This window comes from Camarhynchus parvulus, chromosome 20, assembly GCF_901933205.1.
Source record: "Camarhynchus parvulus chromosome 20, STF_HiC, whole genome shotgun sequence".
NCBI lineage: Eukaryota > Metazoa > Chordata > Aves > Passeriformes > Thraupidae > Camarhynchus > Camarhynchus parvulus.
In genome coordinates this window covers 6,728,722-6,779,786 of record NC_044590.1, presented here as the reverse complement: position 1 = coordinate 6,779,786, position 51,065 = coordinate 6,728,722, and the positions used below count along the sequence as shown (strand labels likewise).

The 51,065-nt window shown below is 51.7% G+C and overlaps 5 protein-coding genes across 7 annotated transcripts in view; 4 read left to right on the top strand and 1 right to left on the bottom strand.

Annotated features, from left to right (window-relative positions):
* Positions 1-1,849, top strand: part of TNFRSF6B (TNF receptor superfamily member 6b) — a 6,782-nt gene extending 4,933 nt beyond the window's left edge. For both annotated transcript variants that reach the window (XM_030963397.1, XM_030963396.1), the window contains exon 5: positions 1,067-1,849. In XM_030963397.1, coding sequence (XP_030819257.1) covers positions 1,067-1,344 — 278 coding nt within the window. In that variant the 3' untranslated portion in view covers positions 1,345-1,849. The remainder of the gene's footprint in view (positions 1-1,066) is intronic.
* Positions 1,850-13,343: 11,494 nt separating this feature from the next.
* On the bottom strand, positions 13,344-25,049 carry ARFRP1 (ADP ribosylation factor related protein 1). 2 transcript variants are annotated; one of them, XM_030963486.1, is made up of 8 exons: positions 24,951-25,049; positions 23,897-23,996; positions 23,435-23,522; positions 22,879-22,961; positions 22,115-22,196; positions 21,883-21,953; positions 15,724-15,824; positions 13,344-14,289 (listed from the first exon to the last, which is right to left on the bottom strand). In XM_030963486.1, exons 2-8 carry the CDS (start codon positions 23,987-23,989, stop codon positions 14,202-14,204), a joined length of 606 nt encoding a protein of 201 aa, XP_030819346.1. In that variant the 5' UTR covers positions 23,990-23,996; positions 24,951-25,049; the 3' UTR covers positions 13,344-14,201. The 2 variants fall into 2 exon arrangements, with proteins under 2 accessions (XP_030819346.1, XP_030819347.1); XM_030963487.1 differs by lacking the exon at positions 23,897-23,996 and having other exon boundaries at positions 24,951-25,031.
* Positions 25,050-25,202: 153 nt separating this feature from the next.
* Positions 25,203-32,889, top strand: ZGPAT (zinc finger CCCH-type and G-patch domain containing). The gene is made up of 6 exons (XM_030963482.1): positions 25,203-26,239; positions 26,931-27,064; positions 27,769-27,927; positions 28,933-29,064; positions 29,886-30,297; positions 30,724-32,889. Exons 1-6 carry the CDS (start codon positions 25,593-25,595, stop codon positions 30,860-30,862), a joined length of 1,623 nt encoding a protein of 540 aa, XP_030819342.1. The 5' UTR covers positions 25,203-25,592; the 3' UTR covers positions 30,863-32,889.
* Positions 32,890-35,446: 2,557 nt separating this feature from the next.
* Positions 35,447-39,283, top strand: LIME1 (Lck interacting transmembrane adaptor 1). Its single transcript, XM_030963484.1, has 6 exons — positions 35,447-35,574; positions 37,231-37,375; positions 37,864-37,912; positions 38,000-38,084; positions 38,243-38,655; positions 38,880-39,283. The coding sequence occupies exons 2-6, from the start codon at positions 37,260-37,262 to the stop codon at positions 39,264-39,266; spliced, it is 1,050 nt and encodes a 349-aa protein (XP_030819344.1). The 5' UTR covers positions 35,447-35,574; positions 37,231-37,259; the 3' UTR covers positions 39,267-39,283.
* A 4,919-nt stretch (positions 39,284-44,202) lies between these two features.
* SLC2A4RG (SLC2A4 regulator) lies at positions 44,203-48,209 on the top strand. Its single transcript, XM_030963564.1, is given in 10 exon segments — positions 44,203-44,382; positions 44,790-45,182; positions 45,375-45,580; positions 46,280-46,389; positions 46,472-46,716; positions 47,066-47,166; positions 47,273-47,403; positions 47,406-47,530; positions 47,808-47,887; positions 47,968-48,209. Coding segments are annotated over 10 exon segments (1,683 nt in total). The 3' UTR covers positions 48,080-48,209.
* The last annotated feature ends 2,856 nt before the right edge of the window (positions 48,210-51,065 follow it).

The window sequence follows — 51,065 nt, the reverse complement described above, 5'->3', positions numbered from 1 at the left end:
TGAACCTTGTGGGTCCCTTCCAGCTCAGGACATCCCGTGGCTCTAAAAGATTTTCCTGTGTGGTGAGGGAACGTGGAGGCTTTCCCTCTGGGCAGCTCTCACTTTTCCTCACTCTCCTGGCATCACCAGCACAGAGATTTCTCCTTACAAAGCCTGACTCACACCATGAGCTCCCTGCCAGGAGTGTGATCCTGACACAGAGACTGGAAAGCTCCGTCACCAGTGGGATGCAGTCCCGGGGTGGGCATGGCCAGGTCAGAGCAGTGTCAGCAGCACGTGCGTCAGGCACCGGCCCCCGCAGCCACACCAGCCCGTTGCAGATATTTATAGAGGGAGGAGGCCCCAGCAATGGGAGCTGGAGGTTTTTTTTAACTCCAGTTTGTTATGATTCCTTCAGGAGCCACACAGGGATCTGATTATCAAGCTGAGCCTGTTGGGGAGGCAGAGCCGGAGCACTGGAGCTCAACCCACCCCACTATAACCAGTGAAACTATTCCCAGACTGCAATGGCATGAAACTGGGCTAATCTCTCCCTGATTGAGTAATCCTTTGGCCTTGACCTGTTGAAAATTCTTTCTGTTTTCATTCCTGATGCTGGATGCGCTCCAGCAGCTTCCACCAGCCAGGGCCGGATCTGTCCCACCCCAGTGCCCTGATTGGGGCTGTGCTTAGGGCTGGTCCTGTTACAAATCTGTTACAAAGGGTTACAAATCTGCCGGGGGAAACAGAAAGTTCAGGAAAAAGAATGTGTAAATACTTACTGCAATTGCATCAGATTTGTCTGGGCTTTTATTCCCTGATGGGGAGGAGCATGGAATAGGTACATTGACTTTCTACAGAACTTCTACACCTTGTTTTCCAACTGCCCTCTGCAGGGTGCATCACTGATAGGAGTTCAGCCTTCCACTAGACCCTGTTGTTCCAACACCCATCCAACCTGGCCTTGAACGCTTCCAGGCCTGGGATACTCACCAGCCCTGTGGGCAGATGTCCCACAGAGAGCCTTGGCAGGGCTGTGCCCTGCTGTCCCGTGTCCCTTTAACCCCGGGCTGTTTTCCCCCACCAGCTGCAGATGATGATGACTGTGACCAGGCCATGATAGACTTTGTGGTGTACCAGAACATCCCCGTCAAGAAGCTGAAGCGCCTGCAGCAGATCCTGGAGCACTCACCAAAGAAGCAGGCAGCATGGACCAGGGCAGCCATCCAGGAGAAAATCCGGGCTTTCCTCACCCACAAGAAGGAGGAGGACTCTGAAGTCACCAAGGAGCTGCTGGACGCGCTGCGCGTGGTCAAGCTCCACTCCATTGAGGAGAAAGTCCGTGAGCGCTTCCAGCTGCGCTGAGAGCATGAACTGGACTTTCTGGGTGCTCTTTGTTTTGGTTTTTATCTTCTGAGGCTTCATTAATTTATTCATCTTTCCAAACATAACTTGAAAAGCAGCATGAGAGATGAGTGATAGAGTGGCATCGTGCTATGGCAGCTGTGTCACTGCTGATGGGATGGGATGGGATGGGATGGGATGGGATAGGATAGAATGTGTGAGCAGCAGTATCCCCTTGCCAGCTGCTGGGGCAGCTCCTGGGAGCTCAGCAGGTGTTGGCCATAGATTTTCCAGCCCTCAGCAAGAGTCAATATTTTATCATAAGAAAAACCTGCATCCATGGTCATTATTTCTGGGGAAGAACATGGTTCTCTTTATAGAAAATGGTTTGGCTTTGTTTTAAACTGTGTAAGTTTGGGCTTGTTGGGGCTTTTAGTCATTTAACAGTATTTCTCACTGAGGATTTGCTTGAGATTTTTATCATGCTTTTGTTTGAGAAGAGAGTTTGCTGCTGAGGCACAGGAAGGGGGAGGATGCCCCAAACTCACTGGTACAGCTAGTCTGAAATTTATTTCTTAACTACCTGTTTTTATACCATGTGTGAAAGATGTTTTCTAAAGAAAGAAACCAAAGAAGTTATTTTATCATACACCTCTCTGTCAACCGAGTCCTTTCCTAGTCTCACTTGGAGGTGGTGCTGGGAGTCCCAGACCATCATATCTGACCCTGGATATTGTCTGTTTTTCCCACATGTTGGCATCTCTGCCCGTGTCAGGGCATTGGAACAAGGTGATCTTGAAGATCCCTTCCAACCCAAACCATTCTGGGATTCTGTGATCACACAGCCCCAGCCAACCCCTGCCCCCTGAGCCACAGTGAGGCTGTGTGCCAGCATGACACAGACAGTTTGCACTGGGATTTGTGGCCAGGGTGACACTCGTGTCTCTTGGGTCAGCCCAAGTGTGTCCCCCTGAGCCCCAGCTCTGTCCCCAGACCTGGCTGTGTGCTCAGTGAGCTGGGCTTGGGACAGTTCTGCTGACTGCAGGAGGTTTTATATAAACAGATGTTGCTTAGGGAAGTCAACAAGACTGACCTCCTCTGGCATTTTCCAGCCTGTAGCAATGATGACGCAGAGCTACATTTTATGCTGTGAATGAGTTTGACTTTTTATAGTTCTTTTTTAGTGGAGCAGATGCCAGAAATAGTTTGTGGTTCACAAGATGATATTTCCCCCCAGCTTGAAGCTGTTTAAAGCTCTCTGAAGCGAATGCTACCTGAAAGTGCCCCCGCACTTCCTCTGTGCAAGGAAGCTGAGGGCAGAAGAAGGGAATTTTACCCTCCCCTCACTGCTCACAGACAGATCCCAGGCTCTTCCTGCAGTGACAAGTTAATCCACAGCAGTCTGGATGACAGGGGATGATCTCAAGGGGCAGTGCTTGCCTCTTCACTGCTCCAGAGCTCGGGAGTCCCTGGATGTGTGCTCACACCTGCCTGGCACCACAGGCTTGAACTGAGGATCCCAGGCTTGAACTGGGATCCCAGACTTGCAATGTCTCACCCCAGTTTTGGGCTTTGAGGATGAAGCAGCTCAGCGACCCTGGCATTGTCCTGGGTCAGTTCAGGCAGGGAAGAAGAGAAGCAAATGGCTGAAAAGCAGCTGAGGGGAGCACTCACCCCTCTGCACTGAGCCTGGGCTAATCCTGGGAATCCCCTCAGTCCTGGCAATCTCCTTGAAGCTTCACCAAGCCTGGCCTTGAAATCCTGCTAAGGAGCTTCACAGGGGACCAGAACTCCCCTTCCCAATGCTCAGTTTTTACCATTTCTGATCTCTGCCCTCCCAAGCTGCTTTATCCCAGTGGGATGCAGCTCAGCCTCTGAGCATTGCTTTCTCCAAGTCCTTTGGCAGGAGCCAAGGCCTCTGCAGGGTCTGAGAGCACCTGGGGCAGGACACGAGGAGGGTTTCCATCAGAGCACAGTGAGAACTGGAGCTCAGCTGCAGCACTTTGCTCCAAGGCAGAGTGCAAGGCAGGACAGCCAGTGCTGATGGGTTGAAGGCTGGAGCAGCCAGAGCCTCTGGCTTTGGCTGCAGCTCCTTGAGGGATTCCCAGCCTGCTGCATTGCAGTTATCCTGACTCAGCACAAAGCCCTTGGTCTGAAGGGGAACGGGAATGGAGAGCTGTTAGTGCAGGAACTGCCTCCCACACTGAATGAGGGTCCACCATGTCCAACCCTCCTTAGGGCACCATGTCTGGCTCCCTTGTGCCTTGGCAGGTTGCAGTGGGGACCACAGAGCTCAGCTCAGTGAAGCAGGAGAGGGGGACTAAATAACAACATGGCCCAGCCTGTGTGAGAGAGCTCTGCACTCACTGCCAGCTTCCCCTGCCACCAGCCACTGCAGCACCAAGGGGCTGGCAGGGGATGATGCCCTGTGCCATCAGCAGCTCCCCAGCTCAGTGCCACGAGACTGACTTGCTCTGCCAGGGTATCTCCTGAGCACCCACACATTGTTATCATGTTCTGTTCAGGGGATTTGGAGCCTCTCCTCAGTCTCCTCCCAACCCTGTTCCCCTCAATGCCAAGTTAGCTGGAATTTCTGCACAGGGAATTTTCTTCTCACGTGGGCTCCTAGGCAGGGTGACTGAGGAAGATCTTTCCGATAAATTTTAACCTTTATAAGTGTGGCCAAACACACTTGTGAGTCCTGCTGGGCTTCCAGGAACTGGGCTTTGCTGGAAAAGCCAGGATGGGCACTGCGCAGAGACCACACTCAAACCACCTGTGGCTTCATCACAAGGTATTTTGCCTTTTCAGCTAATTAACATTAAGAGGATGAAAATCCCTTTTGGTTTCCCCTGAAGTTTCCAAAGCCCAGAGAGAGAAGAGGAAGAGTTGGCAGCGTGAGCTTTTTCCTGATGGTTTAAAAGACTCTTTCCTCATAAACTGTGGTAGAGGAGAGCACATGGTAAGATCTAAAAGTAGATGCAGTGATATCCCAGGATGACTCAGATATTTTGTACTCAGAAGATAATTTTACAAATGCTACGGGCACTATATAAAAAGCCATGCCCACGCTGCTCTCCACGTCAGGCTTCCCCCTGCTGTTAAATGCTTAAATCCAGATAAAATCCCACAAAACCACTGGCTGGTTTAAAGTGCTGAGGTGGGTTAGGTCAGTGCCATGGGCTCCTTGGCCACCTGTAACCACAGCCAGGTGTGGCAATGACTCAGGCTGGTGGTGGTGATGCCTCAAACCCTGGAGGATTGGCAGCAGGAGCTGACATGCTCCCAACCTGCTCAGTGCAGGAGCAGTTGGGACACGTCTCTCCTCATCCCAGGAGAGCTGGCCCAGCTGTAAAGCTTGGAATGAGGTCAGAGAATTACTAACGTGAATGGAAGGAGTCAGAGGGAGTTTTTCTAGTGAGGCCACACATAGCTGGCTCATGCCAGGGGTGGAGAGCCAGGACTGATAGAGGAAACAAAGCAGGGGAATTTCTGAGGTGTGCAGAGAGCTGTGAGGGGATGAAACCAGGGCAAATGCACAATTCATCTTGTTGAAACAGCCCGCAGCCCTCTTGGCCTGAGGCTGCCAACTTGTCATGCACAAGGCAGGTAAATTCAATCTGCCTGCAGATTTTGCCACCCTCCCATGTTGCTCAGCAGGTGACAATAGGCTGAGCCCTCCAGGCTCTGTGGGAGAGTGCTCAGGGAGTGCTAATGCACACCAAACTTGTTTGCATTCTCCCATCACTATTCCAGAGGCGCCAATTTTATCTTATTTTGAAGCACACCTCTATTTTCCTCCTGATGGTAACATTTTCCTTTCTGGCTGTTAATCTGTGTGATGTGCCCAGGCTGTCCTGCTGGGACTCACCGCTCACAGCAGCCACCCAACAGTGGGACCAAATTTCCTGGTGCCAGGGCCAGAGGGGGACAGTGCCAGCCCTGTTGGAGAAGCAGAGGGGAGCCTGAGGAAGTCAAACCTGTCCTAGAGCAGGAGCAGAGGGGGCTGAGATGTGCAGGGCAGCCCAGCCTGTGGGGCAGAGAACGGGGATGTTGGGACATCTTTTCCCACAGGGTCTCACCTGATTCCCTGCCCTCATTTCTACCCCTCCTCAATTTATAATTTTTATTCCTTTCTGTGTTCAAGGAGCTTCCTAAGAGTGGGAAGTCTACAAAAGCAAGCAAGAGAAGGCACAGCAGGTGACCTGTCCCAGATGGAGCCAGGGGGACACAGGGGAACTGAGGAGCCCCAGGATGAGTTGGTGTCACTTTGGCCAGGTGAGGAGATGGGTCAGGTCCTCTTGGGCTGAGTGGGGCTCACACCATGGATCTGCATCCAGAGCTGGGTGAAACTCTGCCTGCTGAGCACATACCATGTATTTTTTTAATGGAAAGAGAACTTTTGCTTCTCATTGACCAAAACCAGAATCTGACAGATAAATACTTCCAATGAAACTATGAAAACCTCCATGAAAAACATCAATAAAAAGAAACAGTTTGGCTTGTCAATACAGTCCTATTAAAGAAGTTCAAACATATTTTGGTGGCCTGATGACCCTACAAATGTTGCTGGAGGATCACCAGTTTAGAGCTGTGTCTGGCCTTGGGGTGCAGGAGGGGCTGGGGTGTCACTCCCCACCCTCACCTCACTGTCCAGCTGCCTGTGTTGGTCCCCAAAGGGCCTTTTTGTCCCCCTTGTAAAATGGCAGAGTTGGAACTGTGGTTAAGTCCAAATTTATGGTTCTCTCCCTGACCCAGGATCCAGTCCCTGACTCAGGATCCATTCCCAGACTCAGGATCCAGTCCCTGACTCTGCTGATGGTGGAGAAAATCCTGTGAAACCCAGGTAATGGCACCAAACCCCTCTGGGACAGCTGGAAACCAGCACTGGAAATGGGAACAATGGAAATTGTGGCCAGGGAGGGTGGGGAAGGTGATCCTGGGGTGAAAATTCAGTTGTTGTCTGTTTTTAGGAGAGTGAGAATGGGAGATGCTTTGGAGTCTGCTGAGGAGAAAGTTGAAATTTCCTAGGCAGGTGACAGCAATGTTGGTAAAGCAGTCCCTGGGTGGGGGTTAATATGGAATTAATAGGATGTTGATGATGTTTGCAAAGTTTCTTGAGGCTTAGACCCAAAACCAGATTGAAGAGGAACAACTGACATTGTGAGCTTCACAAACCTGCAGTCGAGTACAACTCAAAACAGAAGTTACTGTTCAGACCTAACCTAACCTTCAGACCTGAGCCCCTTCCAGCTCGAACTGTTCTGTGATTCTGTGAAATGGGATGATCTTCCCAGCTTCCACATACCAAAGGTGTTGGGATGTCTTTGAAGTTATCACCTTCCAAAAAAAGCAAATTACTGCTGCCTGCTGCTGAGTAAGCTGAGAACAGATGACAGCAGCTTTTATCACCATCTCCCAGAGTAAATTCAATTATTCAAGAATATTTAGTGCTCAACAGACTTGTTCATACAATACTGTAGTGCTGAATCAACCATTTAAAAGGCAGCTAAAGAAGTACTAACATGTAATTGTCTTTTTAAAGAAAAACTCAGATTTGGTTTCTTGTGATAGTTACAGAGCACAGTGATAGCACAGGGGTATTTAAAGAGCACAGTGCTGGAGTTTTCACTTCTTCCTAGAGTTTGCTTCCAAACAAGTGTTGGGACACCACTTGCCCTTCATGGGACAGTTTGGTTTTGCCCTGGGAGGTTTATAGGGTCACTTACAGGGGCAGCACCGGCCTTTGCTCTCTGGTGACCACTGATAGGACCTGAGGGAATGGCTGGAGCTGTGTCAAGGGAGGTTTAGGTTGGATTTTAGGAAAAGATTATTCTCCCAGAGGATGGTTAGGCATTAGAACAGGCTCCCCAGGGCAGTGGTCACAGCCCAAAGCCTGAAGCAGAGCTCAAAGACCATTTGGACAATGCTCTCAGGCACATGGTGGGATTTTGGTATGTCCTGTATGGGGCCGGGAGTTGGACTGATGACCTTTGTGGGTCCCTCCCAACTCAGCATGTTCTGTGATCCTGTTTGGTCAGACACTGTTTGGCTTCCCTAACCTTGCTCACAAGGTACTTGGGCTCTAGTGATCAGGTCTGGGCACTGCCTCCTCTTAGCTCAATAAAATTTGAATTTATTACTAAAGGTGCCCTTTAACTTAAAGAGTTTTCTCAGTAACAAAGCCATGGCTACAACTACAATATCCATGCACAACACTCCCCGTTTAGAACCATGAACCTTTGACATGTTATTGTCTGAGTCAACAGGAGTCTTCCCTCAGCAACTCTTTGTTTACTTGAAAAACAATTATAATTACACAATGTTTAGGGAAAAAGGGCAGAAAACCCCTTGTGTCTAAGTGGCTAAGCAGTATTGGGGATCCCAGACCTCACAGTGTGGGTGTGGGGAGAACTGAGGTCTCTGTTGTGGTGTCCTTTGTTATTGTTCACCCAAGCATCATGCTGGGCCACCCAGTGCCCCAGGATCCTGTGCTTGGTCTGAAGATGAAGAAGCTCCAGCACTGTGGTGACTCCCAGCTGTAACATGGGAGACTTGATGATTTTCCTATGGAAACACAAGGAATGACAACTTCCCAGCTATTGCTGTGAGGACACGAGATCAGCAAGGATGTGTGTTGGGTGGTCAGTGCTGCTGAGCCTCAGGCATGTGGATTTCAGGGTGGTTTTGAGTGGGAAGTGTAAGGCACCAGAAAAGGAGTCCAGATTGGCTTCAGGGACTTGATCCAACGTGCTTGCTCAGCTTTGGTCAAATCACACAGATTCCTTACTGTTGGTTTCTATTCTTATCTCTTCACTTCCTTCTGTGATACTGCAGCCTGGCAGGTGATTTATTGAACTTCTTTTGATCTTCCCAAAAGCTGAGAGCACTTTAGCTGGGAAACTTAGGAGATAAGAATAGGAGTGTACATTTCCCACCTCATGACTCTGAACCTGAAAGGAAAAATCAGCTCTGAGAATATCAACCCCAAGTTCTCCTTTCACACAGTTTCATGTGTTGTGTGCTGTCATGTCAGGGAGGAACAGCCTTGCCTGTGATTCAGCACCTCTTGTCTGCAGAGATCCCCTGCCCTTTGACACACCACATGTATTCACAGGGTACTTACTAGTCTTTCACAGCTTGTGGTGTGGGCTATCCCACAATCCTGCCTCTGCTCATGGCATGGAAATGAGCTGTCAGAATTTCCACCATGCTGAGGATGTGGGTACAGCCCGGGGAAAGCTTAATCCTTGCCATGTGGCATTGGTTGGTTTTGGGTTTTGCCCTTTCCAGGAGGCTACAGCTGCCTTTGCCCCCACTGTTGTCTCTGCAGGGCAAAGCCCTGCTGGTGGGCAGTATTGGGGGTTTCATGTGCAACTGCCAATATCTTGCTTAAAAGTCTTGTCTTTGTCAGAGAGGCAGAATCTTTCAACAGGGTAGATACACTCAGAATGCCCCAGGTCCTCTTGTTCCCTGGCAGAAGAGCCCTTTTGAAAGCCCCTGGTCACCAAACGCTGCAAAAGCTCAGCATGGAGTTGAACTTGATGATCCCTGTTGGCCTCTCCCAGCTCAGGATATTTAATGATTCTCTGAAACACTGAGTTGCCCATACATTCCTCTGCCTGTTACTGTTACAGGCAGTGAGGAGGTGATGTGCCTAACACCAGCTTCTGGGAACAGCAAATTGCTTATTCCTCCTTATGACTGCTTTACAGAATATTTTTATTCTTTGTGGGAATCTGACTCAAGAGGGAAAAAATTCTAATAAAAATATCTAATGAAATAGTATGAAGTTCTCTGACTTCTGAGAATTGGCAGAGGAGTTCCTGACTATGAACTGAACTGCAACGCAACAGAAACAACTCCAGAGGTTCCTGTTTCAGGAAAACACTTAAGAATACAATTAAACTTAATTTTCAAGTCAATTTACTTCACCCTCAGAGAAGTGCTTCTGGTATGTGCTGAATACAGATGGCTTAAGGCTGCATAGTTCCTCCAAAAGTTTAGTATGAAATGCGTTCAGCTGAAGGATATATTCTGCAAATGATGAAGAATCATAGAACCCCAGAATTCCAGCTTGGGAGTGACTGCAAGGACCATCTAGTCCAACCTTTCTTGGCAAAAGCATAGCCTAAACAAGATGGGCCAAGCACAAAAAGAAGTTACTAGTCATGAATTAACAGTGTTAGTGAGAATACTACATATTGGTGCAGAAGGGTTTTGTTTCAAGAAAAGGATCCTGTGTGTTCTGAAGTGAATGTATCCACTGCCTCATCTTCACAGCTACCCTGGGTAACACGTGGGAAAGGTGGGACTGCACAGACAGCCTCAAGAGAGATGTGAGGAATGTGACACTCAAGAGGACTCTCATAACAACACAGGAATTTTGAAACTTCATTTGGCATCAGCAGTGTTAAGGAAGAAGTGCAACCAAGAAGGAATGAAGATTCCTGCCCCCTGATTTTGTGTTTTAAAAAAATGTCAGGCAGAATTCCAGCACTGTGTAGCTAGAACTGCCAATGTTCCTCCTCTTCTTGCTTCCAGCTGACGAGCATCTCATTTATGAAAAACCTTTAGGTAATTTTTTCCCCCAGTGCTAGTGCAAACTGCGCTATCCATGTCTTCTGCACCTGATGTGTGTCATTTTCCATGAGGTCTGATTCTTTTTAGTACTAGTTTGTTGCTTTACCAGGAATTTTAGGCATCACTCCCTTCTGATGTAATGGGTGAAGGCTTGTGATTGGAAGTAATTTGTGCAGATGAAGTGATTTGAGAGCAGACACTGCTGAGAGCGGGGACTAGATCATCATGAAGGCGGTTTGGGAATAAAAAAAGCTTGAGTGTGTGTAAAGAAATGAATGGAAAGCCCCCAGGAGTTGCCATGGAAGCTGGTTTTACCAGAGGAGCAGAGAAACAACTCCCTTAGGGATTGCAGAAGCACAAAAAACAAAACTCAAGGATAAAGTTTCAGGAAATGCCCAAGGTCAAGTAAACAACCATGTGTTATCCACCAGGAATGTTTCACATGGGATTTCCAGGTGCTATAAAATTCCAGTGTAAAAAGCACCTGCTCCAGTTTTTTAGCATCCATTGTAAGAACTCAGCACAGGGAAAGGCTCTTGGTACCTCACCACTCCCCCTTACCTCTCAGGAGAGAAATTTGAGTAGAAAACTGTGCCAGGAGGGAATTGTGAGAGGTCACTCAGCCTAGAACCTGTCCGCATGGCAGGGGAAATTCAGCCTGTCTTCATTAATTGTTCAAATGGGTTTTGGGAAATCTATAGACAAATACTCAGGAGTCTGAAAACAGCCCCAAAGGTGAAGACAAACTGAGCCTGTGGTGCTGCTTTGGGCAAAAGCTGAGGAGCAGCAGCAGAGCTGGACATGGAGGCAGGATTCACTGTCCTTGATGTGTGGACACTGCTGGTTGTGTGCCAGTAATTACCATCCACATTAATCAGATGTTTTGATTTAAAGGGATATTTTTCAAGTGCAGTGACAGCACTGCTCAGTCTTTCTCTATAAGTTCTCTCCTTGACAACATTTGCCAGGAGAGAGATCCCAGGATAGTGTTAAAAATCCAGTAAAATACTAGATCAGTTCAGAAGCCTCCAAAAGTACTTTAAGGCAGGTTTCTAGCTGAGCCTTACATTTCCAGATCTGTACTACCACGTCAGAGTTAGTTAATCAAGAACACTTCTGGAAATCATGACTAACCCAACTATCTCATACACAGCGAAAACATCACTGCTGAAGAGACTCATCAAGATTGTGATCTGTATTGTATCAGCAGATCCTTTCCCTAAAAAACTGCTGGATTTGCTGGCTGTGTCAGCAGTACACTAGCAGGATGGTAAGGAAGAAGAGACTAAAAATAGCTCAGTTAGCAACAAAGCCATCCTAGAGCACTGGATATTAAGTCCACTTCATGATAATGGCTTGATTTCAGTTTGTCAGAGTAGGAAGGATGGCCAGGGGCACAGACCCTAAAGAGTCTCTGTTTGCTCCACTTTCTGAAACAGATGTTAGCAGCCAGGGATTGGACTAAGATGCTGGACTCACTCTGAAGCTGGGTCTGATTTGTCTTGGCATTTTCCATGGTTCTGTGGAACAGAATGTCGTGGGAAGTGGGATGAGCTGTGACCTCAGCACCTCTGCGACGCACATGTCACCGCGGGATGGGACTGGGTCAGACCAGCCCAAAGTGCCGCAATGCAGTCGCTCTGCATCCTTCCAGAATTCCAAATGAAGATGGAATTGCCAGCACACAGGCAGCACTGGGACTCAAAGAAATGCTTTAGAAGTGGTTTTTCAGCTCTCGTCTCCTGCTGCTACCAGTTATTGAATGTTAGCATAGGAAATTCCAGATTGGTGAGAGAATTCCAAATGGGCGAGAGAAATGTAATCATCTGTCCATGCTCAAATAAGGCAAGAGGGATTCTCTGCTGAAGGTATTGAACTCTTACCTTTATATCACGGACACCATGCCAAAGGGAACAGGGGTTGCAAAGTGCAGATGATCAATCTGTATCCCCTTAGGAAGATAAACCAGCTCTTCAGGCAATTTCACTGCTGTGAACAGGCATGGGCAAAACAAGTCCAATGCAAATGTATTAAACATCTGGAAAACTGACTAAATTTGAACTTTGAATTCAGAAACATTCTTGCTTTGAGGTCTGGTAGAGGGGTCACTTGAAACAAAAAAAGCATTTCAAATAAGTCTGTGCCTCCTGTAAGTATAAAATGTGAAAAATCATTAAATTTCCGATCAAAATATAAAAAATTGTCCCATCTGCTGGGATACTGCTGTGGAAGGTCACTTTGAATTAGAATGAACTTTACACTGGTGGTTTCAGAGAAATCCTCCCTGATTTGTTGTGGCCAGAGCACACTCATACATACCTATCCCAGCTTGGGCATATCTCTGGGAAAAGGACTCTCCCACGCCTGAGAACTTGGAATCCTGAGGTCAAAACACTGGTTTTAAGACACTCTGCTGATATGAACCATAAAACAGTCTGTGTCTAGAAACTGTTTTGTCCTTTCTGGTCTCCCAGGGAAAAAAGAGAGCAAGAGATCTGAAAACAGTATGTGGAGATCTTGGAAAATCCCTCGTGTCCTAAAGAATAGAAATTTCAAGCTACTTGACTGAAGTGTTTTGACTCTCAGCAAGGTACTTTTGTTCTTTAGTTACTGTTTTACATCTTCAGTTTCACTGTCAGTACCAACTCTGCCAACCAAAGCAGCCAGGGCCACAAAGTCACACCTCAGGCTTTCCAAGTGTTTTAAAAGAGCCCAGAGAGAAAGATGCCCCTGATAATCAAAGGCCATTGGTTCTCCAAAACTTTAGTACTCTTGAAAATCTCAGCCCTGCACCACATGCAGCACCCAACAAAAGTGCTACTTCCTACAGTGGGCGAGTGATTTCCAAGGGGATCCTCCACATTCACAGAACACACAAGAAAAATTACTGACTCACTAGGTCTGAAGGAGCCTTACTTCTGCTGAGAAGCAGAGATTCTGCTCTTCAGTTTGCAATTTTTTCTGCTGACTTCATGATACAGCCCAGCTGCCTTTGTGCTTTGACCCAAATGTGAGCAAATGAATGATGTTCTCTCTCAAAAAACATCTACGAGTGCCATGCAGGAAATTCAGCAGAAAGTTCTTTGACAGATGCCAGCTAAGAGACTAAACAAATATTATGGACTGGCTCAAGTACAGCTTGAATGATGGCCCCTTCATTATGTCAGCAAACAGCACAGAACATTCACCAGGGCCAGGAGTAAATAAAACAGCAGAGTAGCAACACCCATTGCCAAACCACCATGAAATTCATGTAAAAACTCATATTCAGGGAAAAGATAATGATATATCAGCAGATCTAGCTGAGTAGGTGATGTAAGCACTGAGCACTGTTTGTCTTTTGAGTACGGCCTTTCTGTTTTTTCCTACAATTCAAAAAAAAAACCCTAAGGGCTAAGTACTGCTATTCCCAAATACCACTGTTTCAGCCAGGGAAGTTCAAATAAGTAGGAAGCTTTATTGCATACTGATTTCTTCCCGCCTAGAGGTTGTTTTCAGCTTAGAAAGATCACAGAGAGGGCCTTGATTCACTCCAGTTACAGAAGATCTCAATTACTCTTAGGACTAAAGAGAGTGCACAAAGAGACTGGCAGTCAGAGCAAGGCAGTGCTTCTGGAATCGGTGTCCTGGTAGGAAAATCCATTTCAGCCAGCACAGCTGGATTTGATGAGGTTTTTTCCAACATTAACAATTCAATGATCCAATGACCACCGTGCCATTGCTGATTTCCACATCTGCTTTTACCACAGGTCAAAGTTATGAATCAACACCCCGAGTGAAAATCAAGTTCTAATCAATCAATGCTGTCTCTCCCCACTACACAAACAGCAGCATAAGAGGGCCAGTAACATCCTGCAGGAACATGGGGCTGGAGCAGCAAGGGTCTTGGCAGTTAGGAGGAACAGCCATTCCCCAGGCTGTTCCTCCCCTTCAACATTCACCTCTGCATTGCCTTCAGGAGTTCCTTCATGTCACCAGCCTCCAGCCTGTTAGACTCACAAATCAGGAATCACAAAGTAAGATAGTAGAAAAAATAAGTCTTTTGCATTGGCAACAATGTGTGGGTTGCTACATAGGATGCTCAGAGGCCAATGACAATACTCAATGTAAGAGATTCCCACCCCCCACCCAGTTGGAATCCTTGGCTCAAGTGTTTTTTAGACACAGAAAGAGAATATTTGTCTCCAAATTTAGGAAAGAATCAGGTGTAATAGGAATCCAGTGGATCACCTTCTTTAAAGGGAACACAAAAGTGTGTGGAAAGAGACTGTCCATTGCTTGGCTGGCTCGGAGTTCTACGTGATGTCCTTCTTCCTTGGGGGGCGGTGGATGTTCCTCACCACACACTTCACCATCCACTCAATCCCTTCGTTCACACCTTTGCTAAGGAAGGCAAGCAGACAAGGTTTTAAAATAAAGAAACAACAAGAACAGAAACATGGATTGTATAGGCCCTAAGTGAGCCCTTACATGAGGAAGGGAGGGGCTCTACAGTTATTTGCTGGCATTTCTGTGTTATTTTTCATGTAGGCAAACAATAGGGATCTGATTTCTTTTAGCTCAGCAATACATACCTCCATCCTTTATTTTTCTGGTGTCTGTGCAAGTCTACACCCAACTTAGTCACCAACTCTGTGGAAATCTTGAGATGAACAAGCACCTGACAGTTGGTTTGAGGTCATTTTGCCACAAACCTCACACTAGTTGTACAAGATCTTGCAATCTTGGTTCCAGCTTTGTGTAATCATCTGTGCTGGGGCTGCCAAGCAAGTCAATACCTTCCTGGTCTGCACAGCTCCTCAGCCATGACTTCCATGAGTTATTCTTTTAGTGCAAGCTCAAACTGGAATTTTGAAAGGAAATTCCACAGAGATCAAAACTAGAAATGTTTGCACAAATAAGGTTATTATCCAATACCTCTCTTCCAGTCAGTGCTTGAACATTGTTCTTGTGGTCATTCACCTGCTTAATGGTATGTGATTTGTAGCAATGCAAACAACAGATTTTTTTTCATGGTTCAAGAAGTTTTTGTTATCCTTTGCAGTAGCTTGTATGATAACACAGAAAAAAATTCAAAGCTCTAGATTCAGCCCAGGCAGTAATTCAGCCAGGAGTGTTTCCACCAACTGGAACAAAACTTTTGACTTATGCCAAGTAGCACTTTTCACTTAAGGAACTGAAAGTACAAAGAACAAATGTACTGCAAGACTCGATACGCAACAATGATGCTGAGATCTCAAGAATCCAGTGGGTTGGTCAAGGTCATGGCATGCAGCTGAGTAAGCCCAAATTAGGGTCTATTTGAGTCGTTAAATCTTAAACCACAGGCATCCCCATGTAAGAGGACTCCTGGAAACTGTGATATCATCCACATCACGAAGCTCATCTGTGTGCCAAAGAATATGAAAGCAGAAACATAATTATGGCAGCAGCAGTGAAGCACCACCCATTTCTCAGGCACAGGCATCAACAGTGGCATTTTCAACTGACTTCTAACCTAAAATCCAGGAGCTGCAGCAAACCAACATCTGCAAGGATTATTGTGTAAGGAGAAGGGATCATACAGGACAACAAATATGCCTCCAAGTCCCACTGCTCTCAGCCAGGAATACATTGTCATTGTGTTTTATAGGCAGGATTTACAGATGAAGTTACTGAGCTGGTGCAAGTCCAAGGATCTTGAACAAGTGTCTGTCAGTGCTGGAAGGAAGGACAGCTCCCCTTCAAGGCTTAATAACTCATGTAGTGCTGCTCTGTGTGTGACACCCCACAGCTGCTCAGTCAGCCAATTCTCAGTCTACCCCTTCTCATACTCACCCAGTAAGAGCTGAGCAGGCTTGTGTCAGGCAGTCTCTCTTCCCAATTTTGTTAATACAGTCACTAAATGCTGTCTTGATATCAGGTATTGACAGACAAGTCTGCAAAGGGAACCAAAGTAGAGCTTGTTTGTGCCACAAGACATATGGTGACCTTCTTCCACAATGAATCCTCCCATGACTGCAGTCTTGCATCAGTCAGGATGGCAATGCTATCAGATTAAACCCACTCACCCACCACACAGGAAATTCACCTGTTTACATTCCAAAGAAATGAGCATATTCTTTTTTCAACAAAGAGAATGCTCTTTGCCGACAGTACACACACTGCCTCACCTCCCTGATCCTTAATCTGTACAGTTCTAAGCAAATAGTCCTGAAAATAAGCACAACCTGCATCCTCTAACAATACCTCTTCCAAGCTGCTCAACAGTTTATATTTACCAGGACACTACAAGAGCTTTAATATTTACAAAGCCTTTTGAAACAGTGTCCCTGCCACAAGCCCAGCTGACTCTCTGCCAGCATCCTGGGCACTCTCACAAAATTAGCTGTGATTTTTCCTCAGTTCTCAGCACATTCCTTGGCATTACAGCCATGTCCCACCAACACTTCTCTGTTTGCACTCAGAGAAAACACTGGCAGCACTGAATGCAGCACATTTTCTGATGCCTGCTGTCACTGTGCTCTTGACCCCAAGAAGGTCCTCAACTTCTGTGAGTCTGCCAGGAGGCTGCTGGGAACAACAAGACAAATCATAACCCCCCAGTAAATCAGTGGATTACCTTCCCCACATAAATCACAGTGTCACCACAAAAATCTTAAAGCTACCACAAAAGCAAACCTGCCCAACTAAAGTCTGGACTCACACTTCCCTGAGCAATGAGTGTTCATTTTTCCCTCAGAAGCCTTGGACAAGCCATTTAAGCACTTCAGCTGGCCGTGAGCTCACCTTCCCTCCTCTCTGCTAAGACATTTTGGACCTTCAACAAGTCTTAAATATGTGTTTGGAACTTTCAGTCAGGCCCACATACATGTTTTGGACAAATGTTTACACAAATGCCAAACTGGACCCTTTGTGAGTCCTGAGGATTGGCCAAGTGAACGTGAACTCTGAGAGAACAGAAATATGAAAATTGTTACCAGCCATCCATTTGCAAAACACCGATTCTAGAGAAATTAAATACAGGAAATTTTTGTGGACAACAGAAGTAGATTTCATTGCTTATACGTAGGAAGGGATCTTAAGAAATGGCTTGCAAGGAGTTTAAGAACACCCAACTCAGCCAGTGCCCTTGGCTCCATTAACTGTGCAACTTTTGATGACTGTACTTTCTTATGACCTCAGCTGCATTTTAAACTTGCCCTTTCAATCAGTGACCTGGACACTGTATCCAAAAACATTACTGACATCATTCTGCAGAACCCTCAACAATTTAGATCAGGATTTTTGACAAGAGAAAAATGTGCAGTTCATACAGATGAGCTGTCAGCCACAGGATACACAGTTAATTAAAAACAAAACAAACACCAACAACAATTACTAACTTTAGAGGGAGTCAGACTGGGCTTGGGAGCCGGAATGGGCTGCAAGATGGGCAAGAGATTACAACCAACCAACCAACCAACCATTCTCTACTGGTTTGTAAAAGCCTGGTATGGTGTTCACTGCCCAGTAAGAAAGGCAGGTCCAAATGCTCCTGGTTTAACCCAAAGCCCTGGACACGTCAATTACCCAACAACTGGGAAGGAGAAGCATGTCAGTAATTTGAGCTATTTTTCACATCTTTGTTTTTTTCAGTCAATGAGACTTGGCAGCTGAAATTGAACAAATGTTTCTTGAAATATACTTGAAGCTTCTCAGAGTTTAATATCATTGTATAATTATATACTTTTGAGTATATCCTTTTCTTCTTCTTCTTGAGTCTACCTTTCCTTCTCCTTTTCTGAATGATGACAGATTTTAAAATATTTTAAAATAAATGAGATGAAGTGTTCAAGATACAAAGTAACAACAGAGAGCACAGTCATGCTGTCACTGAGTCTTCTACTTGCACAGGTAGCAAAGCAATCAGGCAATGACCTTCCCAACACCACCAGCAGACCAGGACACCTGCACATACCCAGCAGCACAGAGAACCCACATCCTTCACCTTGTCCATCCCTGAAGCCTTTAAGAGTCCACTTTTCCCAGTGCAGCTAATAATTACAGCCTTTTTTATCTCCCAGTATAAACCATTGTTATACCTTCCCTTTCCCACCTTCTGGTAGAGCTGTGGCCTGCCCCACCTTCCACAGAGCTGCCCAGTCATGGCTTTCCATGGAAATCTGCATCAGAAAGAGTTTTGCTTCTGAAGAGACTTTGCACCACTCACATTGTCATAGCAGGATGCCACTGCATCACCAATCCTATGCTGAGGAACATCATTTTATCATTTTCCCCTTGGGATGAAGCAGAGCAGTACAGCAGAGGGGTAACACCAAACTCTTAATGCCTTGTTTTAGTGTCCAGGGAAAGCCATGAACTGGAATCTCATGTGACACCAGGGGCTGATTGTCCACCACTTCAGCAAGGGGCATCTAAGCTTCTCATGCTCAGGGGAAAATGTCAGCTGTGGCTTCCAAGTTCCCCTTCTCCCCAGGCACATTACAAAATATTTGTTTACAGATGTGCTTTGTTTCTCAGCTGCAAACCCATAAGTCAAGGGCAAAGAAGGGAAGCTGGATCTGTGATCACATCAGGAGTGCTCCATCACAATACCACAGTGACCTTTCAGGAATGATGCTATCTCTCAGACAGTTCACAGGAACCTCACACACAACACATGACAAACCAGATTTCCATCTCAGCTCCCCCAAAATAACACACTGGAAAACAGATTTTGATGAAGGCTCCTCCAGCCATAATTTAGCCAGGACTGAACCAAATTCCTCCTATGAAGGGTTCAGAATAGCATTACCCAAAGTAAGACTCAGCAATGGCACACCTAAAAATCTATCAAGCAGCAAGGCAAGTTTTAGCCAAAAAAAGGTGGCATTGTAGAGCCTTTGCCCATTTTCCAAATCCACTGGAGCAGACAATGCTGCTGCCTGCTCTCCTGTCAGGATAAATCCAGAAGCATGCATAAAATCTCAACTAGAGGCTCTTCAGTCATCTCAAGAGTAATCAACCATCAGAATGGAACCAAAACAGAAACAAGAGCAAGGTGGATTGCCTAAATAAAATATTATTTCAGAAAAAGTCTGACTCACCTGACCTATGGTCTGGGACTACTTTTTTATGAGTTTGTTTTAAATTAAAATTTAAGCTTCATTAAATTTAAAGAAGGAATAGCATCGCCTCAATTGAAACCACCTTATTTAAATGGAAACTAATTTTACAGGGAAGCTGTGGGAAGTCTTCAGTTGGAAACTAGAATGACTTTCATGCAGGTCTGTTTTCTAACAGCTGTGTGGAAGTGAGTTCACCACAACTCCTCACATTTTCCAGAGGCATGAGGAAGCTTTTCAACATTCTGGAGATTTCAAATTAAATTTCCAAAATTTATCATTAGATGAGGATGGCAAAACTTCCTCCCAGACATGGGTCATCATACAGCACCCAGTAATTTTCAGATTGTTAAATTTCAGATGCTGTTTTTGATAAGTCATGCTTTTTCAGTATTTTGAATAGTGTTGCATAATGAGCCATTCTGTCCTCAAATTGTAACAGTTCATTGTAAAGCATAGAAATATATACCTTGTGTAAATATTTCAACAGCTGCATTCACATCAAAACAGCAATTATCAATTCTTATATTTCTGGTTTTTCTGCAATAAGCCATATTTTCAAAAGTTGCATTCTGAGTTCAAAGGGAGTTCACAGGAATTAGCAGATATTAGATAATTTACTTCTCCTACAAAGCAATAGTTCCTTTAAAAACCTAAACAAATTCCTTCCTCCAACACACATTTGACTCAGTTTTTAAATTATTTATAAAATAATCCAGTTTTGAAGCCCCTGCTGAACACAGAGCATTCTCCTGATACCATAAAATATCACATTCAGTATTGTGAGAATTAGAATTGGTGTTTTGCAGCCAATGACCATATTTTATCTCCTGGAATGACCAAATACCACTCATGCTTGGCAGTGCTGAGAGGACACAATGTACCCTGGGGTTCACAGCAGAATTCTTAACACTTTATGCAATTTCAGGTTGCATCAACACTTTTGTTATCTTGATAACAGAATGTACACTTCAAAAACAAACCATGTCAGATGTTCTATTTCTGATGTATTTGACCACAAGCCTTCTGCTGGCCTCTATAGATATCATCATCAAGAATTACCCTTAATCTCCAAATACCAGCAAGGTTAAGATACCCCTTATCCTCCCTTATCATGGTTCAGGACAGAAGGATGCTGGTGAGAATTTCCTACAGTTTTATGTCTGGAGATCCAGAGCAGAAAAATCCTTATCAATGTTAATTATCAGTTTTATTCCAGAGGTCTTCAATTCTGCAAAATCAGAGGAAGAGAAACAGGCTACTGAGTTTTCTCAGTCTTGTTTAAGTGAACCTACTGAAAAATAAGATATAAACCCCTTAGTGATTTGTTCATAGCATTGATGGCTCTTTGCTGACTCCATATCCAAGATCATTCTGCAGAAGTGAACCTCTAAATATCCAATGTAGGTATTTCTTACAAACAGGCAAACCTCCAGTGGGTTTAGCTTTGCTAATCTCTTGTTGTAGCTCTACAGCTGCATGAAGGCACTAAGTCTGTGGCTGGTCTTGGACCCTCCAGAGGGAGCAAGAAGCCAGATTTTCTTTTGAAAAGCTGTTCCAAATACCTCTTTCTAGCAATTTAAAGAAGCCAAATTGTTTAATCATTTGTCTTTAGTCTGGTTAGAGTATCAGAAGAGCCAGCATCTGCAACCTTCAAGAAAATATGTATATACAACCAAAAGAGAAACTAGAACAAATTTCCAGGTCACTGCTTGGATCTTATCCTCAACAGGTCAAGGCAAGAGTGCAGGCTGTTCCCTGCAGAAAAGCTATGGGGTTGTACAGAAATGAGAGTCAATATTCTGGTTTCCAAAGAAAAAAGATAGACAATTTCCCCATATTCCAGAGACTACAGCAAAGTCAGGACCATAAATCAGGAGCTCAGTCCTGATCTCATGCCTTTACATGGAATTACATTTCTCTTATTTCTAAGACTAGATACTCTAGATAAATTAGATCATCCAAAAACCAATCTGTGTTGTACTCATGAAACCCTGCTTTAGAGCCAAGCGGTTTCTATGGAAGCCTCACGTGTTTCCACAAGTGCAATCGCTCGGACAAGTAGCAAGTGCAGAGGAGGAACCTGAGAAGTATTTGCATCCTTTGGAGCAGAGACTGAGCCCAGCTGCCAGGCCGGGCGCTCCAAATCCTACTGCAAGCCTCTGGCTCCATCTACAGACCAGTCCCTGGAGCTGCAGTCCTGGAATTCCAGGGTCAATTCCCAGGAGGAGAACATGAAAACCACCACAACCACCTTGGGCACTCTCTTCTTTTTTTTTTTTTTCCATGCTGGGGGAGGTAAGGATGGCTCAGGATGTGTCACCTAAACACTGCACCACCCACGAACTGCCAAACCCAAACCAAGAGCTTTACAGCTCTGAATACACTGGAAAGAATTCGAATTATCAGAAAAGAGCATTTCTTGCCATTCACTGCTGTCACTGATGGAATGCTCTACAACAAACAAGTGTTTTATTGAACAGATCTTATCCAGTTATGGGGAAAGGATGATTTGCTTCACATACATCTGTTCTGCTATTCCTGAGTTTTCAAAGAGCAGCATAAACAAAGTGCACTAAACATTTCTTTTCTGAATAAACAGGAAAAAAACAGCATCAATATAGCCAGTCATGGTACAAGACAGACCCACCATAGCTATGCAGTTTGTTCTGTTACATAAAGAGTTCAAAACTATGTGCCTGTAGGAAGCTCATTCATGGCACTGAAAAAGGGTTGGAGGATAAAGGAAAAAAGTACAACTAAATTCAAAGTAATTATTTCCAGTGGTGGAAAAGTACCATAGGATCAGCTCAGGACTGTGGAACAAATTTAACATGAATGCAGAGTTCACCTTTCCAAGGCTTATTTATGTAAATCCTCCATATTTTACCTCTACATCCTGCTTGTTGGCCAACACCAGAATGGGAACTCCTTCCAGAGCTTCACTGGTAATCATCTTCTCTACAAAGGACAGAAGCAAAACCAGGTTTAGCCAGTTCTGGAAGTTGTACAAATGCCTGGCACAGATTCTCTGGACAGAGGGATGAAGCCAGAAGCTCCCTCCTGCATTACAGTTTCATTTGATACAACCTTCCAGGACAATTTGTTCACACTGTACTTACCAAAAGCTCTTTTGGACTCGGAGAGCCTCTCCTCATCAGTGGAGTCAATAACATAGATCACCCCATGAGATTCAGCATAGTACTGGAAGGAGAACACAGATATTAGTGTCAATCCATTAGGATCACTTGTTCCACTTCCTGATTTGATTTTGGTACAGTTTTGGTGCATGTGGAGAAGATCAACCAGTTAGAGGTAGCTGTATCTACAGTGTGCCTGGACAGAATGGAGGCACACAGCCTGTGCTGCCTGTTCTGTTTGCAGGCCTGATCAACACACCAGGTAGAAAAGCTTTTGTGCCCCCAAAGCTTATCTCTATGGCACAACCCCTGATCTGGGTTGGTAATTGCTGTCTGCAACCAATTATGCAAATACTAAGCACAGAAAAAGTGGAATCTCTGAAAAGGTGTTAATGCTAACTACTGGGGTTATCAATAAGCCTGTGTGATTACCAAGTGATTGTGGTGGTTCAGTTCTAAAAGAGACAAAACCACTTCTAAAAGAAATCACAGAATCACAGAATGGTTTGTGTTGGAAAGGGCCAACCACCTCATTCCAACCCCCTGCCAGGAGCAGGGACACCTCCCACTAGATCAGGCTGATCAGAGCTCCATCCACCCTGGCTTTGAGCATTTCCAGGGATGGGGCAGCCACAGCTTCTCTGGGGAAAAAAATCATTCAAACATTCATTCAAATAAATATCAAATATTTATAAATAAATAAAAGTATAAAAAAAAATCAAACAAAACAAAACCACATCTCTAACCTTGTCCCAAAGTGACTGCAGCTCCTCCTGCCCACCAAGGTCCCAGAACATGAGCCGAGTTTTGCCAACATCAATAGTTCCAACTAGAAGGAAGGAAAGAAGGAAGGGCAATCCAATGAAAACTATGGGTGCTGTAAAGCACAGACAGCTGCACACCCCACTCAGAAATCTGGGGTGGGACAGGCTTGTAGGGGAACAAATCACAGGCAGCAGCTGCTTGCAACAACACAGCAAAATCTGCATGGAGTGATCACAAATACAGAGCAGAATCAGTGCAAGTAATTCCAGAATTGGGCCAAGAAATGAACTCCAGGGAAATACAGTTTGAGGACAGCACTGAAATAGGATACCTGGAGTTTTAATACTTCAAGACTTTCTCCTCCTAAGTTAAGAAATCTATTTTATTCTGTACAAAAAGACCTGGACAGTTGGGAGATACAATCTCTGCACCCAGGAACTATTCTGCCCTTCTGAATTCTTGGACATTTCAAACAAAAAGCAGATGTTGTCTAACTGTGCAAGAAAGCTGAAAAAAATTCCACATGGATTTACTTACTGTTTAAGCCTACAGTGGTTGTGATTTTGGACAAACTCATCCCTTTGTAGTTCTTGTTAAATCGGGTTTTAGTTTGTTCAAGAAAGGTCTGAAAAAGAATAAGACAGAGTATTCACTGTCAAACATTTTACTGGCTGGGGTAATCCTACCCCAAACCAGTCTGCACAATCCTGCTAGAGCAGATACTGCCCTACCTAATTTTGGACAAACCACTCTTCTTGCTCCCTATTTTAGCAAGGAAAGAAGGGATCACATGTGATTACGGGATTACTCAAGCCTCAGCCACATCCCTGAGAGCTTGTACTAAATTTAAGTAATGAGGAAAAGTTGATTGCTTGGTGTGACATCACTAAAGTAACTCGGGACACAGCTGAAGAGAGATTGACCCTTGTCAGAAGATTTATCCCTGGAGGATGTTTAGGATTGTGTGTGCCCCTCCACGGGGTGATAAACAGCACTTACAGTTTTACCAGCATTGTCCAAACCCAGGATCAGGACACAGTACTCATCCCTCTGGAACATGTATTTATAGAGCCCTGACAGCAGTGTATACATCTTGCTCCTGCAACAAATGGCAGGAAATCAATTAGCAAACAGCTCATTCCCAAATGCCTCTCATGCCACAATGCCAAACAATTAAATTAGGTCACTCTTTTATCAGTAAATCTCATATTTAGGCAATTCCAGGGAAAATCTGAGATCTAAGAGAGATAATGAAAATAGCTCAAGATCAAATTTGGTGTTTTAAGGAGGAACTGAGGAAGGACTTGAACACCTCTTGCAGTAAACGTAAGACCCACAGAAAATGAAGTGAACTTCATACAAATACAGAGATCAGGTATTTTGAGCAAGAACCTACAGAAGCTCCCAGCTGGATGTGCACACACAGCCCCAGCAGCTTTGCTGGGATGCAGGGAGCACTGGCGCCAAGGGCTGCAGCTGACTCACAGCCATTGCAACAACCCTTCTGCTCGAACCCAGATAAAGGGAACCCCAAGGCAGAGCCTTTGAGAGGCAGTGCGTGGTTAAACAACCACTTTGAAGTCAAACACCATTACCTAAAGGGCAATAAAAGTGTTCCAAAGCAGGAATCGGATCGGGGGTTTCACGGGGCTTCAACCCCACAGGTACCGGGGCCACCCTTCGCCCCCAGCTGAGACCGGGGCGCTCCTGCCGCCCCCCCGGGGGAGCAGCCACAGGCAGCGGGGAACCCCGGCCCGCTCCCCCTCGGGACAGCGACTGACCCTGGGCGAGCCCGGCCGCTGGCTGCTCCTCCCTAACCCGGCAGATCCTCCCGGACCCGGCAGATCGCTCCAGCTCCACAAGATCCGGGAGATCCGGCCCGGCCCTTTCCTGCCCTGCCACGGCCAGTGACGGCTGAGGGGAGCACCGGCCCTAGCGCCATTTCCCCCTAATGGCCCCGCGACACGTCCCGGGCAGCGACAGGTCCCGGCCCAAGCTCCGAAGGGGAGCGGGCGATGAAAAGAGTCCGAGCTCGAGGCCCGCGGCCCCTCACCTGCTGCTGGCGCCGGTGTCAGCCCTGGAGCTCGAGTCGCCTCTCACGACTCCCCAGCGCCACCAGCCGCCGCCATTCCGTGCCCGGGACTCTGGGAAATGTAGTCCTGTCACCCCTGCGATGGCGCTGCGAAGGGGGGCCTGTGGACTACAACTCCCGGAATGCCCAGCGCCGCCGGCCTCCCCAGCGCTCCGAGTGCGGAGCGGGTGACGCGCTACCAGGGCAGCCGGAAGTGGAGGCGCTGATGCCGGAAGTGGGGTGTCATGGCGGCTGTCCTGGAGGCGGGTCGCAGGGGCTGAGGCGGCTGAGGACGCGGTGGCGGCTCTGGGAGGTGCTGCAGCCCTGGAGCTGAGAGAGCGCCCAGGCTGCGGGAGGAGCGGTGCTGTGCGGGGGCCCGGTGGGCGAGAGTGGCGGGGTAGGGCAGGGCCAGGCGCGGCCTCTCCTCGGACTCTCTCGTCGCCTCTTGCCGCCTGTTTCCAGCAGGAGCATCGCCCTGGTCATTCCCGAGGGAAAGAGCGGGACGGCGGGTAGATGTCGCTTCTTCGGGCGAGGACTTGTTATCCAGAAGTGTTTGAGTGAACTCTGAATGTGTTTTGAGTTCGTGGAGAGGACGCGGGCAGAAGCGCCTTTCCTGTGCTGAGAATGGATGAAGAGAGTCTGGAAGCAGCGATCCAGACCTACAACGCCCAGCTGGAGCAGGTGGAGCTGGCGCTGGGGGCGGGCCAGGACCCATCGCAGCACTCGGACCTGATCCAGCTGCAGGAGGATTTGAAGCAGCTCATAGAACTGACCGAGTCGAGCCTGGTGGCTGTGAAAAAGAGCAAACTTCTGGCCACTTTGGACACAGATGCCTCCTCTTCCTCCCCAGCAGGTCTCCCAGGGCAGGATTCCCAGCTGGAGAGCTCTGCCCAAGATGAGGAATACACTGCTTTTAAGGAAGCCATTGCTGGGCTTGGAACAGATGAGGAGCCTCCAGCTGATGACAAGGGGATCTCCTCAGAGAGAGAGGGAGAAACGGGGGATAAATCCAAATCAAAGTGCAGTGAGGAGGAGGAGTCTGAGAGAGAGGAGGAGGAGGAGGAGGAGGAGTTGAGTGGGATGAAGGTTAAAGCCCCCTACTACAGCTCCTGGGGGACCCTGGAGTACCACAATGCCATGATTGTGGGGACAGAGGAGCTGGAGGATGGCAGTGCAGGGGTCAGGGTGCTCTACCTGTACCCCACCCACAAGTCCCTGAAGCCGTGCCCCTTCTTCCTGGATGACAAGTGCAGATTTAAGGAGAACTGTCGGTAAAGAGAGAGGGGTGGGAGGGTTCAGAGGGACAAAACTCCTCCTCAAGTGCTCTGTGTGGCTTTCTCACCCAGAGAAACTGTGCCTTGGTGTTTTTGAAATGCTGTGGGGAGCAGTGGCATCAGTTTGGCTGCTGTCCATAGCTGATGCACAGGTGAAGTGGAAAATCCTGTGGGGAAGGTGCAGAGATGTTACATAACTGAGTGGCTGAATTAACAACTGATGGAGTATTTTAAAACAAAACACCCAAGTCTGTGGGTAATGCACACATTCCAGTTGCACTGGGGGATTGGATATTTTTGGGGATCTATTTGGAGCTCTCTTTTTGGGGATCTTCACCAGGATCAGCCTCAGTGGTTGGAGCTGGACTGTGAACCTGACCTCTCTGGAGGTGCTGGGCTGGAGCCCTGCCTGTCTCTGATCCCATTTATCCCCAAAGGCAGGAACTTTTCAGTTGGATGTGTCACCAGCAAGGAAGTTTAATTCTCTGGCGTGAGATGCATTCTTTGTCCCATGACATAAATAACATGTTTAAGGTGAAACATGAACAACTTTAGGGAAGTTTGACCACGTGCTGTTGTAATTATAATTCTGGTGAAGGTTCCTCACCCCTGACACTCGTGTGCATTTCTTTTGAGGAAGGAAGGAAGGGATTTTCATTTGAGAACTCCTGTTCCTCCTTCCCTGCAGGTTTTCCCATGGTCAGGTGGTGTCCGTGGAGGAGCTCCAGCCCTTCCAGGAGCCCGACCTGAGCAGTCTGGGTGTGGGCTCAGCCTGCCTGGCCAAGCACAGTGATGGCATCTGGTACACGGCCAAAATCACCGGTGAGGGGGGCAGGGGCTTGCCCGGGGGAAGGGGGAGGCTGAGGTTGATGTGGATCTAAAACTTGGCTGCTCTGGTTAATGATAGAAAAACATAAATAATGTGGCTGCTGCCCTGAACTCAAAATCTTGGCATAGCTGAGGAAACAGTCTGAGTTTTGTCAGGCTAGAGGAGAGAATTGACTGGGAAGTAGGAGACAAAGAGCAAGAATGTGGAAAGGAAATGACTACGGGGTCATTAACTGCTCCAGGGAAGAGGGAGGGATTGCAGGAATTTACATGTCTAGTAGGTGAGAATGGCAATAATCTGGTCTTGTTTAAACAAAAACCTAGGGAGCTGGCCCTGCCCAGCAGCTGCTGATACAGGCTTCCCTCTGTCCTGGGAAGAGGGAGGGTTTATTCCCTCTTTTCATCTTTCTTTTCACTGTTATTAAGTCAAAGGGAGCGAGTCTAATTTCTTTTAATTCCATTTCTCAGCAGTCCATCTTTCTTGATTTGTAGAGATAAACTTTTAGGTATCAACATGGGCATTGTGGAAATAGCTTTTCATTGCAGTGGGTGCTTCCCCCTCCCAGACAGAAATAAAAATCACAGATTAAACCCAGGATTTTTGGAGCTGTTCCTTGGGCCTCCCCCCATCCTGTGTCAGTCTGCTGGAGCTGACTCTGGTGTAGCTGCAGCTCCTGTCCTTGCTGTTCCCTCTGTAGATGTGGACAGTGGCTACTACACGGTGAAATTTGACTCCCTGCTCCTCAAGGAGGCCGTGGTGGAAGGGGACAGTGTCATTCCACCCCTGAGAAGTGAAGATGCTGCTGAATCTGGCGAGTCTGATGAGGACAGTGTGGATGATTCTGGTTATGCCAAAGGTAAGGGAGTGGGGGGGAAAGTGAGCAAAAGTGACTTGGGATTTTGTTCTCCTTTTCTCTGGGACTGGCTGACTGTCCTAGAGCTCTCACTCTGTGTCTCACCTCTCATGAAAGAGCAGTTGATATCTTTATGTGTTCCTGACAACAGTAACTGGCTGTTCTGCTATAACTGCAAACTAAAATCTTTGTTTTGTGCAAATCCCTGGGCTAATGAAGGCTGGAGGTTTCCATGGGAACTCCCCACACAAGGAAGAAGAGGGTGTGATATTTTAGAGTTCCAGGCTCTGAGCCTCATTCTTACATGTCTGGCTGAGCTGAGTTAATAAGTGAATCAGATTTTCTCATCCCTGGGAGCTCCATGGCCCAGGAATGTGAGACCCAAGGAAATGGAAATGTTGGGTCTTTCTGGTGCCTTGAGGAGGCTGCAGGAACAGCCATGCCTGTTTTACTGCTCAAAGGTGACACAGAGAGTGCCCAAGTGACTTCTTGGAAGTTGCACAGGCAGCACTGTCCCTCTGATGGTGCCACAGCTGCATCACAGGGACAAAGTCATGTCCTAGAGCTCTTTACATTTAACCTGACAGAGGTTATTGGATCCTAATAACACAAAATTAATGCTGTGGCCTGGAGGAGCCTCATACCAGAGACAGGAGCTGGAGGCACAGGATAAGTATTAGGTGCCACTGTGCTAAATTCTGCTCAGATGTGTACATTGGTCTGTATTATCATCCTGGAAGGAAGGAAAAGAATCATAAAACTCCTGGGTGATTCTGCCTGGATCTGGGAGATGGTATGTGCATTAAATCAAGTGAAACCTGACATTTCAGCCACTCCTGTGCAGTGTTCATGGAAGGTGACAATTCAGTAGGAACCGAGTAAAGTTGGAGGCATGACCAAATGCTTTTAAGGTTGGAGAAATGAATTGCACTGTCCTGTGAGGGATGCTGCACACAGTAGCTTTACTCACAATTCCTGTTTCACTGATTCTCCTCTTGTGTTCCACAGTGATAGACTCAGGGGTTCCAGAGAATGGGGAATGGACCCCAGCCTGCAGCTCCTCTTTTGGTGGCTGGGAGGCCCATACTCGTGGCATTGGCTCCAAACTGCTTGTTCAGATGGGATATGAGTTTGGAAAAGGTAAGGGGAGAGGCTGGTCCTGGGGCTGGTAAGAAAAACCCAATATTTTGGATGAAGCCAGAACCTTTGCTGTGCTGAGGGGCCACTTGGCTGAGGCTCAAGCAATGTGGTAGATCCCAGCAGCGTTGGAGGGAAGAGGGATGAGTTATTTCATGGAAGTACAGGCATGTGGGGCACCAAGCCCTGTATGGAAATGGCAAACAGTGGAGGCACCTGGAAGCACGGTCAGGTTGGTGATCAAAGCCGTGAGAACCTGGTGGAATGTTCAGAGGCTGGAGGTGGAGGGGAGCTGATCTGCAAAGCTTCTGATGTCTGTGCTAATGCATCTCCTGGCCTGGACACAGACTTCAAAGCCTGCTGAACTCGCTGCTCCCACCCAAATTGCATCAAGCCTTGGGGGCTCTGGGAGGGCCTCTGTGTCTCAGGTCCTCCCAGAGGAACCAAACCAGTTTGAAGTAGAAGCTGGCTTGGGTCCTCCCAGAGGAACCAAACCAGTTTGAAGTAGAACCTGGCTTGGGTTCTCCCAGAGGAAGCAAACCACTTTTAAATAGAACCTGGCTTGAGAAGCTGAAGATGTGAGGCTGAACCTGGTTTCACAGAAACCGGCCTGACAGATGGCCTTGGGCTTGGAATCACAAATCTTCTGCTGTGAATGGCTCCTGGCCTGGCCTTTCCTGGTCCCCTTGACTTGGACAGAAGTTCTAACTTTTGGTACCTCAAAAGCCTCTGAGCTTGTTTTAAGCTTGTGACTGTCAGTGTGAGCTTGTGGTGGGAGGTGGCTTGAGAGGGGGATGCTGTAATGACTTGGAGTCTCTCCTCAGGCCTAGGGAAGAATGGCGAGGGCAGAGTGGAGCCAGTGCAGGCTGTGGTGCTCCCTCGAGGGAAGTCCCTGGACCAGTGTGCTGAGGTGCTGCAGAAGAAGAAGCAGGGGAAGCTGGAGCCAGGCAAATCGAGGAAATGCCGGGCAAAGGGAAGCAGCTCTGGCCAGCCGGGCGGCCGGAAGGCCCCGCGCAACGTGTTTGACTTCCTGAACGAGAAACTGCGCGGGAAGAGCGCTGGGGACAGGGCTGGGGGGATGGCCCTGCCCCAGAGGAACAGCAAAGAGATCTACCATGCCAGCAAGAGCACCAAGAAGGCTCTGAGTGTCAGCCTCTTCCAGACCACGGAGAAGATTGAGCAAACGCAGAGGGATATCAGGGGAATCCAGCAGGCCCTGGCACGCAACATCGGGAGGTAGGAAAACGTTCTTTGGGATCGAGTTTGTGGTGCTTCTGGGGAGGGCTGGGCTTGAAATGAGGTGTGGCAGGAAAAAGTGAAGTGTGTCTGGATGGAATTTAAGGGGAAGTGGAGGAGAGAGTTCAGTGGGTGCTTCAGACCAGAGTGGACGCTGGCAGATGTGTCTGAATTCAGGCTGTGGCAAAGAGAGGAGCTCTCTGAGGAAAGGTGCTGGAATCCTTCTGGTGCCCACTTTGCAGCATTGCTGTTGAGGATCTCAGGAGGACATTCTCTAGCCCAGATTGTGCTGAGCATCAGGTTATTCCTGGCTTTCAGCAGCTCCCTTGGGCTAATCCTACAGGAAAGGGCAAACTCTCTTGGGATGGAACAAGCCTTTGATCTTACCATGCAGGATGACATTGCCACTGTGCTTTTTGCTTTCAGGCACAGCATTGCTGCAGCTCAGCTGGAGGAGAAGCTGGCTAATGCCCACAAGCAGCTGGGGCAGCTGCAGGCCCAGGAAGCCAGGCTACAGCGGGAGCAGAAGAAAGCAGACACCCACAAGAAGATGACTGAGTTCTAGGTGCTGAGGAAGGTGTTGGACTACAGGAGTTGTCCTTCTGGTGCTCCTGGCCTCAGAGTCTCGATGAGCTGTCCTGCTCTGCTGGGCCTCAGGCTGCTCAGCCTAAAACTGGGCAAAAAAGCAGCAGTTTCTGGATGCTCCTGAGCTCTTCTGGGAGGGGGAGTAGTGCACATCTGTCCAGCCCCAAAAGCATTCAGTGAGTTGGGCCTTGGATGAGGCCTAGCTACAAGGGATACAATTGTCTGCTCTCTTGCACACTTCTTTCCTTCATTTTCCCTGCAGCAGCAGCTCCATCCAGAGTCTGTGGCTGCTCAGGTGATAACACTGCTGGCTACAAACCAGCTTAGGGGGCTTGGACAGCCCCACATCCTGCCAGTAACTGTGGCTTCTGTCTGTGGCCACCTGCCAAGCACAGGTGCAGGCAGGGTCCCAGCCATGGCTGGGTGAAAACATCAAAGGTCAAGTGCTTTAGCTGCTCTCTGCCTTCTGGTTTTTACTGTGGGATTTATCTGAGAGCTCCATTTTTTGGGGGGAGCAGTTCTTTGTAGCCCTAGTGTAAGGAAGAGACAGAAAACTGACAGCTCAGAGGTGGAACCAGCAGCCTGGAGCATCAGATTTCAGCAGTTTGACTGTTGGAGTATCCCAGGCCGTGCTGTAGCCAAACTCACTGGCTTGGCATGGAAAACTGCCTGGTTCCACAAGTAGAGTGCCATAGCTGGGGGAATAAGCCAGCAGCATATCAGAATTCCCAAACCTATCCAGGAACAGCTCCACAGGGAACCTTGTGATTTTTGCCACCATCAGTTGGAGTTTTTCTGTCCAAGGTGGCTCACTGAGCATGGGTCCTTTTACTAAAAAACCTCAGGACCCACATCCAGGTTGGACTGGGCCCTGGGTGAGCACGAAGAGCGGGATCTGTATGAGCCCAGTGTGCAGCCCTGCAGTGGCAGAGCTTGGGGCTGGGCTGGAAGCAGGCCAGGCAATCCAAATGCTCTTCCCTGCCATGTGGAAAGTGGACAGGAAGGATGTCCTCTCCCCTTGGTTACATTCTGTGTTGGTGGTGGCCAGTCCTTGCCTCAGAGATGCTGGTTTCATCATCTGGTGGGATTTCTGCATTGTAAAGGCTTCTTTTAAAAACAAAAATAGTTTGCAATTCATGCCAGTATCTTAAGGACACCGATTTTTTTTAAATTTAAGGAACCAATTTCCTTTTATTCTGTGAGTAATTTTTCTAATGAAGAGGTTTCTTTAGTACTCTCTTTTTTATCTATCCCTAAGAACAGATTAAAAAACAAGCTGTCAGCCTGGGCAGGGCAGTGCCTGATCTGCAGGGTCAGGCTGCCGAACAAACAAGAAAATCTGAGACTGAAGAAGATATGATCAGAGCTGTTCAGGTTGTGTGGGATTTCACATTGCTGCAGACACACCTCAGAAACACAGCGAGACAGCAAAACCAAACAAGATGAACATCTTCAGGAAACCTGTGGGAGTGAGTCTGTGCTCCTGAAGAGCACCTGGATCATGCTGTGATCCTGGTGGATGTGGGATGTGTCATGGGCTGCTTCAGGCACTTCAACATCTATCAGTTCCTATTGGAGTTGGCTGTACTGTCCTCATTGTTCTGAATTCGCGTTCTTCACACACCAGGCTCAACTCAAGGGTTTCACAGTGGCCCTTCCCTCACAAACGACTGTTTGTTTCTCACACTTGAGTGCTCAGTGGTGACAAGGATTAATGTGCCCAGCTTAGCGTGGATGCTCACTGAAGTGGCCCATGACTGGAGAGCTGAGCTGGGCAGAGAAAACTTGGGGGTTTATTTTGTGCTCTGAGACTGTTTAACATCATCATCATCTCCTTAGGAACTGGGTGTATGAGCCCTGTGTCTTTGCTCAGTCCTGTTTTGACCCTTCCTTGGGATCTCCACAGCCTGACTTGTCAGACTCCTATTCCATTGGCTGCCACCTCCCACCCACCCAGCGCAGTTCACATCCCTGATGAATAAAGTTGGTGTTTCTTTTTTCCTCCTCTCTCCTTGTAAGGCGTTGTTCATTTGCAAGGTAATGATGATCTGGGGCTCCCCATTCTTTCCTTCCATTGCCCTGAGCTCCGGGAGGAGCCGGGCGGGGAGCGGACGCGGCAGAGGCAGCTCGGGTGTGCTGAGCTTCCCGCCCCGGCTGCGAGCACAGACCCAGCCCACCCCGGGGTGCAGCCGCCACCTCCGAGGCCAGGAAGCTGTGGTGGGTGTGCTCTGTGTCTGCTCACAGCTCCTCAGGGAGCCGGAGAGCTCAGATCGGGATGTTGGAAATGTGCGGGAGGCCCTGACTGGGACTTGCTGTGGGATAAATGAAATTCTCCAGGCTGGCCGGCAGGGAAGAGAACACGATTGGATCCCTGCACCCCACACTCACCGGATTTTGAGTTCCTGCAAGTAAGTGGTGGTGGCTTTCCTGCCTGGGAAATGAGGAATCTGCAGCTAAAGTCGGGGGGAAATACCTTAAAACCCCCAAAGTATACAGAAGTCACAGCACTGTCAGAGATGCTCTTGGGGCTGGATAGACTGGACAGGCAGGATTCCTGCTCTGCTCTGGGAAGCCTCAGCTGGGCTCAGCTTTGTGAGTTGGTCTCCAAGCTGTGTCGTTCCATGTTTTGTGCTCTGTAGCTGGGCTTGAGAGGGAAGCAAAGGTGGTGGAGCTTGGCAATGCTGCTGAGATTCCATGGCTGGGGTCTGGAGGCTGAGTGAGAGCCAATTGCTTTTGGGTCAATGAATTCAGTTCAGAGGTGCCTGGCATCATGGAAATTTCCAGTTGTTTTGCGAGGAGGGGGACAGGAGTGTTGCTGATGTGTGCAATGGGAAGTGCTGAGCCCCTGTCTCTGGGTGAGGAGACTTGAGAATGTGGCCCCTGAAATGCTGTCTTCTGAAAACCTAAGATGATGTAGAAGTAGTGCATGTGTGGCAAAGGAAACCACTGTGGCAGGCAGATGGTTCTGGAGAAGACACATCTCCTTCATACAGCCATGCTGCACTTTGGAATCTGCCTTCCCATAACAGCAGCTCCAAGCTCTCTGCTGGTCTCCTGCTGTGGCTCAGCTCTGCAGAAAACCTCTTGAGATTATTCTTGCCTTAAAAGAGCTTTTTTTTTTTTGCCCAAGTGAGTGTTCAGCAACCAGGGAAGGGCAGGAAGAAAGAAAAGTGCTGAAATGGGGTCAGCGTCGAGCAGAGCCCTGTGGTGTGGGCTGACAGTCACTCACCTGAAAGTTTTAAAGTTGTGTTTTCTCAAAAGCCACTCCAGCATGTGAGCAGCGATCAGAACTGCAGCCAGAAGTCTGCATCCAAGTTTTCAGGCATTTGGGTCTGGCATTTAGAAGTATGGTTGGCACTTTGTAAATGAAAAGCCCCTAGAGGTGTTTGACCATGAAATCTCATTATGGAGATAAGCAAAGTGGGTAAGATCTCATGCCTGCTTTTTTGAAATAGTCTTAAAATTCACTAATTGCACCCCATGGTCCAGGGCAGATTTAGTGTTGTGACGGACTGTAAACAGATCTTTCACTTTTTGTAATTGAAAGGAAAAAAAATCTATCTACTTCTGCTTCTTGGGCCTTTTTTGAAGCACAACTCCCTGGGGTACCTGAGCAGAGTTTGCTGCAGCTGTGTGCTCAGTTGCTGATGGAAATCAGCTCAAAATGTTCCTTTTGGTTTTGTGCAAATAGGCTTTGAGTAGCTTTGCAGACTTTTTTCCTGCCACCCTGCACTGAAGACTGTGTGGTTTTATCTGGGGAGATGAATCAGAGGCCAGGCAGAATCATCACCAGCAGCGCTTGGTTTTGCAGCGAACTTAATCTTGCTTTCAGGAAGCCCAGATGAGAAACTTGCACCTTTCGTAGGGCTCACAAAAAACTCCCACATCCTGGAGTAACAACCCATCTGCCTTCAGGATGCCTGTGCTGGGGTGTCACACACAGAGGGGAGAGATCCCTGCTCAGAGGGCTGTGGGTGCTGTCACACGTACTCAGCAGCTGTGACCGCCCTCGCCTTCAAAGCCACCGAGGCTGGGCTGGGCAGGCAGAGCCGGCGCCTTTGAAACGCCTCTGCTGAGCCTTCTGCCCCGGGGAGCAGCCCTAGGGCAGGGAGATCGATAACTTCATCTGCAGGAAATCCAGGTGTAGGTTTCAGAAGGTCTGGCTGAGTTTGCCTTGCAAACCTGCTCAGTCCTACCTGGTTGTCTTTAGTCAGGGGTTCTGCTTGCAAATCTGTAGTTTTGGGAGACCCAAGGTGTTGCCCTAAGTGGCTTCTCCCAGTGACTGCTGATCCTGAACACTGAGGAGGATGCACAGCACAGTTTCACTGCTCAGAAATCCTGGAGCAACCACCGATCTGCTCTACAGAAAATAGGCCAGAAGAATTTTTCTGCGCTCATTCCTACTTAAGGAAGTCTCTCCTTTCAATCTTCAGAATTCAGGGATGGAAAATCCCCCTGCTGTGGGATAAGCTGCCCCGTGTGTGCCTGCCTCAGCATGCTGAAAGCTCCCACCTCGATTCCAACATCACACCAGCTCCTGGCCATCAAGCCTTGCTAGAACTTTGTCTGCTCAACTCCAGAGCCTGCTCAGCTCTGCTCTGCTCCTGCAGCCCACGATTCCATCCCTCTAATGAGCTGAACGAGCCCAGCAAGGAGCTCCAGGCTCTGTCTAACGCAGTGACCCTGTTGCAGGTAATCCCAATAATTAAAGTATGCTCAGACAGAAAAGCTGTGTTGTCTAATTAAAACGTTGGAAAGGGAACAGCCTCCTCTTCCCAGCTCTGATCTAAGCCAGTCTGTCCAGCCTGGTTAGTCCTTAAAACCTCCCTGTCTCCCTTTCTGCCTTGAAATAATTGCTCTCCAGGGTTCATGCTTCAGTCAGGGCAGTTTCCAAAGGCATGGGAAGTTCTTAGATAAAAGGATGCTCACAGATAAAAGGGTGCTGCAAATGGGCAGAGACCTTCTGGTTATTGGGGTAAAAATGTGCCAAAGATGCTGCTGTGTGATCTGGGGTGCAGGGGAGAGGGGAGCTCCTGTGGATCTGCAGTAGCTTTTGAGATTTACACAAGGCAGGGTGGCTTCTCACCAGAGCTCATCTGGGCTTTGTCATCCAGATGAAGATATGCAAGAGGGTGAGTAAGAGGTGCTCAGCATGTCCCCCCAGATCTCTGGGTTCGCATCTGTACTGGTGGAAGCTGATCCTGCTCAGCTCTGCCCAGGGACCCTACTGCTGGCCCCATCTGGATCAGCTACCGTGGCGTCTTGAAGCTGTGTTTCACTCCAGGAACTGCCTCCATCTCCTTTCAGATCAGGCATTTCTTGGGTGCTGGTGACAGGCCAGCCTGTTTCTGTAGAGCAGGGTGCACAGAGCTGAGCTGTGCAGAGCTGGGAGCTGCAGACACCGGTGGAGGGGTGTCAGCTTTTGCTTTGGGTTCGCAGCGTGCTGGCAGCAGAGCAGGGATGGGGAGGGTGGTGTGGGAATGATGGGACAGGGGTCACCAAAAGCCTCCTGGGGAAGGAGGTGATCCTGACAGGCTGGGGAGCACCCGTGCTTTGTGTCAGGACACCCTCCTGCCACTGCCACGGTTTGCAGGGGATGATTTTTGCCCTGAGGAAAGCGCAGGGACAAGGGCTGGGTTTGGGCAAGGCACAGCTTTAGGCAGAGGAAAGGGGTGGGAAGATGGGGAGTTTTCTGCTCTGGTGTCACAGCAGAGTGGCTGCAGACCTGGGGTTGTGGTGGCACAGAGAATGTGTGAATCCATTGCAGGAGGAGGGTGTCCTGGTGGGTTCTGCTGAGGCCAGGGCATGAGGAGGGGGAGGAAGGAGATGCTGAAGCTCCCCTTGTTTCCAGGAAACTGAGTCATACTGCCTGTCTTACTGGCCTCCCCTGTGTTCAGGATTGGCGTCACCCCCATCCCACAGCCTGGGTTGGTGTCCCAGTGTCCCCAGAAAGCACTCTGTCATTTCTTGGGTGTCTCTAGAGGGTTTTCAGGGCTCCTGGGCATTTCCTTTTCACCCTTTCAGTGAGCTTGAATCCTGCTGGTTATGTTGGATTGGTTTTTTTCAAAAGGAACCAAAATCTGAAGTTTTCCCTGGTGGTAACAGAGCACCCAGTGCCAAGTGTCCACACGGGGCTGGGCACTGGAGGTGTTACAGTGACTCTGGGGACAGCAATCGCTGGCCAGAAAATGGGACACGTGGTGAAATGTCCCCATCCAGCGCATCCAGAGAGGGTCCCTGCAGGGGGACTGTGCTGCAGGGGTCCCTGGGGGTCACAGGGCACCATTTCAAGCCATGGTGAGCCCAGCAGCTCCAGGCTGAACCCCAGCTCGTGTTCTCTCTCCCCAGAGCTCAGTGGTGCTGCCAGCGGCTCCCCCATGGCTGCAGCCAGCGGCGAGGGGACAGCAGGGACGCGGCTGCTGCCAGCTGGCACTGCCCTGGCCCTGCTCGGTGGCCTGGTCTACCTGGGCACCCTGTGTGCTGCCTGCAAACGGTACGTGCTGCCCACAGCTCCTGCACTTTCCCTCCTGGGGCTGGGTGGGGCTGGGGATGCCTCGGTGGCATTTGGGGGCTGCACGTGGGGACTCTGTGTGCAGCCATCCTGAGCTGGAACTGTGGGATCTGCTGCTCGGCTCACCCCAAACCCCCACCTGCACCCCAGTGCAGCTCTACCTGGCTTGATCCTGCATCCCTGTGTGTCACAGCCCCCTGGAACTGCCCCTGTGCCCAAAAACCTCAGAGGAGCAGCCCAGAGAGGGCTGAGCTGAGAGCAGGAGGGGCAATGCCAAGGGTGGTGCCAGTGGTGCCCTGCACAGCTCAGTGGGGTGCAGGATGCAACTGTGATGTCCCCAGCCAGCACAGAGCCTGCTGTGGGGCTGGGGAAGGAGCAGGATGTGGAGTTTGGGAGTGCCACATGGGGACACCTGCTCCTCACCCCGGCTTTGCCATCTGCCTTGGGCTCAGCCCCACTTCTCCCTGCAGGAAGGGCAGGAAGAAGGTCGCTCCGGACGGGGTGAAGCTCGTGGATGAGGTAAGAGCACATCTGGGGGGCAGGATCAGCCCTGGTGGTGGTCTGGGCTCCCAGCCCAGCCTGAGGGTGTCTGTCCTCCCCCAGCAGGCCCTGCTCTGCCAGACCCAGCTGCGGTCACTCAGCAAGTCGGACACGAAGCTGCACGAGCTGTACCGGGTGAAGGTCAGGGATGGTGAGTGCTCATGTAGCAGGGGGGCCCGAGGGGCTGGTGGCCCTTGGCAGCTGCCTGCAGTCCCCAGGCTGCCCATCATGTCACAGACAGACGTGCCACAGCGCTGGCACAGGGCTTGGTGCCTGTTGCATCCCCTCATTTCCTCTTCTCTCCCACAGTCCAGCGTCCTGCCAGCCTGGATCTCCCCGGTCCCACGGCCCCTGGGGGTGAATCCCTGCACAGCTCTGGCCTCCTGCACCGTGAGCTGCCCCAGATCCCCGTCCCTGAGCCCCCGGCCACCTCCCCAGCCCCCGACCAGACCTACTCCAACCTGCTCTTCACCCCGCTGCGCAAACCAGTGCCAGACGCCGTCTATGAGTGCCTGGCAGTGGGGGAGGAGGGCACCCCGGTGCCCCCCATGCCAGCTGGCACCCAGGTGTCCCCTCCACGGGCTGTGCACGGGACAGCTGATTACGCCTGTGTCCATAAAGTGAGGAAGGTGGTGTCGGTGGAGGTGCAGGATGGGGCTGTGGCAGGACCCTCTGGAGCACAGCACTGCTGGGATGGCACAGGCGGTGCCCCTCATGCCAAGGTACACTCTGGGGGACAGCAGGGATGGCGCACATGGTGGGTGGGGGATCATTTAATTCCCTCTCTCCTGGCAGTGCCCATGTGTGGGGCAGGGTATAAGTTAGGATCCACTGCCAGCATCCTCCTGGGGGCGGAAGATGCAGGGGACAAAATCATGAGGGTATCCTGCAGTGGGCAGGGATTGTCACTAAACCTCCACCCCAAAAAAAAAATTTCCTTTTGCAGCTGGAAGAGATGTACTCGACGGTGTGCAAAGCCACCAAGAAGAAATCCCAGGTCCCTGCATCAACCCCGAGGGCTGTGAAGGAGGGGGGGTCTGAGGGGCCGCACCCCTGCCAGCAGGAGGGGGCCCCAGCAGCCCCAGGTGCCCCTGACCCCTGTTATGAATCCATCAACGACAGAGCATGGACTGCCCAGGCCCGTGGCCCCGAGCCTGACTATGAGGCTGTGGACATTAACTGGAAGAAGGCAGCAAAACGGGACAAGCCAGGGAAGCCCTGTGTGCCTGAGAACCTCTATGAGAGCGTGGTGGACGTCTGGGCAGGGGGGTCCCGGAAAGCCTCTGCCCGGACAGCAGCCAACGGGCTGCAGGTTTACATCACCAACCTATAGCCCCCAGGAGCAGGGGCAGTGCCACAGGGGGGGCCCACCTGGCTGGACACCACTGGGTGCCAAAGGGACAGGTGCCAACAGCTCTGTGCCCACCAGAGCCCTGTGCCCAGCTCTCACTCTCTGTATATATTTTCTACGAGTTACTTTTCTACGAGTGTTCTTGTCCCATCCCAGCCCAGCCGGTGCCAGCAGGTTGATGGTGGGATGTGCCAAGATGGGCACTTTGGGGGTGCTGGGTGGGACCCCAGTGAGACAGGGCTGGCACTGGCACCAAGATGGGAACAGGGTGGGGACCAGTCACGTTTTGGGGCAGGGGGGTGACGGGGCTGCAGCCAGCCCCATGCCTTGGGCTGCAGGATCAGACCCCCATCAGGAGGTTTCTGTCATGACTGAGGGTCTCTGTCCTCCTCACACTGCCTGGGGGAGGCCAGGGACCCCTCCAGCCCCCAGGGAGCCCTGAGAGGCTTTGCCCCCATCACAGAATGTCCCTTGTTATGGGGAGATGGAGTCAGCCCTGTGCCTCCATGGAATCACAGAATATCCAGAGCTGGAAAGGACCCACAAGGTATCATTGAGTCCATCCTACCCTGCACAGGACTACACAGAAATTTCCCTGCTGTGGGCTGTGGGCTGTGGGCTCTGCTCCATCCTCCACTCCCACCCTCTCAGACCCATGCAAGGGTGTCTCCATGGGTCACCATTAAAAGGCTGAGAGAAAGTTTACACTCTTAAGCTGAGTCTAAATCCCTGGTTCTGGGCTCTCTTGCTGCTGCTGCAACTGGTGCTGAGAGAGCAGCTTTGAGCACAATGTGTCAGTGAGTGCACTCGCCCTGGATGGGAGGTTTGGCACCTCTGAAATGGGGACACACAGCCACCAAGAGCTGCTGTTTGGGGTGATCTGTGCCAGAGCAGAGCCTTGCACAGGGCTGTGCTACAAGCCAGGCTGTGTTTGCTCAGCATTTGCTTCCTTGCTCACTTCCCCATCACTCCTGTGGGTCCTGCAGCCTCCCTGTGCCAAAAAAGCCTGGGTGAGCTGGATGTGTACCAGAGCTTAACCCTCCCTCCTCTCCTCCCCGGCGGAGTTGCACATCCGTGCCCCAAGGAACGCGGTGGCAATGACGGTGTCCCTGTCGCATGGCCAGCGGCTGCCTGACCTCGTGGCACGGCGGGCTGGTGTGGCTGGAGCGGGGCGGAGCCCGCAGCCCCCGAGCCGTGCCGTGCTGTGCCGTGCACTGCCGTGCCAGGCTGTGCCGTGCCGTGCCGTGCCGTGCCGTGCCGTGCAGTGCCGTGCCGTGCAGTGCCGTGCCGTGCAGTGCCGTGCAGTGCCGTGCCGTGCCGTGCCGTGCCGTGCCGTGCCGTGCCAGGCGTGCCGTGCCGTGCCGTGCCGTGCCGTGCCGTGCCGTGCCGTGCCGTGCAGTGCCGTGCCGTGCAGTGCCGTGCCAGGCTGTGCCGTGCTGTGCCATGCCGGGCTGTGCCGTGCCGTGCCATGCCGTGCCGTGCTGTGCCATGCCGGGCCGTGCCGTGCCGTGTGCCGTGCTGTGCATGCCGGGCTGTGCCGTGCAGGACGGCCAGGGGCGAGGGTGTGGAGGAATGCGCGCCTCCGGCTGCGCCGCGGGCAGGGGAACTAAAGGCTGCCGCGGCGGCGCTCCCCCTCCGCATCTTTGCCCCTGCACCGCGGCAGGTGAAGAGATTAAAACTGAAAACGCAGTGCTCAGCAAACCCCGCTGGAGGTGTCGGAGCTGGAGGGACCCCAGGCATCGTCAGCCCTGCTCGCGACGCCAAACCACAGCCGCCCTCGAGAGCTTCTCCCATCCCCCTGCGAGATCAGGGCGCTGATAGAGCGCGGCTGGTGCCGCTGCTGCCGCGCTCTTCCTGCTGCCAGGCTGCCACAAGCACGTGTGCGCTCCCCGGCCGCATCCTGCCCCTGCTCCCCTTCTCCACCATCCCAGCACACACGGCTGGGTCCCTCCTGCACCTCCTGAATCCCTGGGAGCTGTTTTGGGCTGTGCTGCCAGGCACGGGAGCATCGTGTCCGTGCGGGATCAGTGAGGCTTCACTCCGGTCCCCACCCTGCCCGCGGGGTGTGGGTACCACGGCACCACCTCCCTGGGGAAAGGCGGGATTGGAATGGCACCAGGGAAGGGACAGATCCCGCTGTGGAGGGGCTGAGGCGGCCAAATTTGGTCTCCAATTTTCTGCAGCAGAAGCAGAAGGTGTGCGCAAGTGTGCAAGAGTGTTACGACACCTTTTACGACAGTCGTGCTTCACGGCAGTTTTACGACAGTAACGCTTTACGACACCTTTTGCGACAGTCGCACTTTACGGCGCCGTTTACGACAGTCGCGCTTTACTGCGCCTTTTACTACAGTCGCTGTTTACGACACCTTTCACGACAGTCGCGCTTTACGGCACCATTTGCGACAATGTTGCTTTATGGCACCTTTCACGACAGTCGCACATTACGGCACCTTTTATGACAGTGTTGCTTTACGGCACATTTTACAGCAGTGTTGCTTTACGACACCTTTTGCGACAGCCACGCTTTACGACACCATTTACGACCACGTTGCTTTACGGCAGTTTTACGACACTCGCGCTTTACGGCAGCGTGTGACACCTGCACAGCGCTGTAGGGCGCTCTGTGCCATAAGGACCCGCAGCCCCGTGTCCCTGCAGCCCGCAGGGCTCTGCAGCCCGCGCAGCTCTGTGGCTGTCCGGCAGCGCAGGGCTCTGCACCCAACCGTGCCGAGCAGCCGAGCAGCTCCGCATGCCGCCTAGCCGCGCCCCCCCCGTCCCTGCAGCTCACCCCCGTGTGGCCCCGCATCCCGGCAGCTCCGCAGCCCCAGCGGGCAGCCAGGGGACACGGGCAGGGCGGGCACGGCCGCGATCCCTCTGCACGACCCCCTGGGCGAGGGGCATCAGTCCAGTCCGCAGCCAAGCCCTGGCAAGGGCACCCGGGTACCACGGGGGCATCTCCCAGGGATGGTGATTCCTGGGGGAGTCCTGTGCAGCGCCAGCAGCTGGACTAAATGATCCTTGCACGGCCTTTCCAACTCAGGGGGTTCTATGGCCACTTTTTAAATGTCGGATGCCCCCGTGCTCCGAGCCCCCCTGCCCGGGCCGGGGGTCGGGCTGGTGGCGCCCTGTGCCAGGGTGTGCGATGCCCGTGGAGTTGCACAACACCGAGCGGAGCTGCTGGAGCCTGCAGCTCTGTGCTTCGGCCGCCGTTAACCATTAAACCAGAGCGGGGGCGGCCGCGGAGCCTCCCCCGGGCCCCACCGGCTCCTGCGGGGCTGCGCTGCCGGGGGCTGCGGGATCGGACTCCCCAGGCGCGGGACAGATGGGGAATAAAGGCTGCTGCGGCTGCGCCCCCCATCCCGTGCTGCCCGGGCGGGTTTTGGGGCCCCGGGGGTGTCCCGGTTCCCCGTAGATTCCCCGTTCCCGTGGCAGGGACGCCCCGCGGGCGGCCGTGCCGAGGCGGCACGGGGCGCTTGGCCGGGTTCGGGGGGGTTTTCCCGGTTTGCTGCTTTTTTCACTCCTAGGAACGCGCCCGGTGTTGGCGCAGGGTGGAAGCGGCACCTCCAGCCCCACCTCCACCAGCGCAGGGAACGGGGGGACGGAGCGCCCCAGGAGCCAGGCTGGGAACGTCCCCTCCCCAGGCAGGGGACCCCGGGGGTGCCGCCCCAGCAAGCGCAGAGCCCCCGAGCCGCGGGGATCGGCCGTGCCCGGCAGCCCAGGGCTGCTGGGGGACAGCAGAGGGGGGGACGGGCGGGGGCCGCCCTCCGGGACAGCCGCACGGACTCTGTCCCGGCCTTCGGGGCTGGGCAACCCAGCAGGAGCAGGACCCGGCGGCCCCTCGGAGCCGCCCCGCGGGTTTTGGGGCAGGCGAGGGGCAGAACGCGGGTGGGCGCCAGCCGGAGCTCCCCAGACACCCCAAAACCCCCCGCACCCCATGTGTCACATGGACCTCACAGACCCCCTGCACTACAGGTACCCCCTGCCAGCCCAGGCACCCAGGGCACCCCTGTGCACCCCAGAACCCCCCTGCGCCCCGCGCATCCCAAGCATTCCGTGTACCCAGCGCATTCCATGCATCCCACACGCCCGGGGCAGCCCACGCTCCCCATGGAGCCCGCGCACCCCGTGTACCCCCCTCACATCCCGTGTGCCCCCACGCACCTCAGCACCCCAAAAATCTCCTGCACCCCTCGCAGCCCACCCACACCCAGCCCCTGCCATTCTGGGGGGTTGGCAGTGATTCCTCGAGATGGGCAAGACTGACGGTGGAATTAGGGACTTCTTTCCTACTGGGAGCGGCGCACACACCCCAAAAGTCCAGACCACACCCCCTTTCTAGCAGAAGGTGACTGTAACTTTTGGGGAAGCCCTAGAGCTGATGGGGGAGCCCTACAGGCGAGTTATAGGGGATTTAAAACTTCGGAGAGAACTTTGGGGGGAACCTACAAGTTTTGGGGAGTTTAACTTTGTGAGGAGCTCTGCAACGTTTGAAGAACCCCTGTAATTTATCGGCAGCCCTATAATTTGGCGGGAGACATCAGTTTTGCGCGAATCCCCCAAATTTTAATGCTGCGTGTTTCACCACGGTAAGTCCGCAGGAGCCGTCGGGAGTTTTGCGGGATGCTCCGCAGTGACGGCATCCCCGCGTTTATTTGGGCAGCACCCAGAATCCCGAGCCGTAACAACAAAATCGGAACTTTCGGGGGTCCACTGCGACTTTTGGCGAGCCCCGCGAGTTTGGCGGGAAAAGGGGGGGGTGACTTCACGGCGGCCCCGGAGGTGCCGGCGGGGACTCGGTGGTGAGCGGGGGGTGACGGGGGCGGCCTGGCGGAGGTGGGCTGGGGTATTTTTGGGGGTGTTTTGTTTTTCGGGGGGTCCCGCGGGCAGCGCGCGCGGCGGGAGGGCGGGGCGCGCGAAGATGGCCGCTGCCGGCGGGGCGTGGCGCGGCCGGCCAGGGGGCGCGGCCGGCTCGCGAGGGCGGGGGCGTGGCCGCCGCGAGCGAAGTGGCAGCGGGCCTCGGCCAATCAGCGGCGCGGAGAGCGGCGGCCGCGTTCCAGCCCGCGCGCTCCGGCCAATGGCGCGGCGCTCGGGGGGCGTGGCCCGGCCGGCGCCGACACCGGGGCCGCGCGCGGCGGAGCGCGCTCTCCCCGCCGGGCCGCGGCCGCTCCGCGCATGGACCCCCCGCGCCCGCCCGCGGTCCTAATGCCCGCCCGCCGCCGCCGCCGCCCGCCGCCGCCGCCCGCGCCGCCCGCCGCCCGCGCCGACCCCGCCAAGGTACCGGGGGGGCGGCGGCGGAGACCGGGGTGGGATCCGGGGGAGGCGGCGGGGGGGCGGTGACAGCTGACAGCGGCCCGCCCGAAACTTTCCCCGCCGGTAAAATGGCGCCGCGATGGGATAAACTTTGGGGGGCGGGAATGGAGGGGGTTGTGGCGGCGGGGCGCGGAGGGGGGGGGGGTGGGTCACAGCAGCCGCGCCCCCGGCGGGATCGTCTCGCCTGGATCGCAGCGCTTTGGGATCTTCCTGGGATCTCCCGCCGCGGGGATCCGCCCGGCCCCGCCCCGGGAAGAGCGGCCGGGATCCGCTTGCAGCGGGATCCGCTTGGTGCTGGATCCCGTGGGATCTCCCCGGAGCGGGATCCGCTCGGTGCCGGAGCCCGGGCAACGGGTGCCGGTGTCGGGCTGGCCTGGCTGGCACGAGTGCGCTCCCAGCGCTGGGATAGCCGCTGGATCCCGGGTGATCCGCTCAGAGCGGGAAAAAATTGGGGTGTGGATCCATAGGCTGTGGATCTACACCGGGGTGTGGGATGTGGGTGCTGCCAGCTTAGAGCTGCGTTGCCAGGAGGGTGTCCGGTCCTGGCTCTGTGGAGATCCCTGCTGGATCCCTGCTGATGCTCAGCCGGTGGGTGTTGGTGCTGGCAGCAGCATCACGGGGGCATCTGGAGAGTGCTCAGGAACTCCTGGCTGGATCCCACTGCGACCTGGCGGGATCCACTTGGGATTTACCCCGGGGGAGTGGCTGGCAGGGTCCCGCCACAGCCCTGCCTGGAGGCGCTGATCCAGCTGCCCAAACCCATCTCCCCATCCCACCGAGGCCGTGGGGCTCCCTGCGGACCCCACTGCTGGGGCTCCCCGCTGCCCGCTGCCGTGTCTCCCGCAGGCTCCGCTGGGACCCGAGGGCTGGCTGGGGGAGCCGCCGTCGCGCCAGGAGGAGGCCGTGCTGCGGGCGCTGGACGCGGGGCTGGAGCGCTGCCTGGCGCTGCACTCGGCCGTGCAGTGCATCCCCGTGCCCCGGCACAGGTAGGGACACCGGCACGGCACCGGCGTCACTGCGGGAGCCGGGATTCTTTCTGCAGGAGGACTTTGGCCGCTGTTGGCCGTGCCGGGATCCCTGGCGGTGAGAGGCTGTCCCGCTGTGGCAGCTCCGGGGACTCCCAGCGGGGAGCGTCACCAGGTTATCTGTTTGCAAAATGCTTTTGGGTGCTCTTGACCTCTTGCTTTTTTTTAATCTAAATTTTTTATAGTTTTTTTTCCGCCTCAAGGAGCTGTTTGGCCTTAGGCAAGCCATCCCTGTGTCCCTGGAGGATGCAGCTGCCAGTACCCTCTGGCACGGTGCTGCCCACGGTCATGGAGGGTTGCCCCTGGCATGGCACAGGCAGTGGCATTTTGGCAGCTTGCCTGCACAGCTTGCACTGCTGCCTGTGCCATGCCAGGGGGAGTTCCAGCCAGCTGCTGGGATGATCCCTGGAGGGGTCAGCAGCATCTCGGGGTGCTGCAGGGTGTGGGACACCTGTGGGTGCCTTTCCACCTGGTGATGCTGCCAACATGGTGGGGCCACTGAGACCTTGTGCCACCCCTGTACCCCCACACAAACCACCCTGGGGTGGGTGCAGGCCACTGTGGGTGGAAGGTCCTGGTACCCCAGTGGTGAAGGGAAAGTGATAGAGGGTCCCAGGGGGCCTGTCCATCCTGACACAGCCCCTCTGCTCTCGCTGGCAGGAAGCTCTCGGGCAAGGCGGGCATTGATGAGGTGATGGCAGCTGCGGTGCTCACCAGCCTCTCTGCCAGCCCCCTGGTGCTCGGGCACCCACCGGCCACTCATGCCACAGGTAAGAGCATGTCCATGTCCCCCCATCCCTGGATGTGTGTCCCACAGCAGGACCTGACCTTCCTCTTCCTCCTCCTCACCAGAGCCTGGCAGTGAGGTCTGGAAGGAGGCTCCTGCCATGTCCTCCAGCTGCAGCAGCAGCAGCAACGCCAGCGGGGACTGGAGCTGGGACCCCTCCAGCGACCGATCCACCCCCTCCACCCCCTCACCCCCCCTCTCCAGCCACGTCCCCAGCACCTTCCTGCCTGGCCCACTCCCAGATGAGGGCCCTGATGAGCCCGACGGCACCCACTTCGTCTTTGGAGAGCCCACCCCACGGAAGAGGAAGGTGGGATGAGGCTGGGGATGATGAGGGGGGGTGAAGTTGGGTTTCGAGAATAGTGAGGATAGGGATGAAGAGGAGGATGAGATTAAGGATGGGGGTGACAGTTGGGATGAGTTTGGGAATGGGGATAGTGAGGATGGAGATGAGGAGGAGGATGACATTTGGGTTGGGAATGAGGAGGATGAGGTTGGAGATAGGGATGAGAGCTGAGATTAATTTGGGGATGTGGGTGATGATGTGGGTAAGGTTGGGGATGACAGTGAGGATGATATTTGGGCTGTGAGGACAGTGGGGCTGGAGATGAGGATGAGGATGGGGATGGGGCTGCCAGCCTGACACCTCTCTCCTGCAGAACTCCACCAAGGTGATGTTCAAGTGCTTGTGGAAGAGCTGCGGCAAAGTCCTCAGCAGCTCCTCAGGGATGCAGAAGCACATCCGAACCATGCACCTTGGGTAAGCACATGGGGTACCCCTGGACACCCCAGACCCCCTGGTACCCCCTGCAGGGTCCTGCAGTGCTGGGGGACAGTGTCCCAGGCAGCCTCTGCTCTCCCCACAGCCGGAAAGCCGACCTGGAGCAGAGCGATGGCGAGGAGGATTTCTACTACACGGAGCTGGACGTGGACGTGGAGGCGCTGACTGACGGGCTCTCCAGCCTCACCCCCGTGTCTCCCACCTCCTCGGTGCCCCCGCCTTCCCCGGCCCCGAGGCTCCTCTGCCACCAGCCCTGCCCATCCTCGAGCTGGCCCTGGCCTCCCCCTGCAGCCCCCCGGGGCCCCCCGGCCGCTGCCACGTCCACACTGACCACGCGTACCAGGTGGGGGACAGGGATGGAGGGGGACACGGATGGAGGGGTAACAGGGATGGGGGACAGGGATGGGGGAGGGACAGGGATGGAGGGTGACAGTGATGGAGGGGGAGCAGGGATGGAGTGGGACAGGGATGGAATGGGAACAGCGATGGAGGTAGGGACAGGGATGGAGGGGGAACAGCGATGGAGGTAGGGACAGGGATGGAGGGGCACAGGGATGGAGGTGGGGCTGCTGCACTCCCTTATCACCCTGTCTGATGAGGGTTGTGTCCTCTCTCTCCAGGGCTGCCGGACCCCCCCACGGCCACCCGTGTCCCCCACTGTCCCCACCCCGCCACCGCCCAAGCCACCGGCCGTGCCCAGGTGAGCATTGCCATCGTGCCCCACCTTGTCCCCTCTCCCCCGCGTGTGTCCCCGGTTGTGACTTGTCCCTGTGCCCGCAGGCGGCCGCGGGGCGAGGCCAAGAAGTGCCGCAAGGTGTACGGCATGGAGCACCGGGAGATGTGGTGCACGGCGTGCCGCTGGAAGAAGGCGTGCCAGCGCTTCCTCGACTGACGGAGCCCCGCCGCTCCCTCCTTCTTGCACATTTTGCACTCGAGGTGCCTTCGCGCCCCCCCCGGCCGCCCCCCGGACTCAGGGAACGGCCCCCCGAAAGCTTTATGCACACACACAGTCCCCCCTGCCACGGAGCTTGTCCCCCCTGCCTTGTTTTCCCTTTCGAAAATAAGCTAAATCCATCGATCCGACCCCGCTCCTTGCCGGGGGGGGGGCTGGCTGCTCCCGGCCCCCTCCCCAGTCCGGTTTGGGGACCCCCCCATGGCTGAAATAAGCTGTGCCTGTGGCCGGCAGGGGCTCGGAAAAGGGGGTGTCTGTTCCTGCCCCCCGCCTGCTCCTGGGGGCAGCCCCAGTGCCCAGGGCAGAGGTGGGCGCCTGCCCCCCCCCCCCCAGGGGGGTTTTTACTCTTTGTAATGTCATTTCTCTCTCTCGTTTTGTGGAGCCCCCGCCGGGGCCATGCCCCGGGAAGTGCCTGCAGGAATGCGCCCATTTGCACTAAGCCAAACTGCACAAAGAGGGGTCTTTTTGTTTTCCTTGACTTTTTTTTTTTTTTCCTTCGTGTGGTTTTTATTTTTTAAATAAAATATATGAAAATTCGTATTTTTACCTACTCCCTCCCACAGCACAAGAGCGCGCGGGCCGCGGGGTGCCTCCAGCCCTGGGCAGGTTTCAAGGGGTTTAATTCACTTTAAACCCCCTTTTTTACCCAAAAAAAACCCCCATTTTCCCCTCAAAACCCTTCCTCCCCTCTTGTCCTGTCATTCTCCAGCCCAGGCAGCAGCTCGGGTTTGGCCAGGCCATGCCACCCTGCTCCTCTCCCCGTGCAGGGAGGGGACGGGGGGTGGTGGCCCTGCCACCCTCCTGCCCTGTGGGAAGGTTCCCTTTGCATCAGGGACCCCCCCCTTGCAGGGTCCCCCCTCGCAGGGTCGGACACTGCTTGGGCCCCATGGGTCAGGCTGGTGCTGTGCCCCCACTTGTCCCCTCCAGGGATGTGATGTATCAGGTCCAAAAGAAAAAAAAAATAAATCCTTGCATTTTTTTTTAATGATTCCTGTTCTTTAGTTACTGTTTAGACAGGCAGGGTGGGCACCCTGGGCCCCTTGGCACCCCCAGACCCACTTGCTGTCACCCCCCCTCCTGCATCCCACATCCCCCAGGGATGGCATCACCCTGTGCATCCTCCTGGGAGTTACTTTAATTTCAGATGATGCCCAAAAAATCAGGAAATTGCTACCAACAGGCAGCAGGAAGGGAATGAGCCACAGGTGCCTGTTTGGGAAGGGGAAGGGGAAGGTGGAGGGAGCAGCACCCCCAGCCTGGTGGTGAGCAGGGCTCCCTGCTGGTCCCCATGTTGCCCCATCCTTCCACACAGGGCAAGGAAGAAAATAATAATAATTACATGTTAAAAAAAAAAAAAAAAAAAGCAGACAAAATTGTAGCAGCAATTTCCCAATTTATTGAACTGATTGATTTTTGCAGGTATGTCTAAGCTAAATCCCATCACAAAGGTTCTATCCAAGGGGCAGCCCCTGGCAGGTGAGGAACTGGGCAGCAACTAGAAAATAAAATCAGATTTACCTGAAACTACATTGACAGAAAATCAGTACAACACAGCATTTTCTCCCACTGACTTCTGGTTACGAAATCTCCTCAATCTCCCCAAAATATTAAACACATCTTCAATACAAACACAGGTTTATAATAATTAATATAAAGTCAGTATAATATAGAATATTCCCAGCAAAAAAAAAAAAATTAACAATCTTCAAACACCATCCTTTTTGTGTTCAGCTTTATTTTTGTAGACAGGTTTAAAGCACGTTGAAAAATAAATATATATGAAAGCATACACACAGCACTCTGACTAGGGGGACTAAAAAAAAGGGTTGAAATTCAAAACACGACTCAGGATCTACAAAATCAAAGGAACCATTAATTATGGCTTTTGTAGGAGTCACACGTGTCACAGAATGAGCGAAAATTAGATTCTCTTTCAGAATATTGCAAAAAATTCCAGTTTTTGCATTGTTTTCATGGAGTTTCTTTCCTCAAGGGTGATGTGCAAAAGGGGGAGCTTTGAGGGAAGGTGCTCAGGGTCAGTCCCAAAACGCAGCCACCCACCCCAAAGCCACAGCTTTGCTTGGGGGAAATGGAGTGTTTAAAGGCAGGAGTGGGGAGAGGAAACAAAAGGGGAAGTAATGCTGGAGTGGGTTTCCTTCCGGACAAAAATTACTCATTTTGCTGTCTAAAAAATTGATTTTTGATTAAAGGAAAAAAAATAAAAAAAGAAAAGAAAAGGGAAAGGACAATCACTTTGCAAACCTTCATTAGGGAAGTCCCCCTCAGCTTCCCCACAAAGCCGCTCCGCAGCTGTGAGGTTTGGGGTGACCTTAAAAACCACAAAACTGGGGAATTCATGATTTCAAGAATATTTTTTGGAAATCCCAAATCAACACAAGGACCTCGTTTGTCTCCATCGTTTAAGATGTTCTCCAAGTCCATGGATCCCTGGGATGTTCTCCAGAGGGCTCAGACAGGATGATGCCCTCTGCCCCATTCCGCTCTCTACTCCTGGCACTCAGATTTAAAATAAAAAATTAGGGTAACCAAGGAATTCAAGGAGGAACATTTACATGTACAAATGCTTTAAAAAAATGAATTGCAAGTTCTCAAGACGGAGTATATCCATGTTTTACCTCTAAGGGAGTTATTGTTGTGGAACTAAGTCTGTATATATATACACACACATATATATATATTTAGAAAAAATTAAAAAAAGGGAACCTCAGTGAAGTATACAAAGCCCTGAAGGGAAATACAAAGATGAGATGCAGAACAGGCAGAATTAGTGGGGTTTTGTTTAAATCTCCAAGAGCAGAAGTTTGCATAGGCAGTATATCCGAGAGACCCCGGAGAGAAGCTGGAGGGATGCGATCACCTGGAGTGACTGATGAAGTTTATAAAGTTTCAGCATAAAAAACATGCC

What these genes read in the sequence shown, in the direction of transcription:
- ZGPAT (XM_030963482.1), top strand. Translation starts at nt 25,593, where the DNA reads ATGGATGAAGAGAGTCTGGAAGCAGCGATCCAGACCTACAACGCCCAG. An exon ending in GTACACGGCCAAAATCACCG is followed by an intron (nt 27,065 to 27,768) that starts GTGAGGGGGGCA and finishes TTCCCTCTGTAG; the next exon opens with ATGTGGACAGTGGCTACTAC. An exon ending in TGATTCTGGTTATGCCAAAG is followed by an intron (nt 27,928 to 28,932) that starts GTAAGGGAGTGG and finishes TGTGTTCCACAG; the next exon opens with TGATAGACTCAGGGGTTCCA.
- LIME1 (XM_030963484.1), top strand. Translation starts at nt 37,260, where the DNA reads ATGGCTGCAGCCAGCGGCGAGGGGACAGCAGGGACGCGGCTGCTGCCA. An exon ending in GGGTGAAGCTCGTGGATGAG is followed by an intron (nt 37,913 to 37,999) that starts GTAAGAGCACAT and finishes CTCCCCCAGCAG; the next exon opens with GCCCTGCTCTGCCAGACCCA. An exon ending in CCGGGTGAAGGTCAGGGATG is followed by an intron (nt 38,085 to 38,242) that starts GTGAGTGCTCAT and finishes TCTCTCCCACAG; the next exon opens with TCCAGCGTCCTGCCAGCCTG.
- ARFRP1 (XM_030963486.1), bottom strand. Translation starts at nt 23,989, where the DNA reads ATGTATACACTGCTGTCAGGGCTCTATAAATACATGTTCCAGAGGGAT. An exon ending in CCAACAAGCAGGATGTAGAG is followed by an intron (nt 15,825 to 21,882) that starts GTAAAATATGGA and finishes TTCCCTTTGCAG; the next exon opens with ACTTGTCTGTCAATACCTGA. An exon ending in GCCTGCTCAGCTCTTACTGG is followed by an intron (nt 14,290 to 15,723) that starts GTGAGTATGAGA and finishes TGCCTTCCTTAG; the next exon opens with CAAAGGTGTGAACGAAGGGA.